This window comes from Megascapheus bottae, chromosome 2 (assembly GCF_031878675.1).
Source record: "Megascapheus bottae isolate mThoBot1 chromosome 2, mThoBot2.hap1, whole genome shotgun sequence".
Lineage (NCBI taxonomy): Eukaryota > Metazoa > Chordata > Mammalia > Rodentia > Geomyidae > Megascapheus > Megascapheus bottae.
In genome coordinates, this window is record NC_143510.1 from 70,806,570 (window position 1) to 70,878,658 (window position 72,089).

At 34.4% G+C, this 72,089-nt stretch overlaps 1 pseudogene; it reads right to left on the reverse strand.

Moving 5' to 3' along the window:
* Nucleotides 1-41,196: 41,196 nt before the first annotated feature.
* Nucleotides 41,197-41,744, reverse strand: LOC150067306 (prolyl-tRNA synthetase associated domain-containing protein 1 pseudogene; annotated as a pseudogene).
* Between the last annotated feature and the right edge of the window lie 30,345 nt (nucleotides 41,745-72,089).

The window sequence follows — 72,089 nt, forward strand, 5'->3', positions numbered from 1 at the left end:
TAAGTCTAAATTTTAGTTCCTATTACTTTGATTAACCAGAAATTTTATTTCATATGGCACAGAACTCATGTGAGGAAATAGTTACTCAGCGAACAGAGAATTTGGTAGTATTTCTTTTTACTTAAAGTGTCAGTAACTGTGGCAGTTCTAACTTCTTGAAACAAATTGCTGTTAATATAATAAATAATTATATAGAACAAAATCATAAAACATCCTAAAGATATTTTACTTATTTATATAGTGATCATATTCTCTACAGAAGATCCTGTTTTCTTTCATCACTATATAATCAAAAAAATTCAATAAGTCTCTATGGAAAGCTTAGTTCATTTTTCAACTTTCAATCTTACCTCTTTTGGGCTTCAAGTGATAATTTTATTAGAGTAACTCACAAACATGGAAATACTTACAGGATCTCTAACACAGACTATAAAATAGTTAAAGTGCATTAAAATACTTACATGTAAGCTGAGATCATTGAGTACTTTTAGAAATTTGGAATTAATTATAAAAAAGCCAAATAGTACATCTGAAACATTTTCCCATTATGTTTGCTTATTATAGCCCACTTAATATAAACTTACATCTCATTAATTAGTACGTGTAATTTCCATTGTTGGAAATTTGTATTTATAAACTTGTTTGTTGAATGGTAACTTTTTGTACAACCATTTAAAGAAAATGAAATACAATTTTTTAAATCCTTCATAATTGTTCATATAAACCTCCTGCTTTAAAAAAATCTCTGCGGACCAGAGCTAGAAAAACAGTATGAGAGAGAACAGGGGAGGTACAAGAGGAATAACATAGGAGTGTAAGATTATTAAAGTAATGAAGAAAAGGTATAGCATAAGGATAACTGACCTAAGTTGATAAGCAGGTAGCATATTTGAGTACAAAATTTGGAAGGAATTAGATAAAACTTATGAAAGTAAGAAGGGTAATAAGAAGAGTATATCGAGAAAAGAGGGAGGTAGTTATAAGAGATTTCAGTGATGAAAAATTTTAAAAAGAAAGAAAGAAAGAAAAAGCAAATTAAGACAACAAGCACAAAAAAAAACAAAAAAAAACCATACAGAATGAAAAACAGAAACAAAAAACAAAAACAAAAAGCAAAAACAACAAGAAAAAAAACAAAATCAAAAAACAAAGAAAAGAAAAAGAAAAAGGTGGGGGGAGATTGCTCACTATTGTGAGCTCTTACTTCAGAAATACTAGAGTTGAGACCAGAAGATTAAAAAGCAGGTGACTGTATCAATATAGATATCGTTTGTATTCAGACTGTGCCCAGAGCTGTCACTATGTTTCTAGGAACAATCACAGTGACAGAGGGATGCAGGAGAGAAAAGAGAAAAAAAAAGTGTAGGTAGGATGGTAAAGAGAAATTAAGAACACCTATAAAGGCAAATAAAAGGGTGGAAGAAAAAAAAGAAAAAGAACAAACAAAAAAATTAAAGAAAAAAAAAAGGTATTTTTCAGGAATTTTTTTTTTGGGTGGGGGGGGTCAGGGCAGGATAGGAACTTGTGTCTCCACTAAATTTGGGATCCAAACAGTTCAGAAAGTCTTTTTCTCTTGTGATTTGGCTATGAGATTTTTCGGATCTGATTGTTTGGGAAAATGAAGCTGAAAGGTCCAAGGTGGCTTTGTTTACCAGGTCTGCAGCAGGCCCAGGGGACTAACTTCAGCAGCTCTGGTGCAGGTTTTCAGGCTAAGGGATCTGGGAAATCCTTTGCCAGTAAGGAAGATGGCCCTGTCAGCAACACCTCTCAGTTAGGCTCCAGTAGTCAAGATGGCGCTGCTCTCAGCTTGTGGGGGAGGGGCTCCCTCCCAATGCAGATCCACTAGCAGAAGTGGAAACTTCTCCTCGGAGCCACTCACAAATTGCTGGATTCTCTGGTTCCATGAAGCTGGCAGGTCCATTCAGGGCCGGGTGTCGGCTCTGGGCTCCCGCAGGCTCTGTGTGGCTCTGTCTGCAGCTGGCAGGTTGCGGCGCCAAGCAGCGCTGCTGCTCAGATTCAGAAGAGTGGCTTTGTCTCCGCGGCCGCTCTGAGTGGCTGGAATCGTTCCCGCTGTCTTCTTTGTGCTGGATTTCTGCCTTTTTCTTCTGTGACTGAGGTCTCTGTATCACTAAAGCTTACTTAGGATCGATTTGAGGTACGTGCTGTCCCCTACGCTGCCAAAACTGGTATCTTGGCGAGAGCTCAGAAAGACTCAAACTGAACTGCCGCCATTTTCTGCCACCTCTGTAAAATGGTAGCTCATTTTATGTCATCATAAAATAATTTCTTTATTTGCAAATAATAAAGTTTATTTATATACTTGCTTATTAAAAGCTATCTCCAATTTAAGTCATTATGAATAAAGCCATTATAATTATTCATACATAAGTGGGATGGCTGTTTCAAGCTAAATGTTTGTAAAAATCTAGGAGCACAACTGATGAATCACATGGTAGGCTTGTGTATGGGTAGCTTTTAAAAAAGTGTCAAAATAATTGTGAAATTGTTATATCGTATTGCATTGCCACCAACATTTAGATTCCCTGATTCTCCTTGTTCTTGGCAAGTTGATGTAGTTAATGTTGATGTAAGTTGATGTATTAAATTATAGTGAATATATAAAAATAGTGGCCAAAGATATTGATTAGAGGAAAAAAGGAAAGTGCCAACAATGAGCAAAGAGAAAAAGAAAAAGAATGGGAGACAAAATTCACTTGGTTAAAGTTTCTCTGAAAAAAAAAATATGTGTGTAGTGTTAAGATCAGCTTAACTGTTTCCAATGTCTGGAAAATGATAAATAATGACACCTGATAAAGGACAGAGCTAAAACAGGAACTGAACCTCCTGCACCTCCCACCAGGTGCAGGTTCCAAATGACGGTACTTAGATACATGGTGGGAAATATAAAATGTTAACCTCTTTTAAGATAAACTCCCAACAGTTATAGGTATTCCACTATAATACTAAATAATCCACACTTGAATAATGACTTCATTACTCAAAATTAAACAATACAGAATGTAAATCCCAAATGCCTTTTTCAGAGCCTGAAGAGAATTCATGCCAAGGAGCCTACAGCTCTAGAATCTTCACATCTAGAGCAGAATGAGGATGCCTAGCCAAAGCACAAAAGATAATAATAAGGATGAGGAAATATTGAGAAGGAGATTTCCCAATGAGTGTCAATGTAGAACTTTGGCAACAATGTTATATAAAGGCAGCAAAGAACTATTCTTTGAATTTTTTTCCCATGAACTTCCTCATAAAACTCAAAGAAATGTTCCTGCTTACCTTTTTCTACAAAGAAATTCCCATGTTCTTAGCCAAATCCTGAAAACAGAAGAACTCTTTTGAATTTAAAGGCTTCCACGACAAATAATATGATTAAGGTTTGCATCCAGAACTAGTTTTACTATTTAAGCTTCTGGCCAGATGCATAGCTTTTTTGGATTGAGGGTTATATCCACCCCAACCTTTTGTTTATACAGCAGTCCAAGATCTAGGAAAAAGAATCTATTCCTTTCTTTTGCCCTCTCTTTCCTCTCCAAATCTGAAACAAAGAAAATAATAAACCGCATCATAAATTATTTCAATTAGTTGTTGAGTCTTGAGGAAAAGTGACAAGAGACCACATGGGCTTAACTGGGCACTCTGAAATTGTGAATTATGGGCCTATTTTCCAGCCTATTGCAATATTTACTTCTCTAACTTCTGTTTGTAATTAGTTACTTTGGAAAGAACAAACAGATGTGTTACTGTTTCTTTGAATTATCAACATATATTTAAGATGAACTTCATCTTCTGAAGAAATTTTGCACTCCAGGGTATTATTTGTCTTGTACTAACAGACTTTTATTTGATACATGGTGTTAGGTTCAGGTTTCAGGTATACTAGACTGAAATTAATATGGAATGAATTTTTGAGCCTCTATGATCATTACATTTGGTTCCTACCTTTTGATTTCTAAGAAGGAATTTCTTTCCAAGCACTAAGAACTGGGACCTGTATATATACTAGGAGTTCCAGAAATGCAAATGATACAATGAAATTGAAGAAGTAAGACAATCTAAAGAAAAAAAAAGGAAATTACAAAGACTTTTATAAAGTGATTACAGGCTAACTGTATACATGTTGGTTTTCATAGGAAAGAGAAATTATTCATAATGGAAACATATACATTCCAGTGAAAATACAAAACAATTCTAATCACATAGTATCCCAAGTTATACCTTATGCCATAAAGGGAAATAAATGCAATTTTAGGAAAGTTATATGAATGATATTGTATTCTATTACATGACAAAATTTGGTGAATTTCTAATTTTTTATAATAGGAATGCATAATTTGTTCAACTTTTTAAGGTTACATTTCTATTATATTTTAACACTTAAAAACACCTATTTTTCATTTAGTCCTAGAATATGACTATAATATTTTGAAACTTTATCAGCAAATACCTACATAAACAAAAGTTAAGACTATACAAAATTTATGTATTTGAATTATTCTGAGAGAACACTAAATATTGGTTGGATAAAGACCAAAATTGTTAGTTAATGTTTAGCCTGTTATGCTCAGGGCATTTGATTTTCTTTTCTGGACATTCTCAACCATACTCTTACTTGTGAATATTCTGAATTCCAATAACCAGAAATGTTAGGAATGTTTATTCACATTGAGAGAGTAACAGTTTCAAAGTTAACAGAAGTCATTGTAGTTAAAATAGGCAAGATGAACTAAATTATTTAAGATGGTTTGTTATTTTGCTTTTGCCAAAATATGCTTCTCTGAGAAAGTAGTACATTCTCATTTCAAAAGAATTTTTAAACTCTAGACACATGAGTACAGTAACTATTACTGCATGCTTAGAAGCCACACTGGGGAAGAAAAGTCTATGAGATGAGATTTTCAAAATAACCACATAAAACCAGATTATATTTTTACTTCAGTAGTAGAGCATCAGTTGAGCAAGTGTGATGTCTTGAGTTCAAATCCAGTCACAGAAAAAGCACAAGAAAATACATATAAAAGAAATTTATGGTTTCCCTCATTTGTCATTATCAGTAGAAATCTTGGCTCTCCTAGCAGAGAGTTACAATAGAACAGAACGTAGATAAAAAAGGCCATCCTCCAGGATATAGAAACAAACAAAAAAAGAAATTTGGAAACTCTTGACCTAGGACAGAAATATGGTCATTCCTCCATACCTGTGTGGAAAAAGACAAGTTGAAGAAGTATATACATGTACATACTTTTTTTTTTTGCAAGTCCTGGGCTCGAGCTTAAGGCCTGAGCACTGTCCTTGGGCTTTCTTATGGCTAGGGCTCTACCACTTGAGCCTCAGCACCACTTCTGGCTTTTTTCTATGTAGGTGGTACCGTCAAATTGAACCCGGGTCTTTGTGCATGCTAGGCAAGCACTCTACCACTAGGCCAAATTCCTGGCCCCTTTTTTTCTTCTTATATGTATACACATATGTACCAAGATAAAATTTAAGATGTCAGGTGACATTGGTAAATGCGTACCTATAACTACCTGTTGAATGGCAATTTGTACAACTAAAGATAATAAAATTATATTAAAGTAATTTAATGCATAATTTAGATATCAAGGTTGATAATACTAATGATAGATTGAATGAGTAACAGTATCATTGTGCATACTTTGGGATCATTATAGAATAAAGGCCACTTAAACAAGGACAGTAGTCGGATACCATTACCGTCCATTTGAGAGCAAAACAGACACAAAAAATAGTGACATCAACATCATATACAGTGGATATATAATGGATACACTGAACAATGGAATGGTTTGCTTTGTCCATCATGCCATAATTGGGCACAGATTTTATGGCACTGCTCTTAATGGTATGCAATTATAACCTCAGGAGCTGTTTCTTTATGCAGTTTGCTTTTTGAATTTTCAGACCATAGTTGTTCATAGCTAACTGAAATTTTGGAAAACAATATAGGGCAAAAGAGGACTATACTATGGCTTTCCTCGATATTCATCTAAGAAGAGTTAGTCTTCATTCAATATTCACGGTGCATTCACCACATACTAATGCTAAAGCTGAGAGGCAAGGCAGCTCCTCTCATCCCTCACCTCTATATAGTAAAGATGGGAACCTCATTTTTCTAATTTTGTTTGAAAAATAAGACTGTGATTGTAATTTGGGGAGCCGTCAAAGCTGTGAAAATGAATAATGGCTCTGATTTGGCTCCAATCTGCAATCTGTACATTCATATCACTCCCACTGAAACCAATTATTTCTTTTTTTCCAATTTATGTTGGTCATTCAGAGGTTTCAATTAAGTTGTCCTTATTAAAATCAATGGGAGTTCTGTGATTTTGATAGAGTTTATATACATAAAAATATATAAAATAGCATGGGAAATTTGTTCAAGTTTGATACTTCAAAGAATCTGTTTAACAAAATTAAATTATTTACTTGTATTTTAATTAATCTGAATTTTATGTCTGCTATCTCATTATTTTTAATAATTATAAATATTTAAATAAAACATTTATAAATATGTTAATTCCCCAAATTTATCAGGTAAAATAATTCCTACAATTGTAATGAGGTAAATCCATTTTACCATTTTGTAAGTTATTGTTAATGTGTACAGAACTCTCCTTTGATTGATATTTAATTCAGAACTTAGTTTCAAATAAGTTTAGAATAGAGACAGGGCCTGGTAGCTTAGCCTCATGGTAGAGTGCTCGCCTAGCATGCATGAAGTTTGGGATCGATTCCTTGGTACATACACAGAAAAAGCAAGAAGTGGTGCTGTGGCTCAATAGTAGGACAATCAATACCTTTGAGCAAAATGTGTCCAAGAACAGTGCTTAGGCCCTGAGTGCTTAGGCTCTGAGTTCATGCTCCAAGACTGGAAAGAGAGAGAGAGAAAAGGAGAGAAAGAGAGAGAGAGAGAGAGAGACAGAGAGAGAGAGAGAGAGAGAGAGAGAGAGAGAGAGAGAGAGAGAGAGAGAGAGAGAGAGAGGGAGAGGGAGAGAGAGGGAGAGAGAGAGAATATTTATTTATATTTTACCAATAAATATACTGATGTATGATTTATTGAACATCTGATTCTCCATTGCATTATACATTAAATTATACTAAATATCATAAATGATCTCATACTTGAATTCCCAATTCCCAGTTAAATGTTCTAAAACCCTAAGAAAAAAAGATGTAACTCATAAATCTACACATAATTCATAAACTCTTTATACCAATGTTTTTCTAAGATGTGTGCAATTATGACCATATGTTTTAAATTTAATCTAGCAAGATAAAGCAATGAGAAATGTTGCTTGACAAAATATTGTGCCTAAACTATGTCACTCAAAGGTGTTTGGAGTTATCTTATGAAATCAAGACCTCCAAGTCCTTTCTTCCATTGTTTTACATTTTTTTAAATTAATGGAACTTTTTAGTCTACCAAAGTTGTAACATTGGACACATGAAAATCTCTGACATCTAAATCCAATTCTATTTCCAACATAACGATGACTACTTGAAACTCTATAATCTGCCAAAAAAATCTCTTAATATTGTATAAGTCCACATAAAATGAAGTATAGATAATATAAATTTATTGCTAATAATACATTAACTTTCTTGAAATTGAATTGTATATTATTTCAAATCCTAATGAGTATTTTATATAAAGTTTTCAAATATAACTTTCAAGTTTCTCTTTTCTTAATCCATTTCTTTAGTTTTATATATAGTATGATTTTTTTATTAAATTGTATTTTATTGTCTTGGTAACTTATAGAGGGGTTACAGTTACATTCATCAGGTAGTGGATAAATGTTTTGTCTCACTTCCCTTTGGCACTTCCTCCCAATCATCTTGTTTTTCCTTATACTTTATCTGAGAATTTTTAGTTCTGCCACAGTCTGAACTGACTACCAAATCAATTGTATATGATGCTAGTTGGAACTTAAAAAAAAAATAGGTAGCTATGCAAGAGACCATAGGCATAACTAGCTCTCCATATTGCTCTGCTACATTCTACTCTATTTTTATTTATTTATTTATTTATTTATTTATTTATTTATTTATTTATTGGTGGGTCATAGGGTTTGAATTCGGCCTGGAGACTATCCCTGAGCAATTCAAGCTCAAGACTACCACCCTATCCTTGAGTCAAGCCCCACTTCCCCTTTTCAGGAGGTTAACTGGAGATAAGAGTCTCAGGTCTTATTCATCAAAGAAAGAGAACTATAGACCTGTTTCTTTGATGAACATCGATGCAAAACTTCTCAACAAAATACTGGTCAGCCATCTACAACAACTCATCAAAAAATTATACATTATAATCAAACACAATTCATCCCAGGGGAGCAGAGCTGGTTCAACATATGCAAATCAATTAATATAATTCAACACATCAACAGGTGCAAGAACAAAAAATCACATGATTGTCTCAATAGATGCAGAAAAGGCATTTGACAAGATCCAACTCCCCTTTATGTTAATAGCTCTGGAGAAACTAGGAATCCATGGAACATTCCTCAGTATAATAAAGGCAGTGTATGACAAACCCACAGCTAGTATTATACTTAACAGCGAAAAGCTAAAGCCATTCCCTCTAAAATCAGGAACGAGGCAAGGATGCACACTCTCTCCACTCCTCTTTAACATAGTATTACAATTCCTAGCCAGTGCAATAAGGCAAGAAGCAAGCATAAAGGGGATCCAAATAGGGAAAGAAGAAGTGAAACTTTCCCTCTTTGCAGATGACATAATTCTGTATTTAAAGAACCCTATAGACTCTACTCCCAAGCTGCTTGAGCTGATTCAAAACTTTGGAAAGGTAGCAGGGTATAAAATTAACCCTCGAAAATCAACTGCCTTCCTCTATGCCAACAGTGAGAGGAACAAGGCAACAATCAGGAAAGCAACTCCTTTTGCAATAGCCTCAAAGAAAATAAAGTACCTAGGAATTACCTTAACTAAGAATGGTAAGGACTTTTTGATGAGAACTTTAAACCCTGAAAAAGGAAATTAAAGCAGAACTGAGGAAATTGAAAAACCTCCCATGCTCCTGGATTGGAAGAATCAACATCGTGAAAATGACAATCTTGCCAAGGGCTATCTACAAATTCAACGCGATACCCATCAATATCCCAATATCATTCTTTAAAGAAATAGAAGAGGCAATCCAAAATTTCATATGGAATAATAAAAGACCCCGTCTAGCAAAAACACTTCTTAGCAGAAAGAATAGTGCAGGAGGAATTTCAATACCAAACTTCAGACTCTATTACAGAGCTATAATTATCAAAACAGCTTGGTACTGGCACAAGGTACAGGCCAGAAGACCAATGGAATAGAACTGAGGACCCAAATATTAAATCACAGACCTATGGCCACCTAATCTTTGACAAGGGAGCCAAAAAAATAGAATGGAAGAAAGATAGCCTCTTCAACAAGTGGTGCTGGCAGAACTGATTAAGCACCTGCAGAAAACTAAAGTTGGATCCTTCTTTGTCACTCTGTACTAGAATTAACTCCAAATGGATCAAAGACCTGGAGGTAAAAGCATACACACTGAAAACTTTACAAGAAGCAATAGGAGACACACTAGGCTTCCTTGGAACAGGTTGAAACTTTATTAATAAGGACCAAGAATCACAACAAATCAGAGAAAGGCTGGATAAGTGGGACTGCATTAAACTATAGAGCTTATGTATGGCAAAGGACATAGCTAGTAAATTAAAAAGGAAGCCTACAGAATGGGAGAAAATCATCACTAACCATACAACAGACAAAGGCCTCATATATAAAATATATCAACAACTAAAAAATTGAAAGACTCCAAAACTAATCTCCAAAAAAAAAAAACCCATCCCATTAAAAGATGGGCCAAAGATGTAAAGAGTCTTCTCTGAAGAAGAAACAAAAATGGCCTGTAGGCACATGAAGAAATATTGCATATCTCTGGTCATAAAAGAAATGCAAATCAAAACAACTCTAAGATTCCACCTCACTCCAGTTAGAATGGCCAGGATCAAGAAAACTAATAACAATGGATCCTGGAGGGGATGTGACCAGGAGGGATCATTACTACACTGTTGGTGGGAGTACAAACTCATCAACCACTATGGAAAGCAGTATGGCAGTTCCTCAAAAGACTAAACATAGAGCTCCCCTATGAACCAGCAATTCCACTACTTGGCATTTACCCAATAGTTCAGAAACAAGGGCATACTAAATCTACTAGCACAATGATGTTCATTGCAGCACTATTTACCATAGCAAAGGTATGGAACCAACCCAGATGACTCTCAGTTGATGAGTGGATCAACAAGATGTATTTACATACAGTGGAATTCTATGCTGCTGTCAGAAAGGATGACATTACCCCATTTGTAAGGAAAGACTTAGAAAAAATCATATTAAGTAAAGTAAGCCAGTCTCAAAGGAATATAGGCCCAATAGTCTCCCTCATTTGTCATAATCAGTAGAAACCTCGGGCTCTCCCAGTAGAGATTTAGAATAGAACAATATCTAGTCACATTAGACCAAATAGTATGAGAGGAAATGTAAGGACCTCCCGGATAAGGAAACAAAAACCATATAATGAATGACTGTTGTTCTTAATGTACTATGTTATCTCTCATCTCTTTTGCCATCCCTTGGTTGTCTCATATTGTTACAATATTTCACCTTGTTATCTGAAATATTTTATATATGCTTAATTGGTTATTTGAAATTGGATAGGGAAGGGGGGAAATGGGGACCATGTCATGAGAAAGGGTATCAATGTTTTTGAAGTTATGCACCTTCTATCTGGTAAATATAATGTAATCCTTCTATTAATCACAATAATAAAGAATAAAGAGTCTCAGGTCTTTTTGTTCCTGGGCTGGCTTTGAACCTTGATCTTCAGATCTCAGTCTCCTGAAAAGCTAGGATTACAGGCATGAGCCACTGCACCTGGCTGGCTCTAATTTACTTCTTATTCCCAGTTTACAAATGCCTTTATTAACTATATATTGGGATTCTTCTATCATTTCTTTATTTCAGCTCCTATATAAACATTTCCATAGGACAGTAGCAAATAACACACTCTTATAAAGTTTGTGTTCTGATTTATATATTTTTCAAATAATATACAAAAATCAATGTAAGTTTCAATTAATCTGCTTCATTTACTCTGCTATAGCTTCTGAACTAACTTTGAATGTACCATGTACTCCTTCCTGAATTTGTAATTAAATATGTTAATTAATATAACAATGATTTAAATTATAGCAATTATCACTGTATTATTTATGTGAATCATAAATTGTAAGATGCCATGCCATGGATTTTCAGTTTGTTATTTATAAGCAATCAAGTACTAGTATTTTTTTTCAGAGAGAAAGTGAAGTATAAGGACATTAAATCAGCTTCTGAAGAACAGCAAATAAAAGGAATAGGCCACTGAATTTTCTCTTCTCTGATCTTTCCTTGCAACAATATTTTGCAATATTTATATTGTTTGAAGACATTAAAAAGTGAATATTTGGCTATATTATTCTGGAAAAAATTTTCATTTTCTTTTTTTAAGCATCTAAGTAGAAATACACTCAGGCCGATCATTCTGTTAGTCCTATGATATAATTAGCACCACCATCTCTATGAAATTATAGGGGTAATATAGGGTTTCTTTGTCCAAAATTTTCTGTGATGCATGTTTGCAGCATGTGTACACAATTGTCTATATGGTATGATATTTGAAAATGACCTGGAGAGTACTGTCATGCTTCCTGAAGAGAGAATGTGGGGCAAATTCCAAGGATACACAAAACATCTTTTAATAAATATTAAGCCAATGAAAGGAAGGAGAAAAAGAAGCTGACACCCACTATCCAACAGTTTGATAGTCAGATGAAAAGACTGAGCTAAGAGAAGAACATCCTATGCCAGTGATTAAAATTGACCAACGGTTTAGGAAATAGTCTTTGCCAAATGCTTAAGTCAATCTGTGACTGAAAAAGTAGTTTCTTCATGTGGAAGCAGCTTTGTGGAACAGTGACTGAAACTTCATCTTTTACTGAATAAATATTGCTCCTTTAAACACTCAAACACTTTAAACACTCAAAATAAGTTTAAACCATTATGTGGAATGTTTCTTGCTGTACACAGAACTACCAAGTCATAGAGAATACACATAATAAAACCTGAAATTCTGACCTAATTTGGCTTTTGTTCAATAGTCATATGAAGATATAGTAATAGGCCAAATAACAACATTCAAAGAAAAATATTTAACTCTTCAATAAACTTATTGAAAGAAAATGGACTTGTAATGAATGGTATATTCATAATATGTATAGATTTTGAACATAGTCAAACAACATTCCACTGTCAAAATCAAAACAATATGTACATACAATATCTTCCTAAGGTTACCATACATTTCCTCTTCCTTTTCAAGTAACAACATCTAATATGAGAATGACACTCAATAAATTTTAAAGTATTGCTCAAGTACAGATTCTATATGACCTCAGTTTTTTATTTTGCATTAATCTATGAATTAATTTATTCATTTATTTACTTACATACTTAGTTATTTTTTTGCTGCTTCTTGGGCTTGAACTAAGTCATAAATCACTTGCTTACTTTCTGCATACTGCTGGCACTATACAGCTCTATCCCATGAGCCATGTCCCTAGTATGACACTTTTTCCTCATTAATTGAAAAGACAATCTTTCAGAATTTACTGCCTGATTCTACCTGTGATCTTCCTGTTCTCAGCCTCTTGAGCAACTAGGATTATAGGTAAGTGCTGACTATGCTTAGCTATATCACAGATTCTAGAAACTTTAGCAAAATTGAAATTTTATAAAAATTTATTGTAAAGGGGTTACAGTTTCATGAGATTTTTTTTGTTTTTGTTTTTTTGCCAGTCCTGGCCACGAGCTCAGGGCCTGAGCACTGTCCTTTGACATTCTCAAGGCTAGAGCTCTACTACTTGAGCCTCAGCACCATTTCCGGCTTTCTTTTTTCTATGTATGTGGTATCGGGGAATCGAACCCAGGTCTTTGTGTGTGTAAGGCAAGTACTCTACCACTAGGCCAAACTCCCAGCCAGTTCCATGAGTTTTAATTGAGCTTTATGCTACATTGAAACTAATGTGTAAAACTCTATTTGAAACCTAATATAAGCAACTGTTTTCCTCATCGGTTATGAAAAGTAGTCTTGCATTTTTTAACCTGAAGAGAAATATCCTTGCTTGCTTTTCTGCCACATACATAAAGCATATTTCCTTTTAAAACATGTACCTATGGGGGGCTGGGAGTTTGGCCTAGTGGTAGAGTGCTTGCCTAGCATGCATGAAGACCCGGGTTCGATTCCTCGGTACCACATACATAGAAAAAAGCCAGAAATGGTGCTGAGGCTCAAGTGGTAGAGCTCTCTAACCTTGAGAAAGTCTAAGGACAGTGCTCAGGCCCTGAGCTCAAGCCCGTGACTGGCAAAAAAAAAAAAAAACAAAAAAAAAAAACATGTACCTATGGGTATCTCTACATATGTATATGTAATTTCCATTTTAGCCTTGGATGTCTTCTAAAATTATGACAGTGTAATGAAATAGACGTGTTACAGGCAAATCCATTTGTTGATGAGGGACTTGGAACTCCATTTGATATTCTAGTCATATTTCATGTTGCAAGTCTTACAATGAATATTCTTTGTTCAGGAATCCTCTAATGGTTCAAATTAAATACAGTTAGTAATTGTAAAAACATCAAGAGATTTCATTTTGTAACTTAAATGTTGGAATCTGCGAAAGTTAAATTCACAAAGAATAAATGCTTACATTAATATAGAATTCTATCCACACATAGGCCCATATAAACATATACATATATATGTGATTGAATTTTCACACCCAACAAGTATTCTAATCACTGTGATTCTTTAACATATGCACATATAATAAAGGTAACCATTGTATTATACCTATATAAAACAGCATGATACTTTAATTCAAAGGTTAGACACAGAATTCTTTTAATCAAGTTTTGACCACATAAAATAAATTAATTTGATTCTATTCTTCTGATTACAGAAATCATTTATGGAACTACTATACATGATGTTTTGAAATATACACATAGTGAAGAATCTAATTAGCTGGACTTTTATATCCTAGTTCCTTATATTAAATGAAAATTATTAGCAGATAATGACTATATAAAATCAGTAATGTATTAACAAAGGAGGAATACTGGCATGAAATGAAGGACAAATTTCATTTGCAAAAGGGAATAGGAATTATTGTATACTTATTCATTACCATGAAATAATCTTTTCTATATGGTTACATAATCAGCTAATATCATTTCAAAATTAATTTAGTAACTATAATAAGAATATAAGAAATACATCATGTATCTCCTTCATATATGTATTTTCATTTGGTTTTGGTTTCTACTGAAGTGAAAACATTAATTTCAAAGATCAAATGCAACCAGGCTCTGAGTTCAATCCTCAGGACTGACAAGAATAGAATGATCAAATGTGGTAACATTGTATACTTTCAGCATACTACATAGGTCATTGCAACAAAGCATAGCTAAGTGCCAGTCGCCCATCACTATAATCTGAGGTAGCTGAAATATGAAGATTAAAATTTGAAGCCAGGGCCAGGAGTTTGGCCTAGTGGTAAAGTGCTTGCCTAGCATGCACGAAGACCTGGGTTCGATTCCTTGGTACCACATACGTAGCAAAAAGCCAGAAGGGCTGCTGTGGCTCAAGTGGTAGAACCCTAGCCTTGAGAAAATCCAAGGACAGTGCTCAGGCCCTGAGTCTAACCCAAGACTGGCAAAAAAAAAAAAAATTGAAGCCAACCCAAACAAGGAAGTCTGTAAAATCCTTCTTGTCAAATAATCATCAAAAAGGTATAACTAGAGGTGTCCCTCATGTTAGTAAAGTATAAAAGCTCAGAGACATCATCTAGGACCTGAGTTCAAGCCAAAGAAATGGCACATATGGAGAGAGAGAGAGAGAGAGAGAGAGAGAGAGAGAGAGAGAGAGAGAGAGAGAGAGATTGACTGTATCACAAATGATTAAGATCATTTAGAATGATTTCAATGTCTTTATCTGTAGGAAAGTAGGTAAACTCAATCTGAAACTTTATTTCTGATCAAATTATAAACATTATGATTTTTATATAGAGATAAAAATTTAAATTTTATCCCATGCATTCTTGAATGTGATATTTTGTAAACAAGTTGAAGCATCAGCCAATTTGACATTAACTGTAGTGGGAAAACATACTGAAACTCAAGGAAGACTTTGTATGTGGTCTTCATATGCTTTTCCAGACATAGGGAAATAAGTAGCTTTCAGCAGACACTAAAATTCTTTAGCATTTGACACTTCAAGTATCTGCTGGCAGCATCCCCACCATGACCTCAGTTTCTTGTAGAGAACAGAACATGTAATATATCCCCGAGCATCTCACTTGCAGAGTTGGTGCACTTTTCAACAGCCAGAACACAAACGATGTTTCTCCAAATGGTGTCTAAAGTCTCAGGAAGATATGCTTCAGATCAACAATAGATGCTATGATGTTATGGAAAACAAAAGGAAAGAAACAAAATATATGAGTCAGAAAACACTACAAATAATTTATAGATGACTGGAAAGGACTCTAGAAGGAGTTCTGGGAAATGACATAATTAAAAGAGAGAAATCATAAGAAAATCACAAAATATAAGGGATAAACATAGTAGGACAAGCATGTCTACAATGTTATTTAAATGGGTTATAATAAAAACACATCACAAACAATTTAATGCTTAATGTTTTTTCATATATTTTTATTGAAATTAATAGAAGCGTTACATTATATTCACCAGATAGAAGATGCATTACTTCACATACATTGATATCCTTTCTCATGTCTTGGTCCCCATTTCCCTCCCGCCAACTGAGCCCCTCATCTTGTTTTGCTCCCTTCCCTCTCCGACTTCAAATAACCAAATAAAAAAGAATCTGAGACTATTATCTCCAATTATCCATTAGAAAACCGGAAGTGGCATGGTTGCTCAATGGGTAGGGCAGTAGCCTTGCACTGAAGAGCTAAGGAACAGCCCCAAGACCCAAAGTCTGAGCCCCATGACCAACAAAATTATAAGTAGATAAATAAACAAACAATTGGGTACTGATCAATTTAATTGATTGGGGACATAAATTATGGGCAGAAAATACATTCTAAATACGAAAATGTTTTCCACATAAACAAGAAAATGCAAATCTGCTACAAAAAATGATAAGATTATAGCATTTACCACAACATGGATATAAAAAGAAGTGTTAACTGAAATAAAGCAGGCACAAAACACAGGTACGGCATGATATTTGTATATACAATATTCAAATGTTAATTTCATTTAAACTTAAAGTTGAACATACATGAAGCTGTTTGCTAAAACTCTCGCTTCTAAAATGAAATATTGCACTATCTGTCAATCAATGTTAAAATGTCATATGTTAGACATGAACAAATGGGAAAGAAGTGAGAACAAGAACCAAGAAATAGTAAAGTACAAAAAATTGCACAAAACTTTGAAAATGTTTTGTATTTCATAAATGTATTCCCCAATGGTTTGATATACAGTAGAGACTACAAAGTATTGTGTCTAATAAGCTTTTAGTACTACCTGCTTAGAAGAGGCTTTTTCCGTTAATACTGATGCCTTAAAAAAGCAATTTGCTTTGTGGAATAAAAAGGAATCAGCAGAATCCAGACAGAGAAATCCAATTTTATCCTTAGACAGCATAAGGTTGTATGCTTTCCATTTTAATGACTGACATTCTCTACTTCTTTATTCAAGTATTGTGTACGAAATGAATACAACTGTCAATCGAGTCATGATTAAGCCTGAAACCATTAGCAGTATTTTCTGTACGGACACTTTCTCACCAAAGAATGGATTCGAAAACTGAGGAAAAAATAGGATAAACTCATTCTGCTATACAGAATTCTAAAACAATAAATCATACGTATGGTGGGAGAAATTCCTTGGCACAATGCACAAAGGAGGACATGAGATTCTCCAGTGATCAAAAACTAAATAAGATCTGTTTTGTGGGACAACATGATGAAGTTATTGAAACAGAAAGAGAGGGAGACAGAGAGAGAGAGAGAGAGAGAGAGAGAGAGAGAGAGAGAGAGAGAGAGAGAGAGAGAGAGAGAGAGAGAGAGAGAGAGAGAGAGAGAGAATAGAAGGAGACACACACACAGAGGAGAGTATAATATGAGTGTGGTATGTGACAATCTCTTTGAGAACAGAGCAACACTAAAGTTATTAAGTGAAAGAAATATTGGATGAGGAAAATTCATGTGGACTTCAATGAAAAAATTGAATATTGTAACTAAAGTATGTACCTAGAGTTGAAAAAGGACAGAAAATGCAAAGCAAAACAGAAAATCAAAGATAAGAAAATCTTGGAGGCAAATTCTGACTCCAATTGTAGAAATTAAAGGTATGCCTCAGAACATAAACAGAATGGAGGTTTTGATAAAAATGGAAAAAAATACTTGCGGATTTTGACAAATGAGGGAAACCATTGAGCCTATAGCAGAGATTTACAATAGAACAAAATCTAGGTACATAAGGCCACAAAGTATGACACTAAATGAAAGGACCTCCAGGATATAGAATCAAAAGCCATATAATGAGTGATTGTTGTCCTTAATGTACAATGTTATCTTTCATCTCTTTTGCTGTCCCTTAGTTATCTCATGTTGTTACAGTATTTCACCTTGCTATCTGATATATTGGATATATGTGTATTTGGTTATTTGAAATTGGATAGGGAAGGGAGAAAACAAGATGGGGTGGGGGGGAGGGAAATGGGGACCAAGAGATGAGAAAGGGTATCAGTGTATGTGAAGTAATGTCCCCTCTATCTGGTGAATATAATGTAACACTTCTATTAATTACAATAAAAATAAATTGAACAAAGAAAGAAAAATGCATGCAAGTCTCTGGAGATACAAATACTCATATTAATGAAGCAAATTAAAATTATATATATATGTATATATATATATATAATGCCAGTCCTGGGGTTTGAAATCAGGGCCTACACACTGTCCATGGGCTTTCTTAAGGCTAGAGCTCTATCCCTTGATCCACAGCACCACTTCCAGCTTTTTCTATGTATATGGTACTGAGAAATCGAAGCTGGGTTTTCGTGCATGCTAGGCAGGCATTCTACCATTAGGCCAAACTTCCTATTTTCAAACATTTTTGAGTTGAAGTTCAATTTTAGTATAATTAAAAGCTTGCTCATAAAGACAAATCTACAAGAACACATACAATCTTACTCTTGTTACATCCTCATTTATAGTTTTAAGCTTTAAGAATTATGTTTTAAATTAAAATTGTATTTTTAAATAAAACGAATTTTAAGCTACTAAATAAAATATAAAATTTATATACGTTGGTGATATGAGGATTTTTTGATCATACAGGAGTGTAAATATTAACTATTGAATCAAATTTGAAAAGTCTTCATAAGCCGGGCGCGGTGGCTCACAACTGTATTCCTAGCTACTCATGAGGCTGAGATCTGAGGATCAAGGTTCAAAGTCAGCTCAGGGACAAAAGGACCTGAGACTCTTTAACTCCAATTAACTTCTAGAAAACGGGAAGTGGGGCTTGACTCCAGGATAGAGTGGTAGCCTTGAGCTGAAGAGCTCAGGGACCGCGCCCCAGGCTGAGTTCAAGCCCCATGATCCACAAAATAAATAAATAAATAAAAATATTACTACTACTACTACTACTACTACTAAATAAATAAATAAATAAAAGTCTTCATATGCAGCTGTTATTTCTACCTGGTAAAAATAATGAAAAATCTCTGTTATAGACATTTGAAATAGATGATAAATTCTGGAATCATGTTACTGGGCAACAGAACCCTGGTGTTAGAATTGAGTCTCTACCTGTGAATTTGTCTAATTCTTCCATTCTCTTCCATTCCTCCCTGCACCTTCTTAAAAGTTTTCTATTGCTTCTGTGTTAAAGAGGTAAGCAATTTTCACCCTGTGAGTTTAAATCTGTTTACAATTAAAGTGTTTCCTTTTTAAATTCATACTTTATATTACTGTAAAGGTGATAGTGGGCTAACAGTTACATATCAGGTAATGAGTATATTTATTGTCCAACACCATTATCCCTCCCTCATTTTTCTTGCACTTACCTTCCCCTGACTTCCCAATCCCAAAGTTGTAAAGTTCATTTCCAACATAGTGTCTTATGACTATCACTGTTAGGTTGGCTCACCTTTGTCCTGTGTCTCACCATTTTGTGATTCCTCTCTCCTTACCCAAATCAGATACATATACAATGCAAAGGGTGCCGATATCAAAATCAGAGAAAAGGAAAAAAAATAATTTCACATAGTACATTAAAAATCTCTTGTTTTCCTATCTTGTAGTTTATTTAAATTAGTATCACTTTATGAGGCCGTATGTCCACAGCTATTGAGTTATAGATAAATTATGTCCTGTCAAGGAAATAAGGAGAAATTAAAGCTTTTAATATTAATGACTACTGTTTATCTTTGTGATCCTCTGCTAGGACTATCCTAGATACATACTAATTATTACAAATGAAGGAAACCATAGAGCCTATGTTTCTTTGGGCCTGGATTACTTCACATAATAAGATTTTTCCCACTTTTTCAATTTCCTTACACATGTGGCACTGTCATTCATGCTGATGGAAGCATAGCATTCTATTTTGTATATATGCCACTTGTATTTCTTAATCCAGTCATCTACTGAGGTAAATAATGCTGCAGTGAACATAGTTGTACTGGTAGCTTTAATGTGGCTTTGTTTATGTTCATTTGAGTAAATGCCCAGGAGTGGGGTTGCTGGAATATAGGGTATTTATGTTTAGACTTTTTAGGAGCCTCTGCACTGATTTCCTCAGTGGTTGAAACAGTTTACATTTCCACCAACAGTGTAGTAGCATTCCCTTTTGGCCATATCTTTTGGCCAGCACCTGTTATTTGTTTTCTTGAAAATGGCCATTCTAGCTAGGGTGAGTTGGAATCTCTATGTATGGTTTTGATTTGCATTTCTTTTATGCCAGAGATGTTGAACAATTCTTCATGTGTTTATTGGATATTCTTATTTCCTCTCCAGAGAAGTCTCTTTTTAATTCTTTAGCCCAATTATTAACAGAGCAATTGTTTCTCAAATAAAGAACTTCTTTTGGTCAAGGCTAGTACTCTACTGCTTGTGGCACACCTCTACATTTGGCTTTTTGGAAGATAGTTTATTGGAGATAAGAGTTTCATGGACTTTCTTGCTCAGGCTGGATTTGAATCATGATATTCAAATCTCATTCTCCTGAGGCTACTATTACAGGAATAAGCTACTGGTGGCTAGCATAAGCATAATAATTTTAGTGAGAAGAATTTTTCTCATTTTCAGAGAATTATAATATCTGGTATAAACAGACATAGCAGTAGGTAATTGCTAAATGCAAAACTGGTTAAATCTCTAGAAAGAAATGTGAAGAAATGGAATCCAAACTGTTAATATGTAGAATATCCCCGTCAGTTAATGAATCTACTTAAATTTTTGTCCTGTTTCACAGATTCACTCTAGGTTTAAATATGATTATTATGACTACTGGTACAAAAATTGAAACTACTCAAATTTATCCTCCTATGCTTATGGATCTAAGTCCCCAGATTCTATCTTTGCCTATACTTTCTATCTATAAGCAAAATAATATGTATTTTAATATGACTTTCCTTTAGACTAGAACATTAGATAAGCCAACTATGTGTTTAAAGAAGGACTGATTTTATCTGAAAATTCTGAAACATCCATGTACAACTAAACAATAAAATTCTATTAAAATAAGTAGAAATAGAATTATTATAATATGAACTGCTCTTTTCTTAGAAGGAAATCTAAAAATCTTACTGTAATTTAGGCTTATAACCTGTATAGTTACAGGGAAGTATATAGGTATCATTTGATTTCCCTACTGTCTACCAAACTCTGACATCTTCCACTGGCATTGAAATTAAGTTTTTATCTAAAAGTATATAAGGTATAACTCTTTTATATGTCTTTTCTGATATTATAACTCATGCTGTTTTGAACTATAACCTTCTTCATGGAGTTTTATTTCTTTATCCCTTATTTGCCTCTTGAGTCTGATAAGTGACTTACCTGAATTTTATCGTAGATGAAGCTTCATTATTCAAAATTATAGATTTAAAATTGTTTCTATATAGTGTAGAATTTTTGCTTTTTGTATTTTGATAAAGGTTGCCTTTTTATATAAATAGCATCTATGCCTTTAGTTATCTGTCTAAGGAATTATTACCAAAGTCATCAAATATGGCTTCAACTCCATCTGTTGCCAGAGAACGGGAGTATTGGCAGAGCCTCAGAGAAGCTAATGAGTCTCTAAAGAGAATGAATTTTTTTTTGCCTTTTAGCAAACAAAAAGTATGAAAAACCTGATCCTACAATTTACAAAGTTGATCACAACCTTGAAAGATGCATCTGCTTTATTTAGTTGTAGTTAGATTTCACAACACAAAGAACATAAGACACAGCTGGTCTCCAGCTGATCCTTTGTCCTGTTTCTTTGGAGTGGAATGTTCTCTATACCAGTATTCATTAAAACTAAATTCTACCTTCTCTCTATTTACCATGAAAATTAATATGTGTTATACGACAGGGATCATACATTTACTAGGAACAGCATAAGAATAAAATCCAAACAGAATATATGGAAAAAATCTGTAGGATAAAGAATTGCATGAAATTTTGAAAGGCTCTGTTTAAGAGAAAGTCTACATTTATGAAATAATGTACAAGGTTTGAGGAAAAATATAGTTGACATGAATCATCTGAGTCACCATTACAAAATATTAACCTAAAGACCTAGTTAGAGAAGGAAATTATCTTAATCACAGTCCAGTCTTCAAAGCATGGAATTCTAAAGAGAAAAAATTATAACAAAAAATAATGAGTTATATCTAATATCACATAGGTCAATATTAATATGTAAGACCCTGGGGAAAAATGGTAAGAAACAGAAAGTAATCATGGAATAAATAATAGGATAGTTAAGGATTTGTTATCAGTATAATTGAATGTAGACATGTAGCCATTAGTAGATTTCCTTGAATGTTAACAAACTTGGACAATTCAGCCACTTATTGTATAAATTGAAAGGAAAGCTAGAGGTTGGTCATTTCATACTTCTCTGAATTTTAATCCTTTTAAGGATCAGCTTGTTTTTCCATTACCTTAATTTTCAAGACTATCCATGATTTGATTTTGTTACCTGATGCATTATATGTCTGTTTATTTGAATTAGGGAAGTGAAGGGAACAACAAGATTATGAGACAAAGGACAAAGAGCAAATCAATGTAACAACAATAATCTCAAGATATTATGTTGGAAATGAACTTTACAACTTGAAGGGGGACAGTTTGAGGGGGGGAGTGAAAGTGGGAGAAAAATGTGGGAGATGGTAACAATATTTGAGAAGAAATGTACTCACTAAGTTAAATATGTAATTCTAATCCTTCTGTACATTACACTGACAATAAAATTAAAATTAAAAAATCAACTTGTTCTATCCCATTTAAAATTCCAGTAATATTTATATGAATGATTTTAAGAATGATTACTATTTATGTATATACCAGTATGAGAAAATGGGTAAAAGTAAGTACACAATAAAGCCACTAGCACAACAATATTCATTGCAGCACTATTTACCATAACAAAGATTTGGAACTAACTCAGATGCCCCTAAGTAGATGATTGGATCAACAAGATGTGGTATTTATACACAATGGAATTCTCTGCCGCCATCAGAAAGACATTGTCCCATTTGTAAGGAAATGAAAAGACTTGGAAAAAATCATATTAAGTGAAGTAAGCCAGACCCAAAGGAACATAGGCTCAAAGGTTTTCCTCATTTGTAATAATTAGTGCACAGCTAGGCCTCTTCTAGCAGAGGATTACAATAGCTCAAAACCTAGACACATAAGGTCACATAGGATGAGGTTAATGAAATGATCTCCAGGTTATGGAAACAAGAGCTTTATCTTGTGTGTTTATTATTCTTAATGTTATTTCTCTTCTCTACAGTTTCCCTTTGATTAATCTCATATTGTTACAATATCTGACTTGGTTACCTAGCATACTGTAGGTACGCTTATTTACTTATTAGAAATAGAAAAGGCAAAGGGGGAAAACAAGATGATTGGGAGGAGATGGGGGAGAGAAATGAGGACAAAAACATGAGAAGGGGTATCAGTGTGTGAGAAATGATGCGTCTACTATCTAGCCAATATAACTGCAATCCCTTTATACATTACAATTTAAAAAATAGTAGGATGCAATGGCTCACACCTGTAATCCTAGCTATTCAGGAGGCTGACATCTGGGGATCAAGGTTCAAAGCCAGTCTGACCATAAAAGGACCTGAGACTTATCTCCAGTTAAATTCTAGAAAATGGGAAATGGAGGTTGGCTCAAGGGTGGGATGGTAGCCTTGAGTTGAATAGTTCAGGGACAATGTCCAAGCCCAGTTCAAGTCCCATGACCCACAATAAATAAATAAATGATAATTTGTATCCATTCTCTGCCTTATTTCCAAGAGGAAATGTAATTTTGTTCAAGCCATATCTAATAAACATTCTAAGGATCAATGATCAGAAAAGTATTTTTTGTCCATGAAGAGACAAATCAATAGTAATAAGGACAAAAATTCCATGGTTGGCTTGTATATTTTATTATAATAATTATTTTGTTATTACATATATTGTTAGATATTACACATACCATACATATATTATTCTATATTATTGCATATATTATATGCACACATTTATGTTTTTTTTGAGATTTTTCCATATGTGTGTATATGTACATTTCTATTTCTAGTTTGAGCCTCCAATCCAGTTTCCAAGCTTCTATGATTCCCTCTTAATTTTTTTGTACCTTCCATTTCCACTTTTCCATCCCTATCTTTTGTGCACACTATTTCTTTCTGTTCTTTTCTGTGGGATTGACTTACTACTTTCTTTGCATGAGTGACATGTGGTGTTTGTCTTTCTGTGTCTGGTTTGTTTCACTCAATGTAATTTCCTCCAGTTGCATCCAAATTGCTACAAATACCAGGGTTTTATTCTTTTTTTATGGATGAGTAACATTCCTTATATATATGCATATACATATATGTATTTGTGTGTGTGTATATATATGTATTCTGTGAAATGACATCTGGCTTGATTTCATATTTTGGCTGTGATGAAGTGTCACAGTAAATGTGGAGGTGCAAATTTTTTTGGTGCAACTCTTTTTTTCTATTACTATGTTATATAACACTTCTGTTTTTACTTTCTAAAGTTTGTTAAGTAACATGGTTTCTTGAACAGCTTTCTTGAGTTATCTCCATACAATTTTCATGATGCATATAATTTACATTTCTTCCAGCAATGTGTCAGTATATTTCTTAAATGTTTTATACTCTATTTCATTATAAGGTTATTTTCACGGCAAAAATCTTATAATGAAAACAAATTCTTCCCAACTATTTTCAGCATCTATTGTTTATAATGAATTTATATCTTTCTTTACAGTTCACATATTTTTGCCTACCTGAATTAATCATACCATTCAATAGTTGGTTATATTCTATAGGTTAGATAATGACAAAAATAATTTATTTTGTAGAGATGGTAGTTTTCCATGATAGATTCTGTGAGCCACCAAAGTTGGCATGGGGTTATGCAGCATACAGTCAAATGAAACCTACAATTCAAGTTGCGAGGTATAAAATGTCTTGTCTTTTGACCTCCCTGCCTTCTTTTAGGTAACACATTTTAACTATCAGTTTTTCCCCTTGCCTGCCCAACTATGATTTGAATTGTGCTATATACTACACTATCCAAAGATTCCTCAATGATCCAGCAATTCCACTTTTGGGCATTTACACATTGGTCCAGATACAAGGACATACTAAAAGTAGCACAACGATGTTCATTTGAGCACTATTTACCATAGCAAAGATATAGAACCAACCCAGATGCCCCTCAGTAGATGATTAGATCAACAAGATGTAGTATTTATACACAATGGAATTCTAGGCTGCCATCAGAAAAAATGACATCGCCCCATTTGTAAGGAAATTCCAGACTTGGAAAAAATCATATTAAGTGAAGTAAACCAGACCCAAAGGAACATAAGCTCCATGGTTTCCTTCATCTGTAATAATTAGTACACATCTAGAACTCTCCTAGCAGAGAATTACAATAGCTCAAACTCTAGATACATGAGGCCATATAGGATGAGGCCATATTAATGGATCTCCAGGACATGGAAACAAGAGCTTAATTATGAGTGACTGTTGTTCTTAATGTATTATGTTTTTCTCTCTTCTCTTCTGTTGCCCTTTGATTAATCTCATATTGTTACAGTATCACACTTTGTTTCCTGGCAAATTATATACATGTTTACTTGTTTATTTGAAATAGGAAGGAGAAAAATGAGGGGAAGGGGTGAAGGGAGGAAAATGGAAACAAAAACATAAAAAGAGATATCAATGTGATATCTAGTGAATATAACTGCAACCCCTTTATACATTAAAATAAAAAAAAATTAAAAATAAAACGAAACAAAACAAACAAAAACAATTGTGAAACAAAAGGCACTGGCTATGTAATCAAGAAAATTTCCATTCAAGGATTCTCTGTTTGTAGAAATCAGAGTTCACTGTAAATAAACAGCAATTTACAGACTTTAAAATTGAACTATGCAAAAAGTTTTAAAATAAAATTTTCTGATTCAAAATATCTAGTGAGAACAGATCCCCAGAGCAAATGCCTTTTAACAAAGCTCCCAAGTGACTCCAAACAGTACTAATCTTTACTACTGAAAATCAAGACTTAGGACATTTGGGTTGTTTCCATATCTTAGCTATGGTAAGTAATGCTATGATGAACATGGTTGTGCTACTGAAATTTCTGTAATGCATTGGCAACTCTGTGGGAAATGTTTAGATTCGATCTAATTTATTAATACAAAGGGAATCATTCATTTTAATGCTTATGTCAAGGATGTCACCTTGAAGAGGTTATATGTAGGTATTTCTACATATCTCCTTGTGTTTGAATATTTTTAAAATTTTCTTTAAATAGTTGTACAAAGAAATTGCTATTCACCAAAGTGACTTATGAATACAGTGGAATTTATTTTTGTGTTAGTTGATCTTACTTTATTAAAAAATGTTGTTTCCTCAGAGGTATAAATCAAAATGTTTACCTATCTTTACACTGTTATTGTTACTGACTACAGAGGAATTACAGTTACATAGGTCAAGTAATGAGTAATTTTCTTTTTGAACAGTGTCATCTCTTCCCTTGTTTTCTTCCAGCTTTTCCTTTCAGGCCCAGACGTCCCACAAGTTGTATAGTTGATTTTCAACATAGTATACAGTGAGTACCACTTTTTTTTTCAATTAATCCATGTACTGTGGGAAGAACATGAAGCTATTATGACAAAAATTATGACAAAATTATTTCAACCACCACATAATGTTGAAATCAATGAAAGACCACTTTTTATTGAAAAACAGATCAATAATTTTATAATTCAATATATTTCTTATTAAAAGAAAACAATGACAGTGTACTGTGGCACACCATTTGTAATGTAAGGTACTATATACTCTTTTGGTATATGGATTAAGAAGATGGCAATTCAAATCCATACTCAGTAAAACTTGGAAGAGATCTCATTGCAACAAGAAAGTCAGTTGTAGTGTGATAAATGGTAATGGCCAGAGGTATAGGTAGACAAGCCTCAGGAGGTTAAATTTTTTTTCAGAGAAACCCATTTGTGTCTGTCTTAAAAATAACCTGAAGTATGGTTGGAAGCATGACTCAAGTGTTCAATGAGACCCTAAGTTCAAACTACAGTACCATCAAAATTAAATAACAAAAAAATGTAGATGAATGAAGTTGTGACAGGAGCCAATATTTATTTATTATATATGTGTATATATGTATCTATCAACTTTTAAAATAATTGACTATTAAGTAATTACTCTATTTCAACAATGAGGAAGAGAAATATAATAAATTCTGGAATTAACAGCAGAGGCACATAAGCATAAAACCTAATTTACAAATTAATGTATAAAGCTAAATCCATTTCTTTTTTTCATATAATTTTTATTTTAATTAATAGAATGGTTACATTATATTCTGCAGATAGAAGGTGCATTACTTCACATACACTGATATCCCTTCTCATGTCTTGGTCCCCATTTCCCTCCCCCACACACCCACCAGCTCATCTTGTTTTCCCCACTTCCCTCTCCAATTTCAAATAACCAAATATCCAATATATCAGAAAACAAAGTGAAATTCTGTAACAATATGAGATAACCAAGGGACAGAAAAAGAGATGAGAGACAACATAGTACATTAAGGACAACAATCACTCATTATATGGCTTCTGTTTTATATCCTAGAGGACCTTTCATTTAGCGTCACACTGTATGGTCTTATGTATCTATGTTTTGTTCTAGTGTAAATCTCTGCTAGAAGAGCCCAAGGTATCTACTGATTATGACAGATGAGGGAAACCATTGAGTCTATGTTCCTTTGGATGTGGCTTACTTCACTTAATAGGATTTTTTCTAAGTCTTTCCATTTCCTTAAAATGGGGTGATGTCGTTCTTTCTGACAGCAGCATAGAATTCCATTGTGTATAAATACCACATCTTGTTGATCCACTCCTCAACTGAGGGACATCTGGGTTGGTTCCATATCTTTTCTATGGTAAATAGTGCTGCAATGAACATCACTGTGCTAGTGGATTTAGTATGCCCTGTTTCTGGACTATTGGGTAAATGCCGAGTAATGGAAATGCTGGGTCATAGGGGAGCTCTAGGTTTAGTCTTTTTAGGAACTGCCATACTGCTTTCCATAGTGGTTGAAAGAGTTTGCACTCCTCCCAACAACTCTTGGCCACATCCCCTCCAGGATCTGTTGTTATTAGTTTTCTTGATCCTGGCCATTCTAACCGGTGTGAGGTGGAATCTTAAGAGTTGTTTTGATTTGCATTTCATTTATGACAAGAGATGTCCAGCATTTCTTCATGTGCCTAGGCCATTTTTGTTTCTTCTTCAGAGAAGACTCTCTTTACGTCTTTGGCCCATCTTTTAATGGGATGGGTTTTTTTTTGGAGATTAGTTTTGGAGTCTTTCAATTTTTTAGCTGTTGATATATTTTAGATATGAGACCTTTGTCTGTTGTATGGTTAGTGATGATTTTCTCCCATTCTGTAGGCTTCCTTTTTAACTTACTAGCTATATCCTTTGCCATACATAAGCTCTGTAGTTTAATGCAGTCCCACTTATCCAGCCTTTCTCTGATTTGTTGTGATTCTTGGTCCTTATTAAGAAAGTTTCGACCTGTTCCAAGGAGGCCTAGTGTGTCTCCTATTGCTTCTTGTAAAGTTTTCAGTGTGTATGCTTTTACCTCTAGGTCTTTGATCCATTTGGAGTTAATTCTATTGCAGGGTAACAATGAAGGATCCAGCTTTAGTTTTCTGCAGGTGCTTAACCAGTTCTGCCAGCACCACTTGTTGAAGAGGCTATCTTTCTTCCATTCTATTTTTTTTTTTGGCTCCCTTGTCAAACATTAGGTGGCCATAGGTCTGTGATTTAATATCTGGGTCCTCAGTTCTATTCCATTGGTCTTCTGGCCTGTACCTTGTGCCAGTACCAAGCTGTTCTTATAATTATAGCTCTGTAATAGAGTCTGAAGTTTGGTATTGAAATTCCTCGTGCATTATTCTTTCTGCTAAGAAGTGTTTTTGCTATACGGGGTCTTTTATTATTCCATATGAAATTTTGGATTGCCTCTTCTATTTCTTTAAAGAATGACATTGGGATATTGATGGGTATCGCGTTGAATTTGTAGATAGCCCTTGGCAAGATTGTCATTTTCACGATGTTGATTCTTCCAATCCAGGAGTATGGGAGGTTTTTCAATTTCCTCAGTTCTGCTTTAATTTCCTTTTTCAGGGTTTAAAGTTTTCATCAAAAAGTCCTTACCATTCTTAGTTAAGGTAATTCCTAGATACTTTATTTTCTTTGAGGCTATTGCAAAAGGAGTTGCTTTCCTGATTGTTGCCTCGTTCCTCTCACTGTTGGCATAAAGGAAGGCAGTTGATTTTTGAGGTTAATTTTATACCCTGCTACCTTTCCAAAGTTTTGAATCAGCTCAAGAAGCTTGGGAGTGAGGTCTACAGGGTTCTTTAAATACAGAATTATGTCATCTGCAAAGAGGGATAGTTTCACTTCTTCTTTCCCTATTTGGATCCCCTTTATGCTCGCTTCTTGCCTTATTGCTCTGGCTAGGAATTCTAGTACTATGTTAAAGAGGAGTGGAGAGAGTGTGCATCCTTGTCTCATTCCTGATTTTAGAGGGAATGGCTTTAGCTTTTCGCTGTTAAGTATAATACTAGCTGTGGGTTTGTCATATACAGCCTTTATTATACTGAGGAATGTTCCATGGATTCCTAGTTCCTCCAGAGCTTTTAACATAAAGGGGTGTTGGATCTTGTCAAATGCCTTTTCTGCATCTATTGAGACAATCATGTGATTTTTGTCCTTGCTCCTGTTGATGTGTTGAATTATATTAATTGATTTGCGTATATTGAACCAGCTCTGCCTCCCTGTGATGAATTGTGTTTGATCATAATGTATAATTTTTTGATGAGTTGTTGTAGACGGTTGGCCAGTATTTTGTTTAGAAGTTTTGCATCAATAATCATCAAAGAAATGGGTCTACAATTCTCTTTCTTTGATGAATCTCTCTCTAGTTTGGGGATGAGGGTTATACTGCCTCCGTGGAATGAGTTAGCCAAATCCATTTCTAATTAAAGACATAACTACTTTTCACATAAATCCTTCATAATTGTAGCTTGAGATGCAGGTCTTTGTATGTGTATGCAAACTCCTGATTTAATGAGAGTGATTAGTGAGTAAGTGTGCAAGAGTTAGGGTGTTAACTTATAATGTCAGACCTTTATATCCCTCTGTCTAGCTTCTTTAAGGAGGACTCATCTAGCTTCATGAAGAATAATTTATGATTCACTGTTTATTTCCTCTTATCCCAAGTGCTACTTGTCAAAACTTGTTCTTGAGCGGTCATTTTAGTTAGTCTTTTTTATTTTTAAACATTTTATAGGTATATTCTTCGTTAATTATGCTCTTGCTTTTTTTCTCTTAACATTCTTGTTTGCCTGAAAAATATCAAGCCTGACAGTTTTTACATACAGCATACTTTTGTGTCAACTCTGTAATCAGAAAAGCATGTAGTTAAATGATTCCATTTTTTGTGCTAAAACCAAGAGGCATGCATCTTGATTTTTGGTAACTTTTTAAAGACATAATTTGAAATTATCCCTTCAGTACAACAATATCTTTTCCTATTAAAACATAACGTAAAACATTATCCATTGCTAAAAATACAGGGAAAGTAAACCTATGATAATCCATTGTTTTGCCTATTTGAATTACAAGAATTTTCTAGTTATACAATTTGTAAATGATTCTATTTACTTTGAGTGTTAAAGTGGGCATGAAGAATGACCAGCGGTAATGTGAGCTTATAATTATTTTTCAAATTAAAAAAAATCTCGAGAGTAAAACAAAGATAATTAGTAGTAATTGTGTGATGGCAGCAGGTATAAACCACTAAGTTGCAAGAAAAAGAAGCCAAAAAGTCATTAGCTATATTGCAGAACATTTCCCAAGTATTTTTTTTTCTCAACCTGGAGGCATGCTTATTTTAAAAGCAAAGTTCTTATGTAGCTTGTTGAGTTTGTTTTGGGAAAGCTTGAGCGACAGATGAAGAATGAAGAGTGCTCTGATGAAGTTATATTGTATGTATAGATAGATGTGTTAAAAGGAAGATCAATAGCATATCTAATTAACAGTAATAAAAATGTGAAAATAAAAATGAAATTCTACACTATTATTTCACACAATGTCCCCATTTAGTATGTTTGTCTTTTCTGAGTATTGTTTTACCTCCACCAATTCCATTTTCTTTTACACAGAATAAAGTAATGACTATTTTTTCATTCCTTATTCAAACAACATGTAGAATGCAAACAAGATTCTTCAAATATGTTCGGTCATCCTGTGCTCCTTTTTTTTTTTTGTGGATCATGGGGCTTGCACTTGGCCTAGGCACTGTCCCTGAGCTTTTCAGCTCAAGGCCACTGCCCTACCCTGAAACCTAGCCCCACTTTCCATTTTCTAGAGGTTAATTGGAGATAAGAGTCTCAGGTCCTTTGATGTCCAAGCTGGCCTTGAATCTTGATCTTCACATCTCAGCCTCCTGAGTAGCTAGGATTACAGGCGTGAGCCTCCTTGCCCAGCTCATCCTACTCTCCTTTGAGGAGAGCTTTCCATAACCAGGCTACTGAAACAAGAGGAAAAAATGGAAAGTTCTAAAAAGCTCTAGCATCATGCAATTGGTGGGAACACTTTAGCCAACAAATGCTAAGCCTATTTCCAAGCCAATAAGACGGCATAGATGATGACAAAACCCAATTATTCATATAGCAAAGAGTTTGGGAACTACTACCAATTAAGAAACTGTAAAAATAAGTGAAAAGAAAAATATTCCTCCTCAAAACAAAATAGATAAATCAACTTCTTTAAATTACATTCTGAGTTGTGAAACTTAAGAGCTTTCTATTTACATGAAGAAAGAATTTTATATTTATGAGTTTGAACTAACTAATCAAAAAATATTTACTTTGTCTTCAATGAATTATCTTAGCCTAGTACATTTAATTATCAACCTTCTGTTTTATAAAAATGATACATGCTCATCTATGTAAAAGGAACTGCAAAATTCCTTTCACATATTCCTCAAAATTTCATAGCAAATTGTCTTATTTGTTACCAAACTTTTAGTACATTCTGCAAAGAATGCCCACCAGGAAACTTCATCTATGAAGAGTATTCTTTTCACAAAATAATAGTTTATGTGTGAACCAAGAAAGGTATGGCATAGGGTGGAATGGGTCAATGTATGTGTTATTCTACTTAAAATTATATTTAGAAACAGAATGGAAAAGAAGAAAGAGTTGTGGTTTCAGGCATTCTGTTCAGTGTTAGGAAATAAAACAAACATGAGTCTGTTTTGCTTATAGTTGACAGTTCTCATTAGAGATTTAAGATCTATCCTCACTAGGGAGAAAAAGACTACAAAGTCCATTATTACATGGCTTTATTTATGTTTCCTGAGCCTTTTACATTCTGTAGACACCTCTTTGCTATTATATTTAATGATTTTTTAGTCATTTAGGAATTGGAGAAAATTACCACTTAATGAACAGTTTATACCTACTTATCTTAACAACTCCCATGCACAAAATGGTTTTATAGCATGCAAAGTTAAATATTGTGTTTCTTTATTTCCCCTTTTGGTTATTTTACTTGACTTTTATAAGCAGTACAGACTTTCTTCCATAACTAGTAACTTTTTGAAATTTGGGGGATTGTTTGCACGATTATAATTCCTCCTGCCAATACTCAAACATGTGGCATTATTCAGAAACCATGAGTAACCACAAAAATAAGATGACAATTTGTGAGAAATTATATGTAAAATAGCTAAAGTGGTCAATGTATTGAGTTTTTGATAGTTCTCTTTTGCCTGCATCTCTACATTGGTAAAAATGCTAGTTTAGTCACTAGTAAGAAGGAATTATAGGCAACAATAATGCTTCCTAGAACGTTGTACCCTGAATTTTGTTTAGACTACAGTATTTGGCAAATATTTTAGGCTAATAAAACACAACTTGTTGTATTTCTAAAATATTGTCACATTTGTAAATAATGAATTTTTTTTTCATTTTCAAAAATATGTACTTAAGATTTCCAGTTCAAAATCTAATAAAATTATGACCAGTAAAATTAGAATAAAGTAAATTATTTTAAATATATTATCACCATGACTAGAATTATGTGAGAAAAATTAGTACGAATATTGGTAACATACTATGAGTTTCAAAATGCTGCCACAGGCATGGTCTAGTGGTAGAGTGCTTGCCTAGCATGCATAAAGCCCTGGGTTAGATCAGTACCACATAAAAGAAGTTGTGTTGTGGCTCAAATGGTAGGGTGCTAGCCTTGAGAAAGCCCAAGGACAGTATACATATCCTGAGTTAACACACCATGACTGGTTAAAAAAAAAAAACAAAAACCTTTGTACTTCTTGAACCAGACGTTGGTCGATCAAAAAGAAAAAAGCTATCTTCTGTACATATTTTTATTTCAGTGCTGTGTTAGTTGTTAAAATAGCTTTTGCCATCTTGATCTTTGATAATGCCAGTGGCCATTTTTTATTGTTAATTAAAATAATTCAGGGAATTCATATGTGGTCAGAAATATAACCAGTCTTCAGGGCTAATATTATTGAATGTCTGTTACTGCAACTAGGTCAGAATAATTAGTATTCCATTTTATGGACCAGTGTCCAGTCAAGCCATTTTAAGAGAAAATAATTACATATAAATCATTAACAATTTTATTATTATCTAGAGGACAAGAAGAGCAGAGACAGAACATGCTCTTAAAAAATAGTTTTCAGAAATGTCTTTCCAAGTCATGCATTACAAAAGCAAGGCACCAGAAAGTTGCTGACTTATTTAATCCAGATATTAAGGTCAATGACATGACTTTAATTATGAATGTCAATATCAGGAATATACCATATTCAAGAAGTTGTTCATGTTGAAGAAAGTGTGTAACATCAACAGATGAAAGCCATCTTTCCTCTTAAAATTTGTGAGCTTTTGACTGGGAACAGAGAAACAATGTTTTTTACAGCTTTGCTTATTAATAATAAAAGCCATTGAGTTAGTAGAGTTAAAACTCAAACCCGTACCCTGCTTTACCTTCACTTTCCATTCCCAAGATTCAAGAAGGGAAATGGAGAATGCTTAGGCCATGTACTTGTCCATTGTTGGAGTCAAGTGTATCTGATTGGCCAAAAGGATGTTTTCTTCAAGGCAGTAAAGAAAATGTTAAGATGCAGTGCAGAATGGATAACACAAAGAGGATGAAGTGGGCCTTGTGGGACCACCTCTGTTACAGAAGTAGTTATGAAATCCTAAGAGGTTCATCTTTTGACATTTCCCACTTGTTCGCTTAACACAAACTATGTACTTCCTTCCATCCAATGGTGTTTGACTCCTCTCCTCTGCACTGATGTGCTACCTACTTTGTTGCAGCCATGGTCTCCTTCTCTGTGTATGGTTTCTAATGGACACTTCTAAACTGGCTAATTTTTCTCTGGCTTAGTATCATACGAATAAATGATCTACTGTTCTACCTTAGAAAGACAGATTCAATCTTTAGTATTAGTGTCCTACAATGAGAAAGAAATTTCTCTTCACATTCATCTTTTCCATCTACTTTAATCAGCCTCTGTGGTTACATGTCTGGATCTCTAGTATTTCTCTTGATGTCTCCCTTCTGTAGTTTGAGAATACAAACAACATACCTCTGTCTTAATACATTCCTTATAATTTTTACCTTAATATTAATACTCTTACCTTAATACTCCATACCTTCTACTCCCTGAACTCTGCTATGAGATGGACCACATACAATAGCAATATCAGATGTAAGAGGAAAAAAGTAAACTTGCTCTACAAAAGCTATTCCAGTGTGATATATTTCTTAATTTTTCAGCTACAGGCAAAACTAGAAGAAACACACTTAAAAATACTAATACCTTTAAGTGATCTATGTGTCTTTATACATATATTTTAGTATTTCAGCAAAATTATAAATCAATTTAACTTTGTTTAAAGAAGATTATGCTAAGTAAAGAGAGGGTTGAATGAGAATGTTTAAAGTGGTGAACTTTATCAAGATACTCTTTACTGTGTATGGTAAACCACATTCTCTTTATCCATTCATCTACTGAGGGATATCTAGGTTGATTCCATACCGTGGCTATACTAAACATCAGAAAGAATGATATTGCTCCATTTATAAGGAAATGGAAAGATGTGCAAAAAATTATTCTAAGCAAAGTAAGCCAGACCCAAAGAAACATGGATTTTATGGTTTCCAGCATTTGTTGTAACTAGAATGTGCCTATAAATCTGCAAGCAAACAGATAAAAAAAAACATACTTGGTCATGATGAATTAGAAAGGACTCTAAAGATTCACACAGTGACACTAAAGGAGAATATTTATAGGAGGGGATCACAAATTCTCAAAAATGATGAGCATAAGATCATATAAAATGATTTTTGAAATGAGCTCTAAGAAATTGAAACAAGAAGTTTTTCTATTTTGCTATTTAATTTTGTCAATTGTTTTTTTTTTCTCCTTTGTTGCTGTTTTGGATTTCTATACTTTAATTCTTGTATGTTTGGGGGAACATAATGCAGAGCATAGAAATGGGGGGGAAAAGTGTGCACAAATACAGCAGTGATACTCACTAGACACGATGTTGAGAATCAACCAAACAACTCCAAACAGCTTGTGGGATGGGTGGGCCTGAACGGAAAAACTGGAAGAAAACAAGGGAAGAAATGACACTGTTCAAATAGAAGTTTATTCATTACTTGACCTACGTAACTGTAATCCCTTTGTACTCATCTTTATAGAAATGATAGTTTGTTCTTGTTCATGGGCATTTGGGTAAATGCCCAGGAGTGAGAGTGCTGGGTCTTTAAATCTTTAGGCCACCTTTTAATGGAATGGTTGTTTCTTTGAGGATTTTTTTTTCTGTAGGTATAACTTAGATTGGGGCCTTTCTCTGTTGTGTGGCTAGTGAAGGATTTTATTGCATGGCTCAGGCAGTCTGCAAACTCACTGTCTAGAACAAGCTGAGTAGAATCCTGCCTCGGCCTGGAGAATGTTGAGATTACAGTTATGTGCAACCATACTAGGTAGTTACGGGTTGTTTTGTTTCATTGCCTCCCTTATCTTGAGTATTATTAGATTAACTCTTTTTAAAGCACGTTTTTTTCTCAGACATACATATTTTTCTGAGCTGTCACCTGGTCAATTCTCTGCACAAGTTTACAGTACTTATAGTCATCTATTTGCTGACAAGCTTCTCAGAAATATGGGAGGGATAATATTAGATTTAGAGACACAGAGAGAGAGACTGAGAAAGAGAGAGAGAAAGACAGACAGACAGACAGACACAGAGAGAGATTTTCTGTGTTTGCATCTCTATCCCTTCCCATCCATTTATACTAAATAAAATTTACTCAGTTCTTATTGCCTTAGCCTGAAAAACAGAACTTCTCATTAAGTTCAATCTCAAGCCAGGCTCCAATGGCTCACTTCTATAATCTTAGAGACAAGAGGTTGAGATTTGAAGCACAAACTAAGCCCAGGAAGGAAAGCCTGTAGGATTCATACCTTTAATTAAACATAAAAACATATTATTGGAGCCAGAAGTTTGAGGTTCAACGCCAGCCTGGGCAGGAAAGTCTTTGGGGTTTTTCTCTCCAATGAACCACCAAAAAAAAAAACTGGAAGTGGTTGTGGCTCAAAGTGGTAGAGAACTAGCCCTCAGAAATACAGCTCAGCACCCATGCCCTTAGTTCAAAAGCCCCACAACTGACAAAACAAAGCAAAACTATTAAGAGGAGCTGTGGTAGAAGTAGTAGAGCACCAACTTTGAGAGAAAAAGATAAGGATAGTGACCAGGCCCTGAGTTCAATAACAAGTACCAGAACAATAAGATAAATACATCTCAAGATGCTTGCCTCAAATTTGTATGTTGATTTACTATTTAATATGTTCAAGTCACTTGAAAAAACATCAAGAACAATTCAATGGAAAAAAGCATTCTGGAGTAATTAAATGAATATTCAAATTGAATTAGGCAAATATGGATCATAAGTATTATAAAATACAAAGATTTTAGATGAGAAAATATAGAAATCTATTGTTCCTTAGATAGGTAGGGATTTAGGTGGACATTATGCTTGCCCTTCCTCACAAATAAAGCAAAAATTTGTAAGTTAGTGATTGTTAAAATTTAAACTTATTTTCTTCAGAAAATATTCTAAAGATCATCCAAAGACAACCCAGAACAAAGATAAAATATTTTTAAAACAAACATATAACAAAGAAATTTTATAAAAATCAACATCAGGGGGGCCAGGAGTTTGGCTTAGTGATAGAATGCTTGCCTAGCAAGCACGAAGACCCGAGTTCAATTCCTCGGTACCACATACATAGAAAATAAGCCAGAAATGGTGCTGAGGCTCAAGTGGTAGAGCTCTAGCCTTGAGAAAGTCCAGGGATAGTGCTCAGGCCTTGAGCTCAAGCCCAGTACTGGCAAAAAAAAAAATCAACCTCAGGCAAGTTAGATATTTATTATTTATATATTTGCTTATTTTAGTATTAATTTTAGATAGCAAAAGCCATAGCACAACTAGCATAAGAGTGCCTTGTTTATGTCATCATGGAAAACAGAAAAGGGAGTATTTCCAATGGTTCATAGCAGGCATAATTATATGTCCCCTTATTTGAACTAGTTTTAGTATAATGATTTTTATTTCCTGTAAAATATTCTTTGTCACTATACTTTTCTTGGCACTGCTTTGATCTCTTTCTTTTGATTGTTGTTTCAATAACTACAGTAAAAATATGCTGCAATTATAGGAGAAAAAAACAGCTCCTGTCTCATTTCTTTATATATTCTGAAAGTAGAATGGTTTAAAAACCCAGTTTATGAAACCTTTTCAAATTTCTTTTAACTCTCAGAATGACTCTGATTCCCATTTTATCAGTGCTGGGGCAAGATAGAAAGCATATTAACTTATTCATTTCTTATCTTCTGAATGTAACTGATGAACTGCTTGAAGATGTAAACATGCTATGACTTAATGTCAGTGTCAAGATTAACCTGATTACCTGTGAATGTAATCTTTTAGACTTGAAAGCACAAGAAATATGACCTAAATATTACATGTCCAATGTCATTCAACTTGACATGTCCAAGAACTGAAGTAGTTGGTACTGTTGTCATTAAGTCTGATATATACAGTACTTTGGAGGACTGTTTCTTTCTTTCTTTCTTTTTTTAATTCAATTTTATCATCAGGGTGATATACAGAAGGGTTAGTTATATAAGGTAGAAAGTACAGTTTTTGTTGAATATTATTACCATCTCCCACACTTTTATCTCATTTTTTCATTTCCAACATATTAGCATATTATCTTATTGGTAAAAAAATGTGTAAGTTTCACAACACTATTAACTTTATTCAAGTACTGAATCAGGCATCTCTCTCCCTGATCCTTTTTCTCCACTGGTAATTGATCACAATACTTCTGTACTAATATAACAAGCATTAATTTGAAGCACAGTGCTGTCTTTGAGGAATGTAACTGCAATAATTTAGGCAATTTTTAACATATTTTCAGTCTCTATAAAATATTTAAAAAGTGATTTCATTTCTCCAATACAAAAGCATATTTAGTAAGTCAAGCAGAAGCTTTTCTTTTAGAATTAAAAATATAAAAATAAACATTTTAATATATTAAGACATGGAATACTCAATCAGCACAAAATATTTGTTTAATACTTTTTAGTTTTAATCAGTTACATTTTCAAAATTATTATTATCAATATTTTGAAAAACAAGAATAAGGGAATCTAACAATAATTATTTGGCTTAAGTATAGTGCAATCAATAAAATATATAATGACTCATTTAGTATGATTTTTTTTGGGGGGTGCTGTTCATAGGGTTTGAACTCTGGCCTGGATGATGTCCCTGAGCCCTTCAGCTCAAGTCTACTGCCCTACCCTTGAGCCACAGCCCCACTTCCCATTTCCAGTGATTAATTGGAGATAAGAGTTTCTCAGCTTTGTAAGTTTGTATTGCCCAGACTGGGTTTGAACCATGATCCTCAGATCTCAACTTCCTGAGAAGCTAGGATTACAGGTGAGAGCCACTGCACCCTGCTCATTTAGTATGTTTTATGGATAGTAGTCTATGTAAGCAGTGGTCTGTACTAGAATATGTAAAATGATAATTAGATATAAAGATTAACTCATTGCTTTGATCATTTGATCACTTTGTGTTTATAACGTGACTGAAATATTAATTATTCCAAAAGCATGGAAACTGAGACACAACACTTGAAATAATGAATAATAATAATGATGATGATAAAATAGCATAGAAAAACATACATATAGAAAAATTTGGAACTGTACAGTACTTCTTTATTTTGCAATAGTCATAGCAAATGTTCATAATTTTGGAAGCCTTGGTGATTGACTTAATGGTATTTGCTATCTTTCAACTCCTTCATTTGTAGTACGAGTTTGAACTCAAGGCTTCATGCTTACTAGACAGGCATTCTTACCATCGAATCACATAAACACATTCCAGTTATCCTAGTGATCAGAATATTAACCATTATTGAGACAATATATCTGAGGCCTGGATTCATTATTTCCAAAAAACTCACTCCAGTGTATTTTGGTGATTGTTCTGAACTTTCTTCTTTACTCAGTTTCATATCAGCTACTCTTAGCAATTCTGTACTAACTATTCCATGTGCCAATCTGTAAGTTTATTTGGGATCCCCTAACAATCTTTCCTTTACTCTTTCTGCCTGTAACATTATGATTTCCTTAGCTTTCTGTAACTAGTTCTTGACCATCTGGGTCATTTTTTCTTTTGCAGCTAGTTTCCTTTTTCTCTCACTGTATACTAGCTTCACTGACCTATGAATTCCTTTCAGGATGATATTTATTTCTTCTCCACACAAAACTTCACTTCCATAGATCACTTCTGATCCTTAGAACTATCTCTCCACTAGGATATATACTAATTATTATAAATTAAAGAAAGCATTTGAATCTAGATTTCTTAATGACTGGCTTACTTCACTTAATATGATGTTTCCGAGTCTTTTCATTACTTCACAAATGGGATGATGCCATTCTAGCATTTTGGTGGGAACCTAGAATTCATCTATCTATCTATCTATCTATCTATCTATCTATCTATCTATCTATCTATCTATCCCATATTTTCTTGATCAATTCATCTACTGAGGGGCATCTGGGGTTCCAAATCTTAGTGATGGTAAATAGTTCTTCAATGAACATATTTGTGCTGGTAGTTTTAGTGTCACTTTGTGATCATTTCGATAAATGCCCAAGAGTGGGATTGCTGGATCATAGTGGAGTTCTATGTTTAGTATTTTGAGGAACCTCCACATGGCTTTCCAGAGTGGTTCAACCAGTTTACATTCCTATCAAAGTGTAGTAGCATTCCCTTTTGGTCATATCTCTGTCAACATCTGTTATTATTTGTTTTCATGATAATGCCCATTCTCACTGGTGTGAAGTGGATTCTCAATGCAGATTGACTTGCATTTCTTTTATTGCCAGAGATGTTGACATTTCTTCATGTGTCTATAGGCTATTCTTATTTCCTCTCTATAGAAATTTCTTTTTAATATTTTATATTGTATTTTATTGTGGGGGTAATATATAGAGGGGTTACAGTTACATTCATCAGCTGGTGGGTACATTACTTCTTGAATATTGATACCCCTTCTTACATTTTTTCACCCTATTTCCCTCCCCCACACCCTCCCAATCATCTTGTTTTCCCCTTCCCTTCCCTATTCCAAATAAACAAATAAAGATATATATATATATAATATACCAGGTAACATAGTCAGATACAGTAACAACATGAGACAAATGCCAAGGGAAAAAAAAGAATACAAAGAAATAATTTCACATACTACATTAAGAAAAGCAGTCACAAAGACTTGTTTCCATATCCTAGAGTTCATTTTGCTTAGCCTCTTCCTATATGGTCTTAATTTTTATACCATTTATTAATGTGGTGGTTGTTTCTTGGAGTATTTAATTTTGGGGGTTAAAATTTTTTGGACTCTAGGTATATTTTTGATATACGGTCCTTGGGTTTTTTTTTATAATGTACTGTGTGAAATAATTTTGTTTCATCTTTCTAAGATATTTATTGGAGATTTGAGTCTCCTGGACTATCCTATCTAGGCTGGCTTAGTATTAGAGGTATGAACCCAGCTACTAAATCTGTTTTGACCACTAACCCAGTAAGTTTTCATCAAAGTTCAGTATTAGGGGATCATGTCCTGTTGTCTTCACAAATGTGAGAAAGTCTTCAGGGCTCAGTCCCATGGTTGCACTATTAGTCATTGGGTGAAAGTACACCTTTTCATGTCCACCTTCCAGAAAAGCAGAATCCAGAACAAATTTCACATCTCCATCATCACAGAAGAGTGCCACGGGTGTGGCACAGCCTTGACCAACTTTTAGTTTTTCTAGCATGGCTGCTTCATCAGCAAACCACAGATTTCCACTCCCAACACCTAACTGCTTGGCAAGATCATTTAAATTAATTTGTCTGTCATGAAGAACTGACACCAGCCAGTAGCTTTTTTTCTTTTTGTCCTTAAGAAATAGGTTCTTACTATGAGCGCCTTTCATATGTTGGATATGAGGCATCATTTCTTCAACCGTAAACACACCTCGGGGTGCTCCACCACCTCGGTGCGGATGGAGAGGGCGCTGAGCTGCTGCTCCAGAGCAGACCGCATCTCGGTACCCGCCATGTCACTGCCACCAGGACCGAAAGGAGGCGCCAATCCTGGCCCGGCTGTGTGAAATTATTTTGTTTACCTTTCCTTTATCCCCTGTTGTCATTGTATTTTGTTTGTTTCTGCGTTTGCCTGGTAGCATGCATCTTAATATGTGTTTATCTGTTTTGGTGAAGGGAAGGGGAGCAAAATTGATGAGCCACGGACAAGGCAACAGGACAAGGCTAGATACTATGTTGCAAATGAACTTTTCAAATTGGGGGGGGACAATATTTAACAAGAAATGTATCCATTAACTTATTTATATAACTATAACCCCTCTGACATCCCCTTACAATAAAATTAAATTAAAAAGGAACTATCCCTCCAATACCTAACTTAATTTATCCCTCAAATCTAGAAAAAAAAAAACTAAATTACTATGTATTTGTGTATCTCATGTTGTTCACAAAACAAACTTGAACTCTTGTAGAATTCGTCAGAATTACACTTAAATGGTCTATTATCATTTATTCCAATAAACTGCTGTGATCTAGAAATCATATCCATCTGATCAACCTAAACAGTGACATACTTTATGCACACATATAAAGATATGACTATATATATGTGTGTGCATGCATATGCATATATACACATATATATATACATGATTGTTATCAGTGCTTCAACATGAGTACAAACAAAAATATTCTTCTTGGCTCCTTTTCCTTCTATCTACCCCTCTTTCCAAACTTATGTTCCATATTCAATGTAACACAGAACTCTTTTTCTTAGAAATTCTAAGCTTTTAAGTTAATAATAAAAAGTGGTTGTGCTAGGTCACTGTGTCCAATTCATCTGTTTTGTGTTGGTTAATATTATTTCTTGCAGATGACAGGAAGTGCAATTCAAATTGGCTTAAACAACCACATACAGATTTTATTGTTTCATGTAAATGAAATGTCCAGTTGTAAGATTTCAGGTGCAGCTCAATCTGGAATGTCCAGTTGTATAAACATGACATATTCTCTACTGGCTCTAGATACGATACTAGCTATGTTGTTTCTTACTCAGCTTTTGAGGGAGTATGTGCCATTCTTTCAGTGACTCCAGTGACATTTTATCTCATTGCTCTTATGTGGATGCTCATCACTTAACCATTACTGTAAGCAAGACAATGCTCTTATTTTATTTGGCTGGACTAGTGACACATTTTATTGCCATAAACCTCACCCTAGGAATAGAATCTTGTATCACGCAACTGGACATGCACATAAAGAAATTATAGGACAGTTTCATTTGGCTAACATATTAAGAATAGGTAATAAGCAAACAAACACACACAAACACAAACAATCTCTTAAATCTTTGGTCATTGTTCTAGAATTATAAACACAATCAACAATTCACTTCTTTTTCTATGGTCCTTTCCATTGTCTTCTTATTCCACATAATGTTTTTCTTATTTCTTGGAACTGATTTTTCCTATTCCATAAAGCTCTATTGAGCCCTCCTTTACTGAAATATTATAGCATCTCTGTTACCATACTAACAATTACTTGAGAATAAGCAAATTAAATAAGTAATTTTTTATATTCATATAGATCTTGCCCTGAATCTCAACACTGAAACGTCCTAATGTGTGATTGTAAATTTCTTGACTTTAGTTCATTGTCTTTATCTCAAAAGTGAGCACTGAAACTTCACATTATCCTGTAGCTTATGGGAAAAACATGCATACTTCTTCACTTCTAGGATACTAATCATGTATCTTAGTGTATGCACAGAGCTGCTGTAATAATAGTTACATGACTTTCAAAATGTTATTTTCCTTGAGAATCATCACTGCTAATTCTGTTATCATTGCTGATATTTTTGTGGGGGGCGTGTTGTGGGGCTTGAACTAGGACCTGGGCACTGCACTGTACCCTATACTTTTCAATCAAGGGTAACACTCTATCACTTTGAATGGCAAAACTACTTCCAGTTTTTTGATTGTAGGGAATTGGAGGTAAGAGTCTTCCTTCCCTTCCTTTCTTCTTTCCTTCCCCTGTATTTCCTTCCTTAGCTGTCCTTTGGAATAGCAAAGTGTACATACATGAGCTACCAGCACCTGGTCAAAATTATGCATTTTAAAATTTGGTTCCTATGATTGTTATAAAAGTTGGAAAAACAATTATAGCCACATATTGAATCATAGTATAGTTCTGAGTTCATCCTTTATTATTTTTAACTAGACAAGCTTTTTGATTTATACTATTAGAGTAGTACAAAATAAATGGAAAAATGAGATATTTGCATGGAAGGTCTCCATGTGCCATTTTTTCTTACCCTAAAAAGCAGTTGCTAATCATCAGAGGTTAGAAAATAATAGATCCAGATGCAGGAATAATACTACTACTTTGTAGGTAGTAATTAATATATGATAAGTGAAAAGCATGATTATAGGACTATTTCAGAGAAAAATATTTATATTTAAAATTGGGAGAACTATACAGTTTGTGGAACATATAAATCATACTGAGTATGTAGTTCAAGGTGGCTGTACTGTTTGCTTATTTATTCTACTTGTAATTTACCTGTATTTAACAAATTATTGTCTTACTCTACAAACATTTTTTCATATATTTTTTTATTGTAATTAATAGAAGGGTTACATGGTATTTGCGAGATAGATGGTGCATTAATTCCCATACATTGATACCCTTTCACAAGTCTTGGTCCCCATTTCCCTCCCCCCTACCCTCACCTCTCATCTTGTTTTCCCCCACTCCCTATCCAATTACAAATAAACAAATACAAATATATCCATTATGTCAGGTAACAAAGTGAGATACTGTAACAATATGAGAAACCAAGGGATAGCAAAAGAGATGAGAGATAACATAGTACCTTAAGAACAACAATCATTAATTATATGGCTTATGTTTCTATATCCTAGATATCCTTTCATTTAGTGTCTGACTATATGGCCTTTTGTATCAAGGTTTTGCTCTATTGCAAATCTCTGCTAGGAGAGCCCAAGGTTTCTACTAATTATGACAAATAAGGGAAACCATTGAGCCTAAGTTCCTCTGAGTCAGGCTTACTTCACTTAATATGATCTTTTCTAAGTCTTTCCATTTCCTAACACGTGGGGCAATGTCATTATTTCTGACAGCAGCATAGAATTCCATTCTGTACAAATACCACATCTTGTTGATCCACTCATCAACTGAGGGACATCTAGGTTGGCTCCATATCTTTGCTATGTTAAATAGTGCTGCAATGAACATTGTTGTGCTGGTGGATTTAGTATATCTTTGTTTCTGGATGATTGGGTAAATGCCAAGTAGTGGAATTGCTGAGTCATAGGGGAGCTCTATGTTTACTCTTTTGAGGAACTGCCATACTGCTTTCCATAGTGGTTGAATTTAACAAAAAGGAGCACACAAAATACCAGCTCCTTTGGGACACGGCAAAGGCAGTACTCAGGAAAATTTATAGCTCTGAATGCCTACAATAACAAATGGAAAAATCCCAAACCAACAATTTCATGTGTCACATTAAGCTCCTGGAAAAAGAGCAACAATCTAACCCTAATCCCACTAGAAGGAAGCAAATTATTAAAATCAAAGCAGAATTAAATGAATTGGAATCCAAAAAAACTATAGAAAGCATCAACAAAACAAGGAGTTGGTTCTTTGAAAGAATTAACAAAATTTACAAACCCTTAGCAAATCTCACCAAAAAAAGAAGAGAGCATACCGAAATAAACAAAATCACAGATGAAAATGGTAATATCATGACAGAAATTACCAAGACCCAGAATATCATGAGGGAATACTTCTCAAACCTTTAGGCCAACAAATTTGAGAATCTAGAAGAAATGGATGAATTCCTAGCCAATATTAACATACCCACACTGAACCAAGAAGAAGTAACCCAACTGAACAGGCCTATTTCAAGCACTGAAATACAAATGGCAATAAGAGACCTTCCACCTAACAAAAGCCCAGGGCCAGATGGATTCACAGCTGAATTAAATAAGGACTTCAAAGCAGAGCTCACACCAATACTCCTCAAGCTCTTCAACAAAATTGAAAATGGAGGTTCTTTACCAAACTCATTCTATGAAGCCAGTATAACCCTCATCCCCAAACCAGACAGAGATTCATCAACGAAAGAGAACTATTGACCTATTTCTTTGATGAACATCTATGCAAAACTTCTCAACAAAATACTGGCCAAACATCTACAACGACTCATCAAAAAAATTATACACTATGATCAAACAGGATTCATCACAGGGAGGCAAAGCTGGTTCAACATATGCAAATCAATTAGTATAACTCAACACATCAAGAGGAGCAGGGACAAAAATCACATGATTGTCTCAATAGATGCAGAAAAGGCATTTGACAAGATCCAATACCCCTTTATGTTAAAAGCTCTGGAGGAACTAGGAATCCATGGAACATTCCTCAATATAATAAAGGCAGTGTATGACAAACCCACAGCTAGTATTATACTTAACAGCGAAAAGCTATAGCCATTCCCTCTAAAATCAGGAATGACACAAGGATGCACACTCTCTCCACTACTCTTTAACATAATATTAGAATTCCTAGCCAGTGCAATAAGGCAAGAAGCAAGCATAAAGTAGAGAAAGAGGAAATAAAATTTCCCTCTTTGCAGATGACATGATCCTGTATGTAAAGAATCCTATATACTCCACTCCCAAGCTGCTTGAGCTGATTCAAAACTTTGGAAGGGTAGCAGGGTATAAAATTAACCCTCAAAAATCAACTGCCTTCCTCTATGCCAACAGTGAGGGGAATGAGGCAACAATCAGGAAAGCAACTCCTTTTGCAATAGCCTCAAAGAAAATAAAGTACCTAGGAATTTTCTTAACTAAGAATATAAAGGACCTTTTCGATGAAAACTTTTAACACCCTGAAAAAGGAAATTAAAGCAGAACTGAGGAAATTGAAAAACCTCCCATGCTCCTGGATTGGAAGAATCAACATCGTGAAAATGACAATCTTGTCAAGGGCTATCTACAAATTCAACGCGATACCCATCAATATCCCAATATTATTCTTTAAAGAAATAGAAGAGGCAATCCAAAATTTCATATGGAATAATAAAAGACCCCGTCTAGCAAAAACACTTCTTAGCAGAAAGAATAGTGCAGGAGGAATTTCAATACCAAACTTCAGACTCTATTACAGAGCTATAATTATCAAAACAGCTTGGTACTGGCACAGAACAGGCCAGAAGACCAATGGAATAGAACTGAGGACCCAGATATTAAGCCACAGACTTATGCCCACCTAATCTTTGACAAGGGAGCCAAAAAAAATAGAATGGAAGAAAGATAGCCTCTTCAACAAGTGGTGCTGGCAGAACTGGTTAAGCACCTGCAGAAAACTAAAGTTGGATCCTTCTTTGTCACTCTGTACTAGAATTAACTCCAAATGGATCAAAGACCTGGAGGTAAAAGCATACACTCTGAAAACTTTACAAGAAGGAATAGGAGATACATTAGACCTCCTTGGTACAGGTAGAAACTTTCTTAATAAGGACCAAGAATCACAACAAATCAGAGAAAGGCTGGATAAGTGGGACTGCAATAAACTGCAGAGCTTTTGTATGGCAAAGGACATAGCTAGTAAATTAATTAGGAAGGCTACAGAGTGGCAGAAGATCTTCACCAACCAAACAACAGACAAAGGCCTCATATCTAAAATACATCAACAGCTCAAAAAATTGAATCATTCCAGAACTAATCTCCAAAGTAACAACCATCCCATTAAAAGATGGGCCAAAGATTTAAGAGAGTCTTCCCTGAAGAAGAAACAAAAATGGCCTATAGACACATGAAGAAATGCTCAACATCTCTGGTCATAAAAGAAATGCAAATCAAAACAACTCTAAGATTCCACCTCACTCCAGTTAGAATGGCCAGGGTCAAGGAAACTAATAACAACAGATGCTGGAGGGGATGTGGCCAGGAGGGATCACTTCTACAAACATTTTTAAATGAAATCTCAAATATTACTTTCTAACTCTTGTGTATATGAGAAATATGTGAGATGTTTCCCATTTGAAGGAATAAAATTCACAAATCTTCACCTCAAAAATGTATTTCCCTGGAAAGCTTGCTTGCATGCATTATTATCTAAGACTTAAAAATTAGTGAGACAACCAGCTGATATAATTTTTTTCTTTTTTTGCCAGTCCTGGGCTTAAGCTCAGGGCCTGAGCACTGTCCTTGGATTTTTCTCAAGGCTAGAGCTCTATAACTTGAGCCTCAGCACCACTCCCGGCTTTTTCTAAGCATGTGGTATCAAGGAATTGATCCTGGATCTTGGTGGATGCTAGGCAAGCACTCTACCACTAGGCCAAACTCCTGGCCCCAAGGTGATATAAAATTTATGGTACTATCAGTTTTCTTCCTTTGAGTAAACACCTGGAATTGGATATTCAAATAATCTTCAACTTAATAGTCATTCTTCTTGCTTGGTTAATTCAGATTTTTATTTTATTGCTTTTTCCTAAGAATGTAATTATATTTTCTGTTTCCCCTTTAAAAAATTACCTGAGAAGAAAAATGGCTTTAGAAAAATCTAAGCCTTCCTTTTGTATATTTACCATAATGTGTTAAGTTTTGGGAGAGTTTAAATGAAAAACTTGATATGTACAGGCCAACAAAGAACAAAGAAGTATGTTGTTGGAATGAGTTGTACATTGGCCTCTAAGGATAGACTCCAAGGTATAAGCTTATAGAAATTCCTTTTAGCTGGAAGTTTTGTGTTCCCTCCTGCTGTTTTATCCTTTGGACTTGCTTACACACTAGAATCATTGTAGGCTCTCTTCCTCAGCTGGGTGATGAGGCTCAAACTGTGACTCATATGTGAAATGGTGAATATATTTTCCCATTATCAGCTATTTATATCAAAACCTATAAAATCAAAGAATATTTTAAGGATTAAAATAAGCCAATGTAAAAGGAATGATAACTTTCTGAATAGCATTAAATTGTGACAAGTTGTTCAAATTTACATTTTCATCTTCATCTCAGTGACATACATCTGCATAAAGTGTCTCTGAAGAATAGGAACACATCAAGTAAACAGATGAGAGAAGCTGTGAGTTTGTCCAGAATGAAGACATAGAGAAACATAGGCAAAATGCCCGGCTTTCTTCAGAGACACCTGAATTCTCTGGCTTATTTTGGAGTTTGTAAAGTTTTCGTGTCCATTCAATTCATTTATGATTTAATTAAGTAGATCATAGGAAATCTTCCTGGAGGTTTCACAGCTTTTCTTTTGTATCTTTCCTTTTTCAGGAATTCAGAACTCTTGGTTCAAATGAGTGGGAAGTGTCTTCCTACCTTAGTGTATTCTGTTGGTGAGCTGTCTTTACCTCATTTTGTTGTAATAACTCTCATAATTTCACCATCTTGAATACAGGAGTTCATGTTTATTCACATTATAGTTTAGCTGTAGATCAGCACTTCACTCAGTAAAACCTACTTTCAAAGTAAGTAGAGATTATTTATTTATTTAAGCATGAACCACACAGTCAAAAAAAAAACAGGAAATAGTCTTGTCACCAATCTACTAAATATCAGAAAGAATAGGTTTCTGATAGATTCTTTTTTTATAATAAAAACAGCACTTATCTTTATTATATTTACTCATTTCATATATGTCTCAGCACTAATTTGGGCTTTTAAGTCCTACTTACAGTTTACTAAGTAAAATGCACTGAATGAGAAACAGCATGATACTATCAGAGTCATGGTAAAAGCCATGAATTAAAAGTAGGAGAACATGACAAATAATAAGCAGGATTTTTCCTGGGGAAAGATAGAAGTAAAAACTGCAATCACAGAGTAATAAAGTAAATGAGAAGAGTATTCTAGTATAAACTGGACAAGAAATTTAAGATACAATTAAAGTTTATTAGTAGATAGCCTTTAATGCTTCTCATCAATCAAAGAATGAGAAAGGAAGTGATATGCTGGTTAGTTGTAAGCAACTACCTTCCCACAAGGTGGAGAAGCTAATATTCTGTATCACTTTTAGATTTCCACTTGCTACCTTCTGCCATCATTACCAATTTCATGTTACCAATATGGCACTACAAGCCCACAGGATACATAAAGAAAAAGCAAGCATGTGTGTCACACCAGCAAATGTGATAAAATTAGATTACTGCCATGAGGTAGTCTTAGAAATAAAATAGTTTTTCTTGTCAAATTAGCAACACTGTGTCCTATCATATCAACCTGTTAGATTTTCCAGAAAATGATTTGCTTTATTGATTATTTAAAATTTTAAACCACAAGTATATAGGTATTTATTTCAGTGTGATTGATGTTCTTTTCCACCTTGTTATTAAGAAATTTCCCGGATGTCAGTTCTGTCTTCGGTTACAAGGGAAATCAAAGAGTACTTCTTATGTTTGTGCTCTTAGCCTAGTGCTGATGCTCAAATTAATGTCCTCATATACTGTATTCATTAAAGAATTTGTTTATTAATCCCTTACATCTCATGTCTGTGACCTTAGAACACAATTTTCATTATTTCCTAAAAAGCATCAATAATACTAATTTACCCTGTAAGGTAGCTACTTTACCTTATAACTTTTGAATAGAATTAAGTTATACTTATAATTGTTTTAATGATCATCAACATTAATGGTATCCCTGTTTATAGTTTAGTCCCTGGTTTAACTTAAGGTCATGTATTAATATCTGAGATACTTACAGGAATATTAAGAGCCAGGAGTTTGGCCTAGTGGTACACTGCTTACCTAGCATGCCCAAAGACCCAGGTTCAATTCCTCAGTACCACATTACATAGAAAAAGTCAAAAGTAGCGCTGTTTCTCAAATGGTAGAGCTCTCTCCTTGAGAAAGCCCAAGGACAATGCTCAGGCCCTGGGTTCATGCGTCAGGACTGGCAAGAAAAAAAAATATTGGTAAGGATAATTTGCTTAATACGTATGGATTAAATTTATTTTTAAAGTATTTAAGGAGATAATTCATATGAATGATTCACAGTGCTCCTAAATGAATCATGAGATTTTAACCCTTCTCTGGCTAGTTTGTTGTTCAACCATGAAATGGATTCTTTGCTTAAAAGTTACATTCCTTCCTTCCTAGGAGCAGGGAGAGAAGAGGGGACAAAAACTTGAGAAGGGGTATCAAGGCTCCAGAACTAATGTGCCCATCAACTGGCAAATGTATTTGTAACCCCTCTATACATTATCCTGCCAATAAAAGACAATAAAAATAACATTCATGGAAATCAATATGGTGGTTACTCAAAAGACTAAACCTAGAGCTCCCCTATGACCCAGCAATTCCAGTACTTGGCATTTACCCAATCGTCCAGAAACAAGGACATACTAAACCCACAAGCACAACAATATTCATTGCTGCACTATTTACCATAACAAAGATATTGAACCAACCCAGATGTCCTTCAGTTGGTGAGTGGATCAACAAGATGTGGTATTTATACACAATGTTATTCTATGCTGCAGTGAGAAAGAGTGGCATTGCCCCATTCATAAGGAATTTGAAAGACTTAGCAAAAATCATATTAAGTGAAGTAAGCCAGACTCAAAGAAACATAGGCTCAGTGGTTTCCCTCGTTTGTCATAATTAGTATATACCTTGAACTCTTCTAGCAGAGGTTTCAATAGGGCAAAACCTAGATGCATAAGGCCATATAGGATGAGGCTAAATGAAAGGACCTCCAAGATATAGAAACAAGAGCCATATAAGGTGTGCCTGCTGTTCTTAATGTACTGTTGGGCACGTCACATCAGGGAGATAGAAACCTATGCTGTAGAAAAAGAGGCCTAACTCATGGCCCAGCGGTCATTTCCATGGTTTTGGGACCGCGCCTGGCTGAGATGGTGCCTGTGGATAGGTTGGAAGGTCTGGCTGTGGTTTGTGATGTAAAGTAAGGGATAGGCCCCAAACCCTTCTGCCCTCTAGGACAGCACATGATTCCTCTTCCTTAACTACCTCCCCCACCCTGCCCACCTTTGTGCTTATAGGCTCCTGCATCCTATATTAGCTGATGTACTTCCTCGATAAACGAGTTCCTGCCTTGAGGGATCTCCCTGTTGAGTCTGATTAGTGAGGGAGGGCTGGGTGCAAGCTGTCAGTTGGCCGTTTTCTTTCTCAGCTCGTCTTGGTTGGGACGTGTTCTCACTATCCCTTCTGCAGGTCAGGAGGGACCGAAGACTGAAAACCCGACAATGTACTATGCTATTTCTCATTTCTTTTGTTGTCCCTTGGTTATCTCATGTTGTTACAGTATCTTACCTTGTTATCTGATGTAATGTATATGTTTATTTGTTTATTTGCAATAGGAAAGGGAAGGGGGATAAACAAGATGAGGGGAGGGAAATGAGAACAAAAACATGAGAAATGATAGCAATGTTTGTGAAGTAATGCACCTTCTACCTGGTGAATATAATGTAATACATGTATTACATTATATTTTATTTTTAAATATATTTTATTGTAATTAATAGAAGGGTTACATTACATTCACCAGGTAGAAGGTGGATTACTTCACAAACATTGCTACCCTTTCTCATGTTTTTGTCCTCATTTCCCTCCCCCTACCCACTCCCCTCAGTAAAAATAGTAACCTTCATGTATACAATTCACAGCACATAAAATGAGTTTGAGATTTGTGGATTTTCAAAACTATCTATCTTCCTCCGCAAAATAGTATTTTCACTGTATGGGTGCACTTTTCAATGCTAGCATACATTTTATTTAAACTAAATCCAATAACAAAAGTAAGAAATCCAGTAGCCACATTTCCAGTGACCAATCGCCACACTGAGGATAAAGATTTGCATTATTGCAGAAAGTTATATTTGGCAGTATTGCTTTCAACATTATTCATGAGATTACAATACTCATTTACGGATAATCTATGCTGCTGGAAGCTTTATCTGGAAGGACAGAGGAATGGGAAATTGACCAGCATCATAGCCTTAAATCTATTATTTCTTTTAAATTAGCTCTCTATATTCTCAAGTTTCAATTTACGAAATTTTCACCTTTCTAGAACAAAATTTAAAAAGTCCACCTGTCTTTTATTTTTAGGCTGGAATATCTACTGCAATGAGAAATTTGACATAGTGAGTTTACAAATTTCAAGCATTCATCTGTCATTACAGATTAAGAAAATGTGAGTTACATTGTAAAAAGATTTTATGAAATTGTTAAGAATATGAGCAATATTATCTATTTCATGTGCCACACTGTTGTGCATTCCATTTCTAAGAGTAACTTGTATATGAAATATATTGTATCCTTACTTAAAAGTGATAGACATTTTGTACATTAAGCCCAGAAAACAATCTCAATTTATGATCATAATGGACCATAGTGAGATGTTAAATGATGTTAAATAAAAATACATTGCCCATTTAATGAAATTTAAATAGCTTCACATTTAATTGAAATTTAAGTTGCTTCACATAACACACTAAGAACAACAATCATAAAGATAAATCTCTTATTTCCACATCCTAGAGTCCATTTCATTTAGCCTCTTCCTATATAGCCACATGTACATAGATTTTGAGCTATTGTGATCCTCTACTAGGAAGGTCCTAGACATATACTAATTGTTACAAATGAGGGAAACGTTTGAGCCTATGTTACTTTGGGTCTGGGTTACTTCATTCACTGAATATGGTTTTGTCCAAGTCTTTCCATTTCTTTATAAATGGGGTGATGTCATTCTTTCGGATGGCAGCATAGAATTCCATTGTGTATAAATACCACCTCTTGCTCCATTCATCCTCTGAGGGGCATCTGGGTTACTAATATGGCCACCTCCTTACTTCTTTTTTCCTTATTCTATTCAGTCAGTAGCATTAGATCAGATACTTTACTACATGAGATGAAGCTTCAACTGTTTCTACTATGAAGTACATTTAAGGAATATAGACCCTGAAGCTATAGCAAATTATTTTCTTTAAATGTACTTCATGATAGAAATAGGCTTAGATTGACCTTTTGAGGGTTTTTTTTTTTTTTTTTTTTTGGTTCGGTTAAAGTAAACCAAGCAATGTGGTGGGTCTGCTCTAACATGGAAATAATTAATTGAGAAACTAAACATTGTTGATTTGAATGACATTATATTTATTGCATGTGTTTTGCTTTATAATGTTAAACTTCAAAGACATTTTTTGCATCCTTATTCATCTGACAACAAACAGAGCTTCATCCTTCCCTTAATTTAATATTATCTTAGGACATCCAATAGAAATTTTTGGTAAATATCAAATAGCACTCAGAGTCCTGGTAGTTTTCAAATTGAGCTGGCTACAATACTGGTATCATATTGATATAATAAAACCTGGTTATAATAAATGGTGTCACAAAATGAAGACTGATTGGTATATAAGTAATACAATGAATTTACTAGTAAGTAAATGCTTAAGTACACTGATTGTGGAGGAAGGAATTCTGTAGAGCTGACACTAAAATTATCAGAAAAAAATTAAAATTTAGGGAGGATAGACAATATTACAATTAAATTCTAAATTGGGCTTGATTACCTTGTAAAAATGTTCTATACTAAAAAATGTTCTTTGCAACTATTACATTACTAAAATAAGAACACTTCCAGAAGAATACATTTATAAAATAACTGATTTAATGGGTTTCTTAAAATCAAGCAAATATTATATTTTAGTTATTATGACTCTGTATTAACAGTTCTAACAGGTCTATGCTCTCTGAAATAAAACTAGATATTAAAGTTGCTTTGCTTAAGTTAATCATTTTGGGATGATTGATGAAAAGCAATTATTTCTTTCTGTAGTTGAATCTCTACTAATTTTTTTTGTGTGTTAACATACAAAGGAACATGGCACCATTTCTAGATTGTTCAACACTGCATTTAAGCTAGGAAAGGCTGAAAATACAGTACAGACCAGTGAGAAAACAAGACAGGTCACAGGAAAGCCTAACCAGAAAGAAATGTAGAAACTGGCAAATGCCTTAACAGTACTGGAAACAAAAAACATATGTAAGATGGCTATTTTTATGAGAGAAAAATGGAAGCACTCACAGCCCAAGATCAAGAATAAGATATGTGAAAAATATAAAAACAAGATGAGATAGTTTTCACTTATTTTGGGTACAGTTTTCATCATCTACTTCTTTTATCAGAAACCAACAACTCCAAACAAAAATATCCTTTCCAAAATGGTCTGAAGGGGATTTTTACTTGACAATAAGCACTTTAACTTTTAAAAGGATTACTGGTTAAGTTTGTTAATGAAATAAAGTTATTTTCTAAAATCAACTGTGTTACTTGGAAATTAAAAATTTATTTGAAATCTGTAGAATTACAGGATATAAGAATAAGTCTTTCACTAATTGGTAGTTTCAATAATATAGAAGAACTTCTGAAGGGTTTGCTTTGAATATATCCCTGAGTTATTTTAAAGATGTGAATGGTAATTGCAGATTTAATAAATCAGTGAGATGTATGGGTCCAAATTAAGGAGAAGTGTAGAAATGAAGTCTCCTAACAGTTCTAATTACACATTTGTTTTTGTAGTTTTTTTAAATTACCTTTACATACTTGTGTAGAGTTACCATTTAATAAACATTTTATGTAGCTCAGCATGGTAGAGCACTAGCCTTGAGTGAAAAAGCTCAGGGACAGTGCTGAAGCCCTGAGTTGAAGTCCCACAACTGACAAAAGACAACATTTTCCGATAGTAAAAGCACAAAGTAACAGTTTGTATTACATCTATTTCTTGTTAATTTAATTCCACAGCATATGATTGTAAATCCTATATGAAAAATGTCCATTAATCTCAAGTTCCAAAGAATAATTATTTCACATAAGCCATGAAATTATGGTCAATATTTTATGTACTAAAATTCTCTATTCACTATTCTCAATTTCAAATTAGCTTAATGTGAATCTGCATTTCCATAATGGTACATAATTCACTAGTTTGAAATTGGAAAGTCTTGGACAGAACCTATGTGTGGAATTTCCTAAAGTATTAATTTCATCCCAAATTAATTAATAAATGCATTAATGTTTCTAACAGTAACCACAATTCTAAATACAAAGCTAATTTAAATTGTGATGTTAATGGGAATTTAACTTGTGAAATTAACTTGTGAAATCATATGAAGTACAATGTTTTCCAATAAAATTTAGAAGAAACGTTGTAGTTTGATTTGAAAGCTTTATTACTCTTTTAATTCTGAACATTTAAAAATATGGGCAATTAGCTATATTGATGCATTTTTTAAAATATTTTATTGTAATGTATACAGGGGTTACAGTTACATTCACCAGATATTAGGTGATACCCCTTCTCATGATTTTTCCCTATTTCCTTTTCCCAATCATCTTATTTTCCCTTTTCCTTTTCCTATTTCAAATAATCAAACTTATATACAATATACCAGGTAATACAGTCAAATATAGTAACAATATGAAATTAACCAAGGGGCAACAAAAGAAAAGAGAAATAACAGTACATTAAAAACAAAAATCATACAATATAAAGCTCTTGTTTTCATATCCTTTCATGTTGTCCCACTCTATATGACCTCATAAATCTAGCTTTTGCACTATTATAATCCTCTGCTAGGAGCTAGGAGAGTCCTAAATATGTACTAATTATTACAAACGAGGGAAACCATTGAGCCTATGTTCCTTTGGGACTGGCTTACTTCACTTAATAGGAGTTTTTCTAAGTCTTTCCATTTTCTTACAAATGGGGCGATGTCGTTCTTTCTGACAGCAGCAGAGAATTCCATTGTGTATAAATGCCACAGCTTCTTGATCCAATTATCTACAGAGGGGCAACTGGGTTGGTTCCATATCTTTGCTATGGTAAATACTACTGCAATGAACATCATGATGTTCATCAGGTAGTGGGTGAATTACTTCTTGAACATATTGATTCACTTGTCCGTTTTTCTCCTACTTTCCTTCCCCAACACACTCCTAATCATTTTTCCCCTTCCATTCACTATTTCAATAAATAGATTAACACATATACATTTATTTTTTAACAGTCACTCCTTTCTCTCTGTCCCAGTTTTTCTCCCCAGTCCCCATCCATAAGTTTTATAGTTAATTTCAACATATGTGCATTGAGTATCATTTTTGTCCTTTGTCCCACTATCTCTGTGCCTCACCTTACCCTCCCAAATACAAATAAAGAAACAAACAACAAGAACTACAACTCAGATTGCTACTTTAAAATAAGCAAAGTTACTACATTACATGTACCAGAGGTCAGAACATTTGTCTTACACACTGCTAGATTGACAGATCCTGGAATGAAGCCTTCTTCCAAGAGTGATGTGAGTAATTCCGAGATGAAAACCACAGCTACAAAGACTCAACTTTATATCAAATGTTATATATTTTACACATTTATTTTTTTATCCATATCTGATAGGTCTTTTCATTGTAAAAGCAAAACATTTCCATTGAATTTCACTGGCAGGAAAACTAGAACATATTGTTAGATTTAAAAATCTAAAACTAAATTTAACTTCAATAATTTTATGCATTTAGGAACTGATAAAATCTTGAGAAATATATTATTTACACTAAACCAGTAGTTGACTGTTAAATTCGCCAAAGAATATCATAAGCAATATATTTTAGAGTTGTAATAATTTTTTGATATTTCAAGGTTTCTACTTATAAAATTTTCTAAGATCAAGGAAAACATTTTAAATAATTATGCTACTACGAAATCTATAATTGTATTCAATATGTAAAGAAACATGAGCAAACAATTTGTTATTTAAATTGCTACATTCTGGTAAAATTAATTTTAGGCATATTTTTATAGGTGGTAAATTTACTGTGTTCTGTCTTCTACCTTGCATATAATAATTTTTATGAAACAAAATTAAAACTATTCTTTTTATTGTGTTATTAGATAATTAGAGTCTCTGGGAAAAGCTGAGAAGAGAAAGATAAAGAGATTGGTCTGTCTATTGAATTACTATAAATTTTTTAGATCTTTAGTTGAATATATAGATCATAAATTTTAGTTATAGGATGCTTCACAGTAATGTCATGTTTATAATTTTTTTGGTCAGTCATGGGGCTTGAACTGTAGGCCTGGGCACTATCCTTGTGCTCTTATCTCAAGGCTCCAGCCCCACCCCTTGAGCCACAGCCCCACTTCATGTTTTCTAGTGATTAATTGGAGATAAGAATCTCATGGAATGGCAATCCTCATATCTCAGTCTCCTGAGTAGCTATGATTACTAGAGTGAGCCACCATGCCCAGTGCATGTTTATAATTTTTTTAAGATACTTACATATCTTTCATAAAATTATCACAGGTTATTAATATTTATTTTCTATTGTCATAAAATATTGTCAAAGTAACTTGTAAATGCCAAATATGCTGAACAATTTTCACTCTTAAAAATTTCTTACTGTAAGCTCATTAATATAAATATTTTTTCTCTTGATTCTCAGTGAAACAAAAAGTCTGGATTTTTTTTTTGCCAGTCCTGGACTTGAGCTCTGGGCCTGAGCACTGTCCTTGGACTTTCTCAAGTCTAGAGCTCTGCGACTTGAGCCTCAGCATCACTTCCAGCTTTTTGCTATGTATGTGGGGTAGCGAGGAATCGAACCCGGGTCTTTGTGCATGCTGGGCAAGCACTCTATCACTAGGCCAAACTCCTGGCCCAAGTCTGGATTTTGTAAGGAAGATTTCTATTATCTAATCACAGTGTATATGATATAATTGCCTGATAACTTGGGAAATATGATACTTAGTTTCCACAATTCACATTAGTGGAGAATGATAGATATACCTAATTTTTTTCTTTCTTCCTTTTTATTTTTAAATTTTATTTTATTATCAAGATGATGTACAGAGGAGTTACAGTTAAATATCTAAGGCAGTGAATACATTTCTTTTAGAACCCTTTTTTTTCCTACCACTTTCCCTCACCCAACTCCTCTCCAGGTTGTAAAGTTAATTTACCACATATTGTCTTGTGAGTATCACTGTTGCATTGGTTCACACTTCGTCCTTTGTCTCACCATTTTGATGTTCTCCTTCCTTCCCTAATTCAGATAAATATAAATACAATACATCAGGTACCAAAATTAAATACAATGATGACAGAGCATAAAGCATAGAGGAAACAAAATGAAAGAAAAAAAGAAATAACTTCACATAGTACATTAAAAATACCAGCCATAAAGAAAAATCTCATATTTCCATATGTTGGAATTCATTTTGTTTAGCATCATCTTATATGTTCATGTGTACATAGCTATTGAGCTATTGTGATCCTCTACTAGGACATATACTAACTACTACAAATGAGGAAAATAACGGAGTCTATGTTTCTTTGGGCGTTGCTTACTGGCTTTAGAACAACAGGGTGTGTGTAGAGAACATCCAGGAGATGTTCAGGTGAATTGATCCAAGAAGACTGGATGCTGAAACCCAGGAGGAGAAAATTCCAGAGAAAGAAAATAATACTCCAAAGCAATTCATATTGAGTCAAAATATCATTCGAAGATTAAAATAGTTGAATGTGGTAGGAATGTAGTGTCAAACATAGGGGTGTTCAAAGATGACCATGATAGAAAATCTGTCAGAATGGGTTTTCAAAAAACCTGTAAATACTCTTGGATATGAACTTTCTGTGTATGCTTTCAAACCACCCCCCCTTCTAGAACAATTCTTCCACTTCCTTTAAAGACAAGAAGCATCAGAACACATGTACATTGGAAATAATTCTAAATATCTCAGGTTTTTTATCCATAATTCAAGGATATTAAGGATAACTATCACATAATGAACTTGTAGGTTAAAACTTATTGTGATTCCTGAAATATTTTGTAAGTTTTCACTCATTTTTTGAAACCCAAAGACTACTGCCTATCTCTCTATGGGCTTGGTTCATTTGGTGGAAATTGTTCCCTCACTGAATTTAATGGTTATTTCAACATCATGACCTCTAAAATATTCCTCCTATCTTCAAATCCCCATAGCATTTTTTGGTCTATGATTAATGCAGAATTCCTTCAGTTGAAATGATTTCCATGTATATCTTCTGCCTAAGAATTCTAAGATCTCTTGTAAATCACGTTGTTTCCTACATGTCATCTATCCTTCTGCTCTCATAAAATATGATTAAGCAATAGTTTTGTGTGCAAGTGAGTGTGTGTGTGTGTGCGTGTGTTGGTCCTAGGGCTCGAAGTTATAGCCTGAAATCTGTCCCTGAGCTGGATTTGCTCAAAGCTCATGTTCTACCACTCTAAGCCTTGGTGGGTCATCGGAGATAGTAGTCACACAAAATTTCTTGGTAGGCTTTCTTTGAATCCCAATCTTCAGGACTCAGCCCCCTGAGTAGGATTACAGATGTGAGCCACCAAGACCAGGAGATCAGTACTTTTATCTGAACTGAACCTAGACAAGGAAGTAAAATAAATTTGATCTTTAAAATCATCACTCATACCAACACATAAAAATGTTAAATGTCAGTGCAAAAAATAAACTCAGTTCACGCTCTAGTTATGAATACCTATGGGTCAAAAACAGACAGATAGATAGATATCTGAATATACCTATAGAGCTAATATATGTACATAGGAATACATATTTATATATTTATGCATTTATTTGATTTGTAAGATATTGTTTATATACACGTACATATGTATGTATAATTACACACAGTTTCCACTCTTGGCAACTTGTGTTTAATGCTACATATAATATAAATCAATAATAAAGTATGAAGAGTGGAAGGCTTGAGAGTTCTAAGATTCTAATAAATTCAGATGAAACTTATGTTTACATAGATAAAATAAAAAGTAACTCTTCAATTCCATAATGTAATTTAGAGTTAATAGGGAGTACTACCAATGTTTAAGGAAGTTAAATGCTTTAAAGTACTTTGTCCATGTTTTTGCAGAGCAAGCAGAGTAAATTGTGATTAAGACCTTACTTTTCTGTGTTTATTTCAATTACCTGTTACATGATCATTAATATACAGAATGGGAAAGTATGAATTGATGCTTCTTTTAATATCATAAAAAATAGCACTTCATTACACCAGAATGACCTACTCTCTAAATATTTAATACTTTATTGCTTTTCAGTTACTGATTTGTACTTCATAGGCAAATATTTTCATTTAGTTTTCAAAACACCACTTTCAATATTATTGCCATTTTACGTGAGCTAATTAGTCCATGTGGCAATTAATCAATTTGGTAATAAAAAGTGGGGCCAACATTTATTTCAGCCTGGACAGGATAGCTCCAGAGGAAGCATCCTACAGTACAATTAGATAGTACTCCTTTTTTTTTGCCAGTCATGGGGCTTGAACTCAGGGCCTGCACACTGTCCTTGGACTTTCTCAAGGCTAGCGCTCTACCACTTGAGCCACAGCATAACTTCTGACTTTTTTCTATGTGTGTGGTACCGAGGAATCAAACTCCGCTCTTCGTGCATGCTAGGCAAGCATTCTCCAACTAGGCCAAACTCCCATCCCCATAGATAGTACTTCTAATACTGATGAATGTGATATTTTAGTAGATGATGGAACTTTGGAAGAAGCAAATAATTATCTTATCTTTTGACAGTACTGGAGTCTAAATTCAAAGCCTCACACTTACTACAAAGGCATTCTACTCTATGGCTTGAGACAGTTTTCCAGTCATTTTTTGCTCTGGTTATTTTTGAGATAGGGTCTCATGTTTTGAACAAGCTGGCAAGGAACTAATGTCAGTCTCCTGAATATGTAGGAGTACAAGCACAGTACCATGGAGGTAGTCCCAATTTAACAAATTTAGTTCAAACCAAACTGCCATTGTCCTGTAGACACTTCCATAAATTGAGGTTAAAATTTCTCCCATCATATGAAAAACCTGCCATTTGATTAAATCTGCAAAATTATGTATCATGACACTGTCCATTTCCTTAAAATATGAAAGTACTTTTATTATATTATGAACATTAGAGTTATGTGACTTTTATAATTATCTTTCTAATGCTACATCCTGCCATACATTGTCATCATTTACAGGCCTAGATTTTCCTCTCAGATGTCGCAGAAATTGCTATTTGTATGTATAAAACACATGAAAAGTGGAATATAGTGAAAGCGTATTGTTCCACATAACACAATAGTGTATATTTGATGTCATAAGTGTAAATTTATTTCTGTGTCATTGAAAAGGAGAGATGGATTCCAACATGTGCAACATTGTACATGTGTTTCAATCCAGGCTCCTACAATATTATCTTCCAGCAAAAAAAAAAAAATTACTTCCACTCTCAGTTCTCAAAGCTAAATGCTTCTTACTTCAGAATGATAAATTGTAGAATTAATACTTTCATCTTGTTTTTCTCTCATTGTGCCATCTTTTGCTTGCTTATTTACTTTTGCATCTACTTTTTAAGTTGTGATATTTTAACACTTTACTGCACACATTTCAAAGAACATATCTAGTAAGCAAAAATGATTCATAAATCAAGGCAGAGTTTGGAGATGCCTGTAATGGAAGCTCCTGGGAGGCCGAGATCATCAAGTGTGATCCTGTCTCCAAAAAATACTAAAAGCAGATTTACAGTACTTTCTACTTTAAAGCTTTGATTGCCTTTTATTATTTGATGCACATATGGGAAAGTAAAAGGGGGTTATTTATTCATGGTTTATTAGAAGCTACTTATGAATGAGTGTCAAATTACTGATATAAAAGAGACTACAAAAATTAAAATATAATTAAAAATCCTTTTATAATTGTACCATAGGGTACCCTAAAAATCCTTCTGCTTTTAATTTGTAAAGCTACAAAATTAAAATATAAATTATACTAGCATTCAACTCAGTCATCCAACAGAGAGAGAGAGAGAGAGAGAGAGAGAGAGAGAGAGAGAAAGAGAGAGAGAGAGAGCAAGAGCTAGTTATTTCCCTGTCCTAAAACGTCTAGACTGATGACATTCAATCATATTATCATATGCAGTTGTGATCATATCAAGATGGTTTGAAAACTTGCTCTTATTGAGCAATGTGAAAGTTATTAAAATCTGTTTGGCAATATCAACCTCAGTAAAGAAAATATCAGTTATAAGAAGGCATATGAGAGTTTTATACATAACATCCTGATATATTAATTCTCAAAACCAGATTTTTTTCCTAGGGAAATTTTATATAATTAGTACTTTGAAAGTAATTATGATCTTAAGGTTTTTTCCCCCAAAGGTAATATTAACAATAAGCCATTAATCCTATTATTGTTTTGTGTTTCTTTTAAAGGTTTGCAAAGTTGTGATAATTACTCCCTCATAAGTCAAGTAAAATGCTTAATTCATTTCATCTTAGGAGATTTTAGTGCCCTCTAGTGCACAGAAATTAATAACAGCATTTCATTTTCTAATTTATGTAATTGCTTTAAAAAATGCAAGGGTTTAAAAATGGCAATTTTGGACTGATACACAGAGGGTAAAAAAAATTCAACTTGGAAAGTAAATTGGAGCCAGATGTCATTGTAGCCTAAATATAAAAGCTGATGAAATGTAACAGTTTTTCCTAGCTCAGATTAAATACCCAACCTTCTACTTTGCGAAAAGGATCATACATTTGTGTATACTCAGATTTCAAGTATTCGGGCAATGGAGACTGGATGCTACTGGGAGCTCCACGATTTCTCTGGGGAGCTAGTATAAAATAAAGCACAGATTGTAACAATGAACACCCTCAAAAAGCTTTCAGTCTAAGCACCATGAAATATCTAGTATAGGGGCTGGGAGTGTAGCCTAGAGTACTTACCTAGCATGCACAAAGCTCCAGGTATGATTCCTCAGTACCATATACATAGAAAAAGCCAGAAGTGATGCTGTGGTTCAAGTGGTAGAGTCCTAACCTTGAGAAAGCTAGAGGACAGTGCCTAGGCCTTGAGTTTATGCTCCAAGACTGGGCAATATACATGTATATGTATATATGTATACATATGTATAAATATATGTATGTATATATGTGTGTATATAGAGTATGATAGAATAGTAATGTAAAGGATCCTATCATTCTCAACAAAGCATTGTATTTCATCTCAAAAATACTAAAATATAAAGGAGGTACAGTTTTTCTTAAGATAATATATGACAGATAAATGATAGCACACAATCAGAACTGCATTCAAAATGTAATTCTAGGCTATTTTTGGAAAATTAATTTGGGGAAAGCTTTTAGAACTTGTCTTTACATTCAATGACAGTTTCCTCAACAATATTAAAAATACTTACTCTCTCCATCAATCAATGGACAATATCACCTAATGGACAAAATGTACCTAGAAGAATTAAATTTTCTGTGCCAAACCTATCACTTTTAAAATAGAATGCATTAGGCAAGAGAGAATAGGCTTTTTCAGACTATTAGATAACCTCGAATGACTCTCAGAACTGACTTGTATCATTTTCTCTATTACATATTTGCTGAAAATGACTCTAAATTAAAATTGAGTGACCTCCATTTGTTTTGTGGATTTTGATATCAGTAAAGGCCTGCTAAATGTCAGAACACATCTTTTTTGTTGTTGTTTTTGTGGGTCGTGGAGCTTGAACTCTTGGCCTGGGCACTGTCGCTGTGCTCTTCAGATCAAAGATACCACCTTATCCCTGGAGCCACAGCCCCACTTCCTGTTAACTAGACATTAATTGGAGATAAGAGTCTCACATTCTTTAGGGCGTGGGCTGGCTTTGAACCATGATCCTCAAATCTCAGCCTCCTGAGTATGTGAGTCACTGCACCTGGCTCAGAACACATTTCTGAATATTCAAGGAACATACAAATGGCCAGGTAATTTTATCTGGCAATACTGTATTCTTAATGTAACTCATACTGTGTAACTGATAAATATAAATAAAACAAAGAATTATTTTCTCTTTGTATTGTGTCAGAAATGCCTTCTGTGTAGCCCTGGGATGAAATGACAAAACCAAAAGGATTATCATAGTAGATTTTCTAATGGCAGATGAATCAAATGGTAGATAAAGATAATATGAACTTTCATAAAGATTTTACTGCCTGTGTTACAAGAGCTCACATGTAAGCAGCCTGGTGATTATATGGCTGTTCAAGATTGACATCAAGACTGGAATGCACAGAAATTGAGAACGTACCCACAAAAATAACTAAAGCCAAAAGATCTGTAAGCATGGCTCAAATAGGAGAATAGCTGCCTTGTAAGTACAATTTAAAAGAAAAATTAGATAGCTACAAACCCTACCCCTACTTTCGTAAAGAGACATAACTGACTAAAGTTTTTTCAATGTATTTTCCCAGGCTGCCCTCATGCTCTAATAAGAAAACTATCCTTACAGCAGATTGATGTGAAATAGCCTTTCACAATGTTACTAAAAGTTGTCCTCTAGTGACACAACACTGCATCATTTAGGATGTTACCAAAAGCATGTTTGAGACAAACACAATTCTCAGCTTGTATTACCTTACTCTAAGGTTATTAACTATAGGTTTTGATAATTTTCCAATAGTTACATAAATGATATTTCTCATTTAGTTATGGGTAGAATATGAGTACCTTGGATTTTTAATAGACTGTAAACTGTACATCTTCTGGTTACCTGTATTTGCATGCATTTTGAATAAAAAGCAACATATTTTAACCTAGTTAGTGTACAGATTGACATATAAGAATTGACTTTGTAACTCTGGAAATTTAGCTAGTGGAAACTGCTTTGCATTATTTTTAAGTTAAGTAAAATGGAGTAAGAAGTTCTGTAAAATGAAAAATATGTATGTATATATATACACACACACATATATACACATAATTATTCATCACTTTAGGATTCAACAAAATGTGTTTGCAAGTAATGAAATTTCTTCTTTGGGAAAAAGAATCTCTTCAAATAGCTGCCTGCTTTTATCAGCAGGCAAAGCCAAGATGATAATGGCCTTCAGAATATTAAGTAACACACTTTATCTTACTGGAATATGTTCTTAAAGCCAGAACACCTTCTGATGGTTCCCAAGAGCAAGCATATAACTGAAAAATTTAAGTTGTTTCTGTGTGCTTTATAGAAAAGAATGATGATTAAAGCTGAACTTGTTTTAACTAAACAAATGCTATACTAGCCACTCCTCTTATTTCTTATTTGTTTTCTTCTTTCTTTTTCCAGCAACTTCACATTTCTCTGTGATTTAATTAGATTTTTAAGCACTCTTTTGGAAAGCGTTTACATTCTAAAGGCTTAAATTAAGCCTCAGAAATGACTGAGGAAATCGCTTACTGGAAATAGGCACATAATAAAAATTTTAAACCAGAGTTTAATATAAATTGAGTCAGAAATAGAGTTTGTATATTTGAAAATCAAATAACACTTTACTTATGCTAGGAATTAGGCAGTTACCACATAGTTCTCGACATTTTAGAAAGTTTAAGACATTCAGAAAGTAACTTTAGAAAGAGTAAAAATGCTTCAAAATTTTTACATATTGATGAAAGTAAGCTATATCTACCTCTTTTCAAGCATAAAAATTAGGATAGGCAATTTTTAGTAATATAAAAAGCACTACCACCGCCTAGACTTACAGAATCCTACTTATTTGTGACTTTTAAAAAATTCCTTTCCTTCTCTTTCTCCTTCACTTCCCACTTCCTTCTTGCCTTTCCCTATTCCTTCCTTCTTACTTCTTTCTTTCCTTCCTCAGTTTCTTCCTTGCTCCCTCTCTTCCTCCCTTCCTTCCTCTCTCTCCCTCTTCCTTCTTTCTTTCTTTATTTCCTTCCTTTCTTCCTTCCTTCCTTCTTTCCTTCTTCACTTGCTTTATTTATCTTCCTCATCCCATTTTTAGTTACCACTCTGAATATTCTAGTGCATCCATGGTGGAAATTTTAAAACTCCTGTTTATGAAAACTACAACTCTTATGTGATCTGGGTCTTATGAACTGATCTTATTTTTCTTCAGAAATTCCTATGCATTTGTTCATCTCTATATTTTTAGTATTTGTCCTTTCACGTCTACTGTGTGAACAAACAGGCTGGTATTTCCCTGTTCTGTTTGCAACTACCTTCTCTCCAAGGTCAACAATGTCTGATGATAAAGCAGCAATTTGTCTCTAAGCTCCTTGACATATATAAGAGACACATTCTCCCACTCTTATAGCAGCACTGAGATTCAGCTCAGAATGTCGACTCTGATAGCTGTGAACAAACACTACATTGTATTTTGCTGGCTAGCAAGAACTTTGGCTGGTTTTTCAAATGAGTTTTTCAGCCTGGGGCACAAACACACAAATGCTTTGGTGTGAGCTTATACATCAAAATCACTGCTTTAAGTCTAAAACTAATTTCTCTACATTTTTTCCAATATGTCTTATAAGTCAGCTTAGAGGAGAGCAATACAAGAGGAACTGTAGAAAGGCATGTCATGAGGAATTTATTCAATTTACTTGAGTTTTAATCAAAATTCTGAGCAACAGGTCTTCTATATGACAGTTTTTGTAGGGCACAAATATATACTCACATATATAGGGGTTACAGGCACATTTGTCATGTAGTGGGTACATGACTTCTTGAAGATTGATACCCCTTCTCATGTTTTTGTCCCCTTTCCTTACCACCAATCCTCCTATTTTCCTCCTTCCCTTCCCTATTTTGAATAAACAAATAAACATATATACAATATACCAGGTAACAAAGTCAGATTCAGTAACCACATGAGATTAACCGGGAGGGGGGAAAAAGAGAAAAGAAATAACTTCACATAGTACATTAAGAACAACAGGCACAACGATCTTATTAGGATGAAAATCCTCAAGATTGCACAATAGGTAGAGAATACAATGCCCAGCTCAACATGAGGGTGATGAGCAGCTATATTGATGGCAATACTTGTATAGTGTTAGTAATCATTAAAGTGAAGACCTGAGCATAAAATAAGAAAAAATGTTGTCTTATTGAATACCTGGGTATCTTAGGGAAGATAACAGTCCCAACTGTTTTGTTCATGATTCAATATGGGGGCTAAAGTCCTATATCTATAATCTTAACTATTCCCAAGGCCAGCCCAGATAAAAATATTCACTATTAAACAAATAAGCCAAAAGCAGACTAGAGTTCTGTCTCAATTAGTAGAGCAGCAGGAAAGAAACCTGAACAGTTCAAAGTCCCTGAGTTCAAACTCCCCTGCTGTCAAGAAGTAATTCTAATATCTCACATTTTTCATATTATAAAGTTGCTACTCTTGTTTTCCTCTTTTTCATTACTACTATACAGATATAAAATTTAATTTTGTATGGTGTATCCTAACTTCTCTGTGCTGGTACTAATTTGACATATTCTCAGAGAGAAGGCTGGCAGGCAAGCAACCAGAGAGGAAGGCAAAGAATAGAAAAGGAAGGGGAATGGTTAGGAGGAGGAGGCAGAGGTGAGAGAGGGGAAGGAAAAAGGAAGGACAAAAAGGAGAGATGGGGAAGGGGTAAAAGATACTGAGGGGGAGGGAAGAGAGGAGTGAAAGAAAAGATAAAAAGAAGACAAGAAACTATAGACAGAGAGAGAGAGAAAGAGAGAAAGGAGGGTAAAGAATGAAAGAAAGAAAAATGAACAAAAGAATGAAAGAAAAAGGAAGAAAGAAGGCTAGAAACCGAACGATTGCTGCTAGATGATTATGTCATATTTCTATAATCATCCTATAAGATTATCTATCCCATCTTTATTTTGCTACTTTAATATACTTAGTAGTTTTCTGAATAATATACTAAAAAGATCTGAAACAGATCCTTGTATATTTTCCTAATATTCCTAATGAGAATATCAATGAATCTATTCATACCTGTAAATTTTGCCATGTCATATAAGAATCAAATATTTATGTGGTATTATAAGTTAGCTGAAAATTTTTACCACAATGTTGAATTTTATGGGCTTCCTTTTAGACATCTGTTGTTTTCTGTGTTGTGCTTAAATAATAAATTATATTAAACAATGTATAAATTTAAACCCACTTTCTGTTACTGAAATAAATTCTGACTGCTTATAATATTAGATTTGTTATCATGGTATATTTTCTAATATATTTGGAGAATTTTTGCTTCCATGTGTCTTTATAAAATTAGTCTTTAGGGTTTTTAAATTTTTAACAACTTTATAAGGTTTTAATAACAAGTAATGCTAGCCTCATAAAACGAACTGGGAAATGTTTCTAATATCCTTTATTTTATGATCAAGATTGTGTAATATGTTCTAGAGACTCAACTAATAGACAACTGAGCCTGGCTTTTATTTAAAGTTTCCAAATCTTTTGCCTTTTAGATTTTCTAGTTCTGTGTGTGTGTGTGTCTGTGTGTGTGTGTATGTGTGTGTGTGAGTGTGTGTGTGTGTCTGTGTGTCAGTTTTGATAGTAACTGCCTTTACTTTGTGCATTTAATCTAAGCTATATAGTTTAGTCTTGCATAATTTTTATAGCTTAAGTATGTATGTGTTTATGTAGCCCCATTGAAGACTTAAAACTCAGATACTCAAAAGAAATTTAAAAATTAACTTTGTACCATTCTACTTTAAAAATCAACAAGAAGACATTGATCATGTTTCTCTCAGCAACATGGCCTAGGAGTTTTCACACAGTTTGAATATATTGTTATCAATTGTTCTCTTATAGAAAATATATATTATCTTCCTATAATAAAAGGTTACCAATTAAGTAAGTGTTAATGCAAAGAAATACTCAGGACATATATCTTTTTAATTAGATAAATAAAAAATTCCTGGAGAAGATTTTATTGTTTCATATCCAGATGTTATAAATTTAACTGAATTGAAGGTAAATTTTAGACATCTATTTTTCAAACAATCATCAGAAAAGAATAGATTAATATTTTTAATAAAGCTATTGGTCCGGTTAGTATTTTTCTCTTTGAAAACCTGTGTTTTATTTTTGTGTATCTTTCAAATTTTCTCATTTGAATTTCCCACAATAAGACAGGAAGATTGAATTATTAGACTTGGGACTAAAATTTTTAGTAACATTTCATAATTAATCCTCTGTTTTCTCGTTATTAAGAAATTAAACACTTTACCATGTTAGATTTCTCATACTCGTACACGTAGATTTTTTTTAGGGCTTTCAAGATTTTTAGTTTTTTCCAGATTGTATTCAAGAGCAATTAACATTTTCTGAATAGCCAGGATGTTACTCTTGAAGTTCTTCATTCTTCACAAATTTCAATTCCTGAAATAGATAAATTGAAGATACACTAGTGATTTTTACTACTTCTTTATTAAATTGCCTTTCTCTTCAATTTCACAGATGATAGTCATACATTAAAATGTTAAGCCTAAATTTAATAAATCAATATTCTCACAACAAATGTTCATCTTGTTTTCCAGCATTACATCATGGTAAAAGTTTTATGCAAACAAACTATTATGAGGTATTTTGAACATTTTTAATGCTCTCAATTTTTAATCTTTAAGATGCAGTCTTAGATGAGAGATTAAAAAATTGCTGCAGTACTGTTATGAAAACTATTTGCCTCAAGAAATGTCTCCTGACTTCTGAAAACATATCTTGTCCAATATATTCTATGGAACTGGAGGAACTACATTGTAGGAAAATACTCTCTGTGGACAATTTTTACCAGATTTTTTGTAAAAATGCTACTTTTTTGCATTATGCAGCATTACCATTTCAATTATAACAAGCCATACAATAAGTATACAATTATTTTCAGAAATGAAGGAGTTTAGTTTGGTTCCATAAGGCCAGCAAGAAACTGCTTCAGAATTTCAGTTTTTCTGATTCTTCTTTGTTTATCCACTCCACAATGTTGATTCTGTCTGTATGCTACAAGCTGAATGCTTGAAGTTAATTCATAAGCTGTGTTGTCACAGTAGCCTTGAAATTTTTATAGAATGCAGATTCTCTGTTTTAGTCGCTAGTTGGAAAATTGTATAAGCTTCCGTGTATTCTTGTATATGATAGAATCAGTATCCACTCATTTTTCTTATCTTTTCATGATCGATTATTAGATTCATTGAGCACTGGTCATAGAGTCTATGTTAAGTAATTACAGTCTTTTTTTTTTTTTTTTTTGGCCCCTTTCTCTTTCTGGCCCTGCTCGCTCCGGCCAGGTCCGGCTAGGCCCCCTTTCTAGCTCAGGCCCCGCTCGCTCCGGCCCGCTCGCTCCGGCCCGCTCGCTCTGGCCCAGCTTGCTTCCGCCCGGCTCGCTCCAGCTTGCTCTTGGCCCCGCTCGCTCTGGGCCGGCCCTGCTCCTGGCTTGCTCCGGCCCCGCTCGCTCCGGCCCAGCTCCCTCCGGCCCTGCTCGCTCCGGCCCGGCTAGGCCCCCTTTCTAGCTCAGGCCCCGCTCGCTCCGGCCCCACTTGCTCCGGCCCGGCTAGGCCCTCTTTCTAGCTTAGGCCCTGCTCGCTCCGGCCCTGCTCGCTCCGGCCCTCTCGTTCTGGCCCCGCTTGCTTCCGCCCGGCTCGCTCCAGCTTGCTCTTGGCCCCGCTCGCTCCGGCCCGGCCCTGCTCCTGGCTTGCTCTGGCCCCGCTTGCTCCGGCCCGGCCAGCTCTCGCTTGCTCCTGGCTCTGCTCGCTCTGGCCCCTTCTCGCTCTGGCCCCTTCTCGCTCTGGCCCCGCTCGCTCCGGCCTCGCTGGCTCTGGCTCGGCTCGCTCCCGCACGCTCCGGTCCTGCTCGCTCCGGCCCCGCTCGGTCCGGCCACCACTCGGTTGGGCTCTGTTCACTTCAGCTCAGCTCGCTTCTTTCGCTCTCTGTCGCCGTCGCAGTCTTGTCTCTGCCACTTTTCCGGTTTGGTTGTGTCTCGTCTCTGCCACTTCTGGCTTGGTTGTGTATGTGGGATACCGAGGAATCGAACCCGGGTCTTTGTGCATGCTAGTCAAGCACTTTAACCGCTAGGCCAAACTCCCGGGCCCAGTAATTACAGTCTTACAAAATTTGGTAACATAGTATACATGTCAACAAACAGTACACATGCAATATACAATGGAACACTGTGGAATGCCCTATCAGAGTCATCTGCCATTGTTTCAACTCAAATACATAAAAAATGTCAAACAGGCTATGTTTATTACCTTGACTATCAAACTCTCTGAATTCTTACACCTCTCCCTGTTATACACATATATAGAACCCTACCATGATTATGGATTTGTCTATTTCTGCTAATTATGTTAGATTTTTCCTGTTATAGATGAAAGTTAAGTAATTGGAAACTGAAAGGTTCAGAATTTCTGTATCTTCCTAGCAAATAATTTAATAATATTGGAAGATCACATTTTATATCTAATAAAGTATCTTTCCTTAAAGTCACTTGGTCTG